The 72,089-nt window shown below is 42.4% G+C and overlaps 1 long non-coding RNA gene across 1 annotated transcript; it reads left to right on the plus strand.

Annotated features, from left to right (window-relative positions):
- The first annotated feature begins 50,460 nt into the window (after positions 1–50,460).
- LOC309374424 lies at positions 50,461–56,495 on the plus strand. The gene is made up of 3 exons (XR_014170581.1): positions 50,461–50,551; positions 55,460–55,649; positions 56,236–56,495. It is a non-coding gene; the product is annotated as an uncharacterized lncRNA (long non-coding RNA).
- The last annotated feature ends 15,594 nt before the right edge of the window (positions 56,496–72,089 follow it).

Below are 72,089 nucleotides of genomic sequence, written 5' to 3' on the forward strand. Positions count from 1 at the left end.
GGAGAGCTGCAACATGGGTGTGGCATTTGCCTCCTAGGATGGGTCAAGGAAAGGGTTAAAGTGGGTGTGATGTGATTGGCTAGTGAGAATGCAAGGGGGGAGTAAAAGATAGAGTGGGAGGTTTGAAAGTCAGTTGAGGTTTGGGAGTTGGGAGTTGAGGTTTATCAGTTGGGAGTTGAGGCTTGGGTGTTGGAGAAGGAAGAGGGTGGAATAGGAGTGGGTTGGTAGAGTTGTATTGTGAGAGAGTGGGAGGAATTGTTAGGTTGAGTCAGATAGATAGTTGGTATAATCCGTTTGGAGTTGTTAGGAACTAAGAGTAGGAAACTGACAAGAGGAAAATAAACTGTAACCATACGCTTGCTCCTGCATTTAAAAATAAACTTGATTATTTGTTTATGTTAACAACTGACTGGACTCCGTGTGTCCCCGTGAGAAGCGGGGTGGTGGCAGTGAAGAAAGCAGTTGCAGTGGTGGCACAGGGACAATAGACTGTGAAACGTCCGGGGGCCCTGTGTGATTGCCACAATGAGCTTATCTTCTCCTGGGTAAATGCAGCTACCAGATAGGTAGGTCTTGGCCTTTTATGTGAACTGCCTCCCTCTCCTTCCTGCCTGATGCCCATATGTTCAGTTTGGCCTGGGCACCGCCTGAATCCAGTGCCTACCACTGTGAAGGCATAATTTATTGTACTAACATGACAACTTCATTGAATACAAACCCATAACCAATTTAAACATTAAAATAAAATGCAGGTAGCTGAATTGGTATAGGTAGGCTTGTCAATATTTACGTAACGTTTGGCAGAGTACAGAGGTTACTACCATCACTACCAATTTACATTTTCGGTTTTATTATGCTTGGATCATTTATATATCAGTTAAATTTATACTGGAGATTCCAGGAGAGCATATCTCTCCCTCTCTCTAATCTTCCCCATGTCTCCATCTTGAAACTCACTAAAAATCATTGTGACAACAGCACCATTCTAATGATGATTCCCTGCACCGAAGATGTAAAATACATAGGGCACAGTGAAGGTTCTCTGTCATTCATCCAACCCCAACAGTTGATGTCTTGATGGAGTCATCTTCATGGCACTCACTCATCTCAACTGTGGCTACGACAGGCAGAGCAAAACTCACAATATGATACAGGAAAAGGAAAAAGTCATCAAAAAAAGTGGGGATAAAATTGGCAGCTGGTAGAAAGAGCAATTAAGCAGAGGCAAGAGTGTGATGGTTGTCAGTTGAGTGAAAGACAGTACGCCTCTCACACAAGTTGATATGAAATTAAGTGTTGCAAAGGCAATCCCATTATTGTTTTATGTAGCTTTTAGTTGTCTCTGGATATTTACACATTTTTACAAGACTGGCCACTGGAATTACATGTGGTATGAAATCTCAGCCAGTTCTGGTTCCTTATTGAGTATTCCTATATGAAACACACACGCCATATATTTGTCTTCACTTCTTGTACATCCTTTGCATTTTAAAGTGTATACCTAAAACATATGAGGAATATTCTTAGAAAGAATATAATGTGTGTCTCTTCATATGCTGTGAAGCATTTTGGTTCAGGTGCAATAGGTTAATTTTGGATAGTGTAGAATATTACATTTCCTCTTACACTCCAGGCCTAGATGATCTAGATCATAACCTGGCAGCCATCTTCCTATGCAAGAGAAGTTATACAAGCAGCTTGTTCCATCATTCTATTAGATTATGTGTCAAAATAGTTCTCAGCAGTTGTGGTCACCTAATCAGCAAGGAGGGAGTGTGTGCTAAGGGAATTAGTTTTGTTTATTCCCTACATTCGTATCCGTTGTTTCTTCCAACATAGAACTCAATATGGTGTGCATGTGGTTTCTTGGATGTGTTCCATCAGAGCATTGGTCAGACTCAGAAGGCCTGTTTAGCTTCAATCAGTGGTCTTCAACCTTGGGTCCTTTGGGTTAGACTACATTGTTCCCAGCCATTGGCTAAGCTGGTTGGAGATGGTGTAGGACTACATAGGGGGACCCATGGCTGAAGATTGTGGTGGCCTCATGTACCTTCAAACCATACAGTGATTTCTTACTTATGCAGGAGACCTTCTCAGTGATCTGTGCTCCAGAACACCTTACTTACCTTCAAATATATTGTAAGTTTGTTATCTGGTTTAGCTGAACCCCTGTTGTGAAGATTATTTGTGAACACATTTGTGGTGATTAGATGAAAAGAATAGAACTGCTGTAGAAGAACTTCTAAAAGCTTCTGCTTCTGTGTGACTTGATGCACTTACCAAGGCTGGATCTGCATTGATCTTTTAAGCATTATTAGACATACAGTGGTACCTCCGGTTCAGAACTTAATTTTTTGTGGAGGTCTGTTCTTAACCTGAAACTGTTCTTAACCTGAGGTACCACTTTTGCTAATGGGGACTCCCGCTGCTGCCGTGCGATTTCGGAGTGTAGATCCGCCCCAAGATGCCCCTTTATGCACAACTATTTAAGGTGTGGCTACTGCCTCCTTATCCTTTGCATATGGTCAACCTGAATCGTAACTTGAAAGGGAAACTACCAGGGTAGCTGTTCTGAATTTTATTCTATCTAAAGAAGACACTGAATCGCAGAGAATAACAGATCGCCAATGCAATTTGAATTGGGATGCTGGGAGCAAATCTCTGTGGGTTTGGTAGCCCTTCATTGAAGCTGTTCCAGGATGAGACTTACTTGCTTAAATAAATCAATCAGTGACTAATATTGAAGTAGGGACGTGGGTGGCGCTGTGGGTAAAAGCCTCAGCGCCTAGGGCTTGCTGATTGAAAGGTCGGCGGTTCGAATCCCCGCGGCGGGGTGCGCTCCCGTTGCTCGGTCCCAGCGCCTGCCAACCTAGCAGTTCGAAAGCACCCCCGGGTGCAAGTAGATGAATAGGGACCACTTGCTGGCGGGAAGGTAAACGGTGTTTCCGAGTGCTGCGCTGGCTCGCCACGTGACCCGGAAGTGTCTTCGGACAGCGCTGGCCCCCGGTCTCTTAAGTGAGATGGGCGGACAACCCTAGAGTCTGTCAAGACTGGCCCGTACGGGCAGGGGTACCTTTACCTTTTTAATATTGAAGTGCTGCTATGCCCATTGTCTAAGCAAGAGTTCTCGTTCACACACAGAGATGAGTGCGGGTAACATTCTATTTGACACTTTCATTGTGATGAGTAAGATAAAGATCAGGGATGGGGACTGCTTCTATGATGCTCCCCTGCCCCCAAGCTATGCATATACAGGCCACATGATTAGAACCCCTTAAAAAGGACTGACGTGTAAAAGTCTAATTTCCTCCTAGCAACTCCCATTCAGTTCAAGAATCCCAGGGCCAGACTAATTGTCATGTTAAGCAAAAGTTTGCTTTTTTAAAAAAAAAAAATATTAACTGGCCAATCACATCAAATTAAATCACATCACATAAATTCCAAATTCCAAAGCCAAATTTTTAAATTTTGTTGGGGGAACCCATACTTCAAGATCCAAAGGGGGATTCAGATCATCTTCTTCTTACTGCGTTAATGTCCAAATCAGTCCCAATCAGTCCAGACAAAGTTCATAATTCTATCCAGTCTTATCTTGGTGTTTCCACATCATATCTTGTTCATATAATTTCTCTTTTTCCTTTACGATCTCTTCTGTTAGTCTCCTTAAGCCGATAAGCAAGTATAATAATCCTGTGTGGATTTCCCGTTCCTCCACTAAGTCCAGATGGTTTCCATATATCTCCTTCATAGATAACATCACTCTTTCCATCATAAATTTGGCATTGTCACTCTTAAGTCCCACCGAGGAGTTGATCCACGATATGTAAACAACTCTATTTCTCTCTTTCTCCTCCCAGACCCAAGAGCTCCAACAATGCCTCCCAAAATGGCGACGGCATTTTTAACTGCGTCACTCCAAAACCCTTAGCTTTCCAGCTTCATCTTGAAACATTGCTTTGGATCGAAAGTTTATCTCCACACAGCCTTAAATCCATGTGATTTAAGTCCTTAATTTCTGACTCATTAGGGGAGGGGATTCTTGTTAAATCATATGAAAAAAGGGAAGGCAGATTTTTCCCCCTCCCCCCTCAGTCATTTGTCGTACTGTATCTTGATGTATCTTCTCATATTTTATTCTTGTCTTGTTATCAGAGATCTCTTCTGTCAGCAGTCTTTACTCCCCTTTTTCCTTGAAGCATGTGCAATTAATCTCGTCCAAATTGTTTCTTTTGAAGATCCTTGCAACTAGCAGCGCGAATCAGGGGCGGCGTCCAGGAGTGCCGGAATCCCACAGGAGGGCTTTGTGCCTAGTGCCCCCACCCCCACAAATTCGGGGGTGGTATAGGGCACAGCAGGCAAGGGCCGTCCCCCCCAATCCTGGGGGGGGGGGTTAAGGAGGCTAATTACCCTCATCATAGCCTCCAAATTACCTCGTGTGGGTCAGAGAGATGTTATTGTCAGCCATCTTCCGATTCGCCACCTAGTGGCCCCCCTAAGCAAAAGTTTGCTTTTGTTTTACTGAATATTGGCAAGGGGAGGGAGAAAGATCCTGATCTGGATGAGGACAATGGCAAGGTAAAATCTCCTCTCTCCCTCCACTTGATCACTCCAGATCAGGTCCTTAGTTAAAAATGAAGTGTGCAAGGTCCAGTCTTCATGCTTAACACCATGTCTAGTTTGATGTTATGGCAAACAGATTACCTCCTCCCCCCAAAATTTGGGCTTTAAATAGCAACATGAGGAAAACATGATGATTCCCCCCTGCTCCAAGAAAATTTGAAGTTCTATCTACAAATACTGGTCATATTCATTTTTCCAATTGGAATCCCACAATCTCCCTTCCCAATATTATTTCTCAGTCTGTCACTCCCTCTGCCTTGAACCTTTCAGTCTCTTTGAAAGTCTCAGCAGGCTGGCCCCAGGCTTCCTCTGCACACAAAAGTGCAACAAAAAGATCATGTTCAGAACATGTTGCTAGTGCAACAGCACAGCTCTCATGATGAAAAGCCAATATGCCTTTTGGGTGGCAATAAACACCCAAGCTAAAGATGTTTGGCTTTAAGGGACATGTTCATTTGAACTTGTTCATGAATCAAGCCAGCCTGTTTCAGGCAGCATGAGAAGTATCTGTGTTGAAACCAGCAACATATCTAAAAGCTACTTTGTTGTAATTGAAGTTTGGTTTTCTGATTTAAATCACCTTGACTGTGTCACATGAATGTGCTTCATATTTTTGTTTGATATATCAAGCACCTTACCTTAAAATACAGTTTCACTAGGAAAACTGACACATGTAATCTAAATATTTGGGGCTATCTAGTGTTGGAACCTTTTGCTTTCAGATGATGCTAAACTACAACTCCCATCAGCCTTAGCAAGCAGGGTCAAAGATTCCCCACACCTGATCTAAGTCAATTACTAGTGCTGGTCTGATATGCTCCCCATTTTGCAGCCCAATTCACAGGCTGCAAAAGGAGGTGACATTGTGCTGATTTTGGGGAGAGGTTGCAGGATGTATGTTGTGGGTCTGTATCATTTTGCCTGTGTTCATTCAATAAAAGCCTGACTAATGCATTAATCCTTTTTTTAAAGTAAGTATTTATAATCACATTTAAATACGTATTTCTGAACATGTTTTCTCACTAAATGCATGTTTACAAATGTATTTCATTTGAAAGTACACATCTGTAGACAGTTTAACAAAAAAATACACATTTAAAAATGTGTTTTGGCACACAGTTTGAGAAAGAACTGCATGCAAAATTCAATGAAGTGTGAGCTCTGGAGAATACTTATGCACTCCTCCAGGCAACATACTCAATCAGCATTCATCCTGATTTGACTGCACAAAGTTTACATAGTGGTTAGATCATGGCTTTATTGTGCATTCATACCCATTTCTTTGAGGCGCTGTTATACGACAATGAGCATAAATACTGCATTCGTTCATCATTCTTTCACCCCACACCTTTCAATGTATTTCCCTATCACTTTCCAAACTGCAAAAAGTTTATTTTATATTTTGTGGTCTTAAAAGTTGAGTTGTTGCGCTACAGGGACAGAGCCCTTTAATCCACTTGGACTGTGTATACCTAAAGTTCTGAATCCCCCCCCCAAAAAAAATGTTGTGTCAGAATTCACAAAGAAAAAACTCCTTAAGCATACTTGGCGCAGGATGAATTTCAGGGAGCAACACTCACAGGCCCTCATACTGTCTCTATTTGGCTGTCAGCCACCATGTTTATTCACCCTGGAGTGATGTTACATCATATCTCTGTTCCTGGTGATGCTTGAGGAAGAAGGAGAGTCTCAAAGCACCAACAATTCACAGCAACTCACCTAGTGGCCTGCATTTAGCTCAGTGGGTCACTATTTCCTACAGCTCTCATTTACCCTGCCATGGCAACAAGCACGGTGTAAAAAGTTTAGGTGATAGCTTTGCTAAAGAGTATTCATGCACTTTGCAGCATCAAGTTCATGCTTCATCTGTTGATGTGCTCTGGCTTTTGACACTTGGGAAACTCAACGAGATGCTACAACACATGTGTTAAAAAGGGATCAATATTGGCTGGACAAATTTTGTGAGCAATTTTTTATTTTTATTTTTTTAAAGGCATTGTCTATTATAGGTGAGAAAACAGCCCATAAGCATTTGCTGATTTCCATGGAAGAGAACAAATACTTTTTGAGACACTTAAGCCAAGGTGGGGGGCAGGTCTGTGGAGCTTGTAGCAAGACTTCTAAAACACATCAAAATCCTCAAAGGGTTCAGTTGCTACAATACTGGAGATCGGTTAAAAGAGTCCATTTCTCGCACAGCCAAGTCTAGTGTGTTTCAGCTGAAGAGTGAGATAATCCAATAAAATGAAGAGTGAACTTTAACATTATTGCAAATGAAAATATATTGTGAGAGAAAAATCTACTACTGTATAACAAATTAAAACTCGCCACATCCAGCTCAATGCAAAATAGATTTTAAAAGTCTCCAGTTGTTATTGAAAATGGGTGGAAAATAGCAGGCTGTTAATGACATCATAGTAGCTCCACTTCTGTGGCACTCTATTATTGTAGTGTTTGACAATGTCTGGTGTCTAAACTGGTGTTGGGCATAGTTCTATGCTATCGTATAAACGCAGTACATTTGGAGATAAAAAAATTGAGGTACTGGCATTCATATCTTTATAAAAACAAACACGCCAAGTAAACTTGCCAAAATGTACAAGAGATGATCCAATGTTTGTTGGAAATGTTCAGAAAAAGTTTTGGGAAATTGTATATGAGGAACTTAAAAAGATGGCAAAACTCACCTTCCCGAAAAGACCAGAAGCCTTCTTGCTGGCAATAATAGGGGAAGAAATGCCAAGGAAAGTAAGAAATTTATTTTTATATGCAACAGTGGCCACAAGAATAACTTAAGGAAAGATTGTTCCGACAAAGGATCAATGGTTGCAGAAATTAATTGAGTTTGCTGAGTTAGCGAGTTTGATGGCCAAAATAAGAAATTATGATGGACAAAACAACAAAAACAAAAACAAAAAGCATTGTAGGAGGGAGACTCTCCTTGTGGTGTAAATGTTTGATTTGGAGTGTCCCAAAGCTTACTGCAGAGTGCACACTCCCGTGTGTGTGTGTGTGTGTGTGTGTGTGTGTGAAGGTTGCATGAAGATTTGCATGAAGGTTGTATGCATAAACTAATTTATACATGCAGATGTAGATCCATAAACAAATTAAGCTGCATAGAAATAGAAATATGTCACATGCATTTTAGAGCCAGGCACTTCTAGATACCCCTCCTCCTGACACCTCTTGCTTTACTGAAGCAGAGTAGATAAGCCAGGAGCGGAGCCAAAATAATGTCCTAAAGAAGGTCAGACTTCACCTCGAGTCTTCTGAACTCTGTGGAGGCAGATGTTTTCTAGTCATCGATCACTGTCAGCCTGCCCCACTTCTGCAGAGAAGCTGCCCTTTAGTGTATTTGTGGTGAGAGGAGGAGAGATGAAAAAGGATTTATTCAGGGTATAAATATTCAGAGCAAAAGAGCACCTGCTGGTGAGTAGAATAATCTCTGATGCAGACTGCGAATCTTATTAGGGCTAGGCTGAAATTACATACATACCAGTTTGCTGAAAAGATTATCTCCTTGTGGAAATGGGGGCTAATTTTCTGCTGTGTTTTTTTGTTTTTTACAGGGGTGGGGGAGATATTTCTCAAGTCTTCTGGAGTTGCTATTTATCTTACTGAATTTTGCTCAGAAGTGCATCTGCCAGGAAGTTGCGGACAGAGCCTTTGTGGCACTTTCCACCAGAAATGGTAGACCCCATTTCTTAAATCCCCCCCTCGTCATGTCTTCCCTGCCCTGCCAGAAGTGGATCAACGCAACCAACGAAAGTCTGAGGCCTTCCTGCCCTTTCTTTCCTCTCTGAGATATGTGAAAAGTACAGCCATTCACGACAGGGGGTTTCACCACCATTAAATCTATATATGATTTTTATGGAATGTTAGTAGTTTATATTGTTTTACACTATACTGTATTTCAACGTAGTTAGTGGGTTGCGTATTGCAGAGGATTGCTTTGTTATCTGCCTGGAGAACTCCTGTTACAAGGCAACTAAATAAATGCAATAAACAAGCAGACGTATGAAATAAAATCACCAATACCAAATGTCTTAGCAAACAGCAGTATATATACAGTTCATTTCTGGAATCTTACGCTTTCCCTAATGCCTTACAAAATGACAAAATGCATATGTGCAAGGCCTGATTATGAACACAAGAACAAGCATTTATTACCTTGTCTTTTTTAAAAACTAAGCATAAAGTACTACTTGGCAGAAAATTCAGCACTGCAGCAACAGAGAATATCTTGGTGCTAAATTTCTATAATCTCCCAATCTCTCCTTTGAACATAGGCCATCTCTCACGTAGACTGGCCATCTGCAAATACGATTAGCGGTGAAATTCTGTAATTATACAGCATTTGGGTGTATTTTTATCATTATGCCATCTTCTATTAAATATTATGTTTGTGGCTAATGGTGTCCTTTTCCTCCACGTCGAGAGCGCATTTTGTCAGATTGATCGTGCAATAACTCAATATGGCTAATAATGTATGTCGACCATTAAGATTAATAGTGTTCCTGGAAAACTGATAGAAGAAATGCCACAATTCATATGAGCAAAAATCTCTTTGGTTATATAAATGTCCTAATTATATTTAGTTTCATTATACTAAACATGAATAAATCACCTACTCAGGGTGTATAAAGGTTGAAGCGTGATACTAAATTGATTTTATGTCCTAACAGGACACACTTTACACTTATAAACTTGCTGGAGAAAACAATTCATGAGGAAACAGACAGAACCAGCCATCCATCTACAAAACAGTGACAAGTGAGCTCAGGAGCAGATGTCATGATGGGGCAGTGGGGCTTACTCAGCCTCCCGAAAGCTGTTCCCGATAGGAGGCAGAGGAAAGGAGTGAGGCAGTAGATACATTAGCATGGTGCAAATGCATCAGCAGAGACAATAGGGCTCTCCTGGTAATGTGTTTGCACTGCACCAACCTCCCTGCTCCCTCTTGGTAAGCAGTGGCAACTCAGCTGCTAGGAGGCCAGGTCAACACCACTACCTTCCATACTAGGTGAACCTCAGATCGTATGGCAGAAGCTTTCTCAGTTGTTCAATTTGGTGGTTCAATGCAGTTTCGCTATTTTATGATGCTGCTTCATTGCCAACTAGGCCTGGGCAATATCTGCATTTCAACGTTGATGATATATCACCAGCTAAACATTTCAATATATCAATATATCATGGAATCTGGAATAAGGATGGAGCTATGTAGAGGCACCTGCTGGTTTCACTCAGGCTGGATATAGACACATCAAAGAAGCGATTCAGTTTAACGCGTTGTAAACTCATACAGGGAAATCCACTAGGAAAAGATGGGACTCCATAGCGCCATCTGGTGTTATATCACCTATACCAGAGATGGCCAACAGGTCGATTGGGATTGACTGGTTGATCCCCGGGAGGTTTAGGTAGCTGGCTCCTCCATCCGGCCCCAGTCCCTCGCCCTGTCCTCTAGATCACTAGAATGAAAGACAGAATTCTCACTGTGAGCCTGACTGTTTGTTTACTGATCTCTCTTTTTATTAGACCTGAAACAGCCTCCCCCCCCCCCGGATGTTCCTTTCTAAAAAAACTTTGACCTGAACCCCCCCCCCAAAAAAGGGGGTAGATCACTGCCAGATTTTAATTGTCTGAGTAGATCATAGTCTCTTGGAAGTTGGACGTCCCTGGCATATAAAACACATATAAAACACTTTTTCTTTACCAATCCAGCTAAGTCCACAGTTTTTTTCTGCATTGCCATTTTTGCTACCACCTGCTTTTGAAATTCTCTGTCCCCTAAAGCAGGCAGGGGGAAGCTGAGCCTGGAGAGTTAACAGGGGCAGCAGGAATCAAGAGAAACATTGGCTGACTTCACGATTTTCTCCATATTGTGATTTTTGCATAGGACACCCACACACCATGGTTTATGATATATTGCCAGGTCAAAAATTATGAAACTGATATCACAATATGGAATTTAAACAAGTTTGGGACAATATATCGCCTAGCCCTATTGCCAACATTATTTTCTCCTCCCTGCCTTCCTCTTCTGATCCTCTCAGAACTCACAAGACCAAAAGTAACTAAACCAATATATCCAATCCTCCTGTTCTATGATGATGATGATGATGATGATGATGATGATGATGATTTATTACTTATACCCCGCCCATCTGGTTGAGTTTCCCCAGCCACTCCAGGCAGTAGTATACTGAGACATTTAGCTAGCATTTTTTCTTTTTGTTTCCTCTTAAATTTGTTACGGCTTTTCTTAAAAGCAAAATAAAATTCTGACCAAGAATCTCCCCATTCATCTACAAAGTTCACTTTAGGCAAGCTTTGGTAGAAAATTTATTCCCACGCCTTTTGGTAAATTACAGTCATGTTACAGCATAACTTGCTTGACCCTAAACTGCTTATCCTGTCAATTCATGCCAAAGGGTTGCCTCCAGTTTAGGCCGGCTCATCACCTGCAATATTCTAGGAAGCTCTGTTATCTCCCTTGCCGCCAAGGCCAAGAAGATTGCAGGGTACCAGAGACAGGATCTTTTCAGTGGTGGCTGCACATCTTTGGAACACACTCCAGAGTACATATGGTATCTCTCTTTAAACGGACATTTAAAGCTTTCCTGTTTTGCTCAGCATGTGCTACAATTGTTGCTGCTTTTATATGGTCATTTTGTTTAAAATTAGTTGTATTTAGAGTCGTGACGGTTAGAGGGGAGGGGCCTGTGTGGGGGACAAGCAAGAGTGGGTTTTCTCAAGGTGTGAGGCTGAGGATAGTGGAAAACTTCCCAGTTGGGAGCTGGGGAGATTCACTTCTTTCTATGTGGATTGAAGATTAGCAGTTTGGTGTGTGTGATAATTTCTATTGTCTTTCCCCTCTCTTTTCTTCCTTCCTTTGCCTTCTCCTCTTTTGTTTTGTTGTTTTTCTTCATCTTTTTTCTTTTTAGATTTCATTTGTTCTAGGTATAATTTTATTATATTGTGAACTCTTTAATAGAATTCCTACCAAAAATCATTGAAAAATCAGTTGTTTTTAATTCACTGCCTGTCTTGTTCTAAATGTTTGTATCCAAGAAATGTGGAGACCTTTCTTTAACTATGTTAATGGCCAAAATCAAGGCCTGCTCAATATTCTCAGTGGAGGGGTTACATTAAGTAATATGTTTGAATGTTGAAATGTGTAAGTGTATGTCCAGAGACAATGGATAAAACAAAACACCATTAGACGTGCTGCTGGATAAGTGTTTAATGGCTATTGTATTTGTTAAAAAAATTGATTAAAAATGTAAAAGTAAATAAACAAATCTTTGTAAAGTTGCCTTGGGAGGTTTCTGGCCTCGAGAAGTGGGGTAGAGATTTGTTAAATAAATGAATGTCAACACCAGAAGCAGGAACCCATAAACGATTTCCTATCTATATAAGACAAAAAATTCTGTGCAGCTCATGACAGCAAAGCACTTTGTATATTTCACGTGTTTTATAAATTACTCCCCAGAAAAGCAGCCAAACCAACCAATCCTAAGGCTATGAGACCTAATTCATTTTTAAATGCTTTTATTTGGATCTTAATGGTAGAAAGAGCATAAAATAAAGTTGAAAACTATTATCTGCAAAGTTCAGCTTCACCCTGCTCTAGATGTTCGACAAGCTGAAAGAGAATCAATTAGGGTTTTGTTGTTCTTGTTCTTGTTTGAATTTGTGCCATTTCTGAGATATCGGCCTCTGTTGTCTCTCGGGTCCAAAATGACAAATTAAATGAAAAAATTAAGAAGCCCACTCCATTTTCTGTTGAAGAGCTCTCTGTTCTCTGCTGGACAGCAAGATGCAAGGAGCAATATATAACAGCCCTTTGAAATAAAACGTTGCCCATAATTTTCACTGTATTTGGACATCCCCCAGATAAATTAGCAATGTTTCTTTCATATTAGTCAAATCTATCACGAGTAGGAATGCAATATTTATCTAGTTTTATTATCTTTAGAGTAATCCATTAAAAGCTAGGCAGCACAACCCTACACTCAAACTACGCCATCTAGAAGGCTTCAGCTAGGAACTGGCAAATCTGTCCATCTTATTTTCTCTCAGTTTCTGATCTTTTCGAGTCTCAAACTCAGTTCTCCACATTTGCAATTCAGTTTGCATTTTTTAAAAAAGGTAAAACTCTCATGAAAATTCACCATTCACTTTAATGCAAACGTTGCTTAGGTTTCATGTTTTTGTAAGGCTAAGGCAGCTAACATGGAAATGTGGAGAACTGAACTTAAGAGTGGAAAAATTAGAAATGGAGAGAAACAAAAGTGACAGATTTGTCCATCCCCACCGGTGGCAAGTAAGTGGTCTTACATTGGCACCAATTTCAAAAGGCGGGACTTACAGCACAATACAGACTTTATTGCAGGGTTTCCCAAACTTGGGTCTCCAGCTATTTTTGGACTACAATTCTCATCATCCCTAGCTAGCAGGAGCCACGGTCAAGGATCATGGGAATTGTAGTACAAAAATAGCTGGAGACCCAAGTTTGAGAAAACCTGCATTACATAGCTGTCAACTTTTCCCTTTTCTTGCAAGGAATCCTATTCGGAATAAGGGAATTTACCTTAAAAAAGGGGAAATGTTGACAGCTATGCTGCATTATTGCATACTGCCAAGATAACCAAATCTAACCTAATTCGGAATTGCTGAATCCATCCATCTTTTAATTTGTATACTCTCTTTCCATAATTAAATCCATGGTCAAGGTGGCTTACAACATGAAAAACCTTACATAATTACAAACATAACTAAAGTAGTCATAAAGAATAAGTTATAAAGTCACATAAATCAAAGTATGATCAAAAAAGAAAGATACAACAGAGTAATATCAAAGACAGCAACAATCTCCCCCCACCACAACGAAACCCTATGAAATAATAGCCCAACCCAAGAGTCTGTTCAACAGCCTCAGCTTCATATCTCGAATCAGTCAGGGCTCCAGCTTCCCAGGCCAGGTGGGGAAAGACCTGCAGGGCAGGGAGAGGCTTTCTAGGACTCACAGCCAAGAGTCTTGAGTTGTTCAAGAGCAGAAGTTGAGCCTTTGGAGGTCTCCTGCAGCAATTAGCACATGCCATGGTGGGTCCACAAAATTTTGATTCCCTCCCACCCCCTGCTATTAAACAAATAACTTTTTTAAAAAAAAAACAGCAACACTTGGTCAACTTATCCTTATAGCATTCCACCTCCCCAACCAAAAGTCAAAAGCATTCTTCAATTTTAGGACAAGATTTAATTTGCATTTTTTTGCATCTCCAACCCCCCTCTAAAAAAATGCAAAGAAAGGGGGGGGGAGCTGTTTAATCCCATTTCATTATAGGATGGTAGGCTGGATGAATTCCATACTTAGGATTGTATCTAACCAAGTTTTACTCAGATCAAATCTACTGAAATTAATAAACCTAACTTAGTCGTGCCCATTACTTTCAATGAGCCTACCAGGAGTAGAGCAAACATTGGATACAACCATTAAAGTTAGTGTCTTCTATAAAATATAATGTAGTTTGAGATAGTGTAGTATTTCAGATGTAGATTTCTAGTTTCTAGATTTCTAGTTCATAGTTTCTCTTTCGCTTATCCTGCTTTACATTAGAGGGATGGTGCTACTCCTTTGTTCCTTGGTATTAACGTTCAGGACACTACCTTTTGAATGATATGCAGCTATCTGTTAAGGTCACTGTCTAATAGGCCGAGGGTTAGCCTTTAGGTAAACTAAAGCATTCTTTGAGTGATGACCTTGAGGTTAACAAAAGCATCCCATCCTGGTTCCAAGAAAAGCCAAAATATTCTCCAAAGTGTTTACCCTCAACCAGCTGTTTCCTCACAGATTTAAAATTTACCCTCCTCAGCTAAAATTCATCCTCACCATTTCATGAGTTGAGTTTATTTAATCTACTACAGGGCTGGATAACTTGCAACTCTCCAAATGTTTTTGGTCTATACAGTGGTACCTCAGGTTAAGAACTTAATTCGTTCTGGAGGTCCATTCTCAACCTGAAACTGTTCTTAACCTGAGGTACCACTTTATCTAATGGGGCCTCCCGCTGCTGCCGCCGCTCCACTGCCGTGCGATTTCTGTTCTCATCCTGAAGCAAAGTTCTTAACCCGAGGTACAATTTCTGGGTTAGTGGAATCTGTAACCTGAAGCGTCTGTAACCTGAGGGACCACTGTAACTCCCAACAGCCCTAGCAAGCAAGGCCAACAATCAACAAAGGTGGGAATTGTAGTCCAAAAACATATGAAGAGCCACAAGTTAGATACCCTTAGGGGTGGGTGACAAATTTGGTTCGGTTTGCAATCTAAGGCACACTTCCTGAAACAATAGGTATCATTAGAAATTCACACTCTTTTTACCACACATCAGGAAGAAATTTCTGAAGGTAAGAACTATTTGACAGCAGAATAGACTCCCAAGGGTAGTGAATTTTCCTTCATTGGAGGTTTTTAAGTAGAGGTGGGATGGTCATCTGATATGGATACTTTAGTTCCGATTCCTGCATTCTTGGGAGTTGGACTAGATGACCCTCAAGATCCCTTCAAATTCTACAGTGCTTCCAACTCTGGCTTGGTCATGTACGCAAAATGGAAGTTGTTAGAATCCCTAAGGATATTCTCCATGTGGAGCTGACTTCAGGCACTAGGCCTGTTGGCAGACCAACTCTGCCTTACAAAGATGTCTGCAAGCATGACATGAAGGCTGGCAACATTAACCCCACTATATTGAAATACTCTGCAGGCGACCACAGTGCCTGCAGACAGACAGGTCATGTATTCACAGCAGTGGCAGTAGGAGGAATGACCACTGGGAAGAGTCAGGGCCGGATTTAGGTTTGATGAGGCCCTAAGCTACTGAAGGCAATGGGGCCCTTTATATGTCCAGCTGTGCTTTGTCAACAACAAATTGTCACTTTTTTTGTGTTGAATATATGCTATATGGTAATTTATGGACCTAATAGGTATCTAAAGCCATTTTCACATAACAAAATATGTATTTTATCAAAGTAATTGTTGAACTGAAATATAATTAAGAAGACGTATGCAACCAGTCCATACAGCATGTAGGCACCCTATATATAGAAATGAGCAAACCACTGATATTTTAGGGAGCAGGCTGGCAGGCGGGACTCATTACTTACATCATAGGGGCCTACATAACACAAAACACTGTTGTTGTATGTGGGTTTTTTTCTTTTGTTTTTTTATCTTATATTTTGGAAATGTACATCCAGTTTTTCTTTTTCTTTAAAAATAAATTGGGGGGCCCAAGAGAGTGGGACCCTAAGCTATATTTTCTTTAGCTTAAATGTAAATCTGGCACCAGGAGGAATGCAAACAGAAGAAAGGTCGTGGTACACCTGTGGAAGTGAAACTTGACGTCTTCACTTGCCCTACCTGCAATAAAACATGTCTCTCCCCTAATTGGTTTCTCCACCAATAGCTGGCAGTGTAACATGTTACCCCTGATGGTGTAGTCTTCCGTTGTTTCTTGAGACAGATGGATGCCAGCTAACAATTCAATAGCAATATGGCCTGTGCATAGATGATAATCACATGAGATTTGCAACATCAACTGATTGCTACCTATGTAAGGGGCCACAATGGATCTTTCCCCATAACTCAGATGCAGTACTTTTCGGTAGAGTCTGTCCATTCACACATTCAGCTGTCAGTCAGCAAATGTAAAGTCATCAAAGGCAGACCAATCAATCAGCCAATCTCCCTTGCATGTGTGAGCCAAGCCTATGACTGCCTAATTTGCCTCCCTCTCTGCAAGCTGGGCCACACAAGCTGATGGGTAATTCAAGTATTTCAGCCTCAAACCAGCACGGTTTGATCACGGAGGAAGTCTAGGCATGGGAAACGGCACAGAGAATGGATCAGAGCCTGCTGATTAAACTCAGTGACACTAATACACTCCCCTGAGCACAATTAAAAGGTAAAGCAAGTTGCTGGCGCACCTATATACATAAGCACTGAACTGGCAGACAAGGCAAGAATTATTTCAGAGATATAATGAGAAATTTGCTCCTCGGAGATTTGCCATGCAACTATGATGCATAACTTTCCATCTATCTGAAAAACAAAATAAAAAAATAGCAGCTTTATACTCTAACAGACCACATAGCGGGGGGGGGGGGGCACACACCAATAATTAGATGCCCAGGAAATATTGCTTAGCTATCTGCTGTCAGTGGGAATCAGAAGGTACCTCATCTTTTCTTTCTGTAGCAACAGCTGACTTATTTGTAAGCTGAATATGCTCAAAGTTAATTTCATGTTATAGTAGGTTTATTATTAAATGTTAAATCCTGGTTTATTTAATATAGTTTGTGCAAAACAGGGATGGCAGGATGAGGCACATTAGTCATCCATTTCAGATTCTGCCTTTTCTCCCCAATTGTCCCCTGAAGAAAGTTTGTGTGTGTGTGTGTGTGTGTGTGTGTGTGAGAGAGAGAGAGAGAGAGAGAGAGAATGTCATTTAACAGGCTAAAAGAGTGAATGTGTTCATGACAAACAGCCTTTGGTACAAAGAAAGATAATTGAGCCACATATTATGCCATGAAGTTTTAATTTTTTTATGGTTATGAAAAGCTTAGTCCCATGCCTGAAGGTTCTGCTGTCTAATTATATATTTACAGAACTTTACATGCCAGTGTTTTAATTAGGTCTGGGTAATGGACTGTATGTTTTGTATTGACTTATATGCTGTAAAATGGTGTGAATAGCACTGCTTTGTAAAAACAAAAACAAAAACCCGCCTTATTGCATAGTTATTTATAAGAAACTCATGGTACAACTTATCCTCACCGCCATCTTTTAACCCAGGCATGCCAGTTCCAAGCTGAAGTAAAACCTCAAAATTTCAACCAGGGCTCATGGGAGGGTTGCCTGCCTGCCTCATACATTTTTGGGATCTGGGGTTCAGCCAGGTCTCTGTCATCATCCTTCAAGTCAATCAATATATCAGAGGAGAGTGTTAGAGTCTTTTAACACATGTACATAACTGTAGAAGCCTGCAGCTCAACTATTTATTTAGGTAAAGGTAAAGGGACCCCTGACCATTAGGTCCAGTAGTGGCTGACTCTGGGGTTGCAGCGCTCATCTCGCTTTATTGGCCGGGGGAGCTGGCGTACAGCTTCCGGGTCATGTGACCAGCATGACTAAGTTGCTTCTGGCGAACCAGAGCAGCACATGGAAACGCTGTTTACCTTCCCGCCGGAGCGGTTCCTATTTATCTACTTGCACTTTGACGTGCTTTCAAATTGCTAGGTTGGCAGGAGCTGGGACCGAGCAACGGGAGCTTACCCCGTTGCGGGGATTCAAACCGCCAACCTTCTGATCGGCAAGCCCTAGGCTCTGTGGTTTAACCCACAGTGCCACCCGTGTCCCCAACTATTTATTTACTCAGGCACAAAAACTGAACACTCATTGAATGCAATGAACATCCCTATGGTGAGGTCTGAAAGAAAATTCATGCCAGAATTGAGGGGGGAGCTGGAAGGTCCATACAGACCTCAAAATAAATGCAGATTTCTATTAAAGGTCCCTGATATGTTTTAAGGGGAAAATGCTCAGTCTTTTACTTTGTAGAATGGTGTTCTGCTGCCCGCCCTTGTATGTGTGCACACATACTCAATGAATAAAGAAACAAATGAGATATTGTTAATGAAAATGAGTGGAGTACCCAAAGGAATAAGCAAAACATTTATGCATATACTTGATTTCTGCAGATCAGGCTACTGAACCTTCTTGTGCTACAATTTCTGAAGAGGTTTTCTGTCTCTGCTTATTATCCGAAGGAGCTATCAAGTCCACAATAGCGAGAAACAAAAGCATTGCTATCAAGATAGGATCGTATACAAAAACTAGTTGTACTCAGAACAGAACCGCTTAAATGGACAGATGTGACTAACATAGGTACATTAATTTCCATGGGTCTGTTCTGAGTAGAATTTAGTTGAATGCAGTCCATAAGTCTGGTAGATTTTGGCCAATAAATACTTCAGCACTGCTGAACAACACACATCAGTTCCATACAGTTATTTAACTGCAAGAGCTCTCCCAACCTCTACTTCTACTATGATAAATTGCTATAAAACTGACAAAGGAATTGACATTTTTAACTGCTGTATGCAAGTCTACCTACTGAGAAGATTTGTTTTATGGAGTCATTTAAGACACTGACGGCTAAAGATATGGGGAGAGCTATTCAATCCTTGAGTTGTGTAGTGTTTTCCAGGTAATAAACTTACACCCAAATGACTTGGGACACTACTGGAAATGGTTACTTCCGTTAAGCTTCATTGCCTGTGTGTATCAGTGCCCCAAATGAATATGTATAACTGAAGAAATAAGCATTTCAGTTGCTTATTTATACTGTGCGGGGATTTTTGACAGACCAAAAGATTAAAAAGATTTGTTCCTCAGCTCTGATGCATTCCTCACAATTCAACTGGAAGTCTGCTGGAATTCATGCTTCTTCTTATTTCAAGGCAGGATTATTTTTCTTCTGATAATCATAATAAAAAAGCCAAGATAGAATTATTTCGTATAATACTGCTAGAGTAGCACACATATCTTCGCACTGCCTACGTACCCAGGGACATGTCAAAATACTTCACCAAGACTGTCATGCTTTGTGGCTCAAACATGTCACTTTGTGGACATTTCTCTGCAGAAGCTAATTGGTTATTTAATGATACCTTTGGATGCCTTGATAAAGTAGCATTTCTGGACCACAAGATCCTTGGAATGATTGCTCAGTTTTTAAGCATCTGAAAACAACAACAGAGGAACAAAAGAGAGGAAAGAAACAATTACACATTCCATGAGGGGAATGCTTGATTGCTGTAGTAGCTCTTCAAGGACTGGCAGGGTATATCCTAGAGGGTCTGGGAGATTCAGATGCATAAAGGCTATTTGGTTCAACTTTGGGTCACCAGAGATGGCCTGCACAATGTTGGTGAATGAGGCAGAAAATCCAAATAGTGGTAGAGCCATAAGATAAATGGATGCATTGCCGCACTCTGATGGTATCCCTAATTCTGATGCCAAAAACAAGGCACTTGTCTCATAGAGCAGCTGGTTTCATATGCCATAAGGAAGAACCCAAAAAACCTTACATTTCTGCTTGGGACACAGGGCAAGATTTGCACCATTCCACACTTGGATGCACAGAAGCCAACCAATCTTACTTTATGTGATTACCGTATTTTTCACTCTATAAGACGCACCAGAACATAAGGCGCACCTAGTTTTTGGAGGAGGAAAACAAGAAAAAAAAGTATTCTGAATCTCAGAAGCCAGAACAACAAGAGGGATCGCTGCACAGCGATCCCTCTTGCTGTTCTAGCTTCTGGGATAGCTGCACAGCCTGCATTCACTCCATAAGACTTACACACATTTCCCCTTACTTTTTAGGAGGGAAAAAGTGAGTCTTATAGAGCAAAAAATACGGTAATTGCATTGCCATTACCTTATTCCACAGTGTTCATTTCAATTTGAAATCAGGCCCTTTACTAGGGGCGGGTGACTATTTCCCATATTCGGCAAGCTTCTGTGGGCAGGGTCAGAGGTAAAAATGTGTGCAGGTAGAAATATAAATTTCACCTTTGCACAGTAGGCAAGCTTTTGCACACACTCCCACACTGTCATAGCACTGTCCAAGTCCTGTTGCCGAGCAAGCAGGGGCTAGATATCTTCAATGAACACTTGCATGAGAGCAGAACCCACATACGAAGTTAGACAGTCCAGAGAACCCACAGGGCCAAGGGTCCAGATGGAAACCAGGAACCAGTAGAGGAGCCAAGAACCACAGGCATTGTCTCCAGGATCTCACTGCTGCTGAGAGCTCTGTTTAAGAAGCCTGGATCCAGCTGGTTCTCATCAGTGTCTTCTCCTCCCATCTTTGAAGGCTGCAGGTGGAGTCATGCCACCTTCTACCCCTTCAGACTGTTGTTCAGCAGGTGAAGATGACACCTGGCCCATGACACACACCCTTTTCTATCTTCCTTCCAGGTGAGCAAGAGGCAATATTACATCTCAAGGACACATTCCTGCCAAACAAAAACGCTCAAGGAAGTTGGAAATTAGGACTCATGAAAGCTGTGGCCTGGGAAGTGTGGGTGCAGCTTGGGGGGGGGGGAGACCTGAGACCCAGATTTGGCATCTAGGCTTGAACTTCCCCACCCCTGACATATGTCCCAGCTTCCATGTTTGCAAAGGTAAAAGGTAAAGGGACCCCTGACCATTAGGTCCAGTCGTGACCGACTCTGGGGTTGCAGCGCTCATCTCGCTTTATTGGCCGAGGGAGCCGGCATCCAGCTTCCGGGTCATGCGGTCAGCATGACTAAGCTGCTTCTGGCGAACCAGAGCAGCACACGGAAACACTGTTTACCTTCCCACCGGAGTGGTACCTATTTATCTACTTGCACTTTGATGTGCTTTCGAACTGGTAGGTTGGCAGGAGCAGGGATCAAGCAACGGGAGCTCACCTCTTCGCGGGGATTTGAACCGCGACCTTCTGATTGGCAAGTCCTAGGCTCTGTGCTTTAACCCACAGCACCACCCGCAACCCTCCATGTTTGTAAGCATGCCCCAAACTTTCTCTGTTGCACTCGGAGCAACTGTCACTCAAAGGGGAAAAGGAAGCGGAGAGTTTTCTCTCCAGGATAGCAGCCAGGGAGACAAATCACAAGGCAATGGTATGGAAAATATAACTACTACATGCAAGCGCTGCTCTAATGAGAGGTCCAAATAGCCTGATGTGCCACTCCAAAGGTCAGTAATTCAATCTGATGTCTGCTACTCGAAAGTGAATTGAAAAACCATCTCGTGGTGCATATTTGAGAAGGTACAGTGTCTAGAATAACAGGTTACATTCCCATTAAACTGTAATCACATTATGGGCTCGGAAACAGGTGCATGACACGATTGTAAAATGAAGTCGCTTGAGTGACAGAGCCAGGGAAGTGCTCTTGAATACGTTTTGGCTGATTCTCAGGAACCTTCTTTTCCTCCACCCAAGTTGCCTAGCAGACTTATCAAAGATGGCAGGGAGCAGGAAGACGTGGATAGCAGAAGGCATCTTCTTTGGAAATTATTCACTCTCATCCCAGCCTCCAGCTATCCTGCAAAAGTGGAATGATATTCTCGGAGAGTGCTTAGCTGTATGTGGGTGTGCATGCCTGCGGGTGTGTATGTGTGAGTTATCTGAGTGCTTAGGTATGTGTTTGTATATACGAATTTTCTCTTGAATCAAGGGCATGGAATGTGATTTCCAGTCTGTTGAACACCCCCGTAGATCTAATGGGTGAAATCTGAGCCTTTGCATCATTTTCTGTGACCCTTATGCCCCTGTCAGAAGAGAACCGTGGCTTTTTTATTATTACTGCTATTATTACAGCTTAACTCCATGGAGCTGAATGGTGTCCTGTCACTCTAATATTGCGATGTGACTCCCCACCCCCACCTTCCATCTTTTTTCCTTTTCTTCTTTTTTGTAAGGCTGTTACTCTAGGGATTAAGCTGGGGGACTTTTTGAGTTACAAACTCAACAAAAAAACCTCCCGCAGTTCAGACCTTGAAAATCTCTGAGGATTTTCCAAAGACATGGGTGGTGGCAGGAGTTCAGGTACAAGCTGGAATTTTGCAGATTCATAGTTACTGCAGTGAATATCCTAATGAAGGTTTCAACTTCCCCTCTTCCCTGCTCCATCTCCCTTTATTAGCAGCCTGGCACATGGAAATATAGCAAATAATAATAATAATAATAATAATAATAATAATAATAATAATGTTATTTGTACTCCACCCTCTGGGTGGCTTCCAATGTATATTAAAACACAATAAAACATTACACATTAAATGGTTTCTCTATACAGGGCTGCCTTCAGATGTCTCCTACAGATTATATAGTTACTCCTCTCCTTGACATCTGATGGGAGAGTGTTTCACAGGGTGGGTGCCACTACTGAGGAGGCCCTCTGTCTGGTTCCCTGTAGCTTCAGTGTAGCTTCACTTCTCACAGTAAGGGAACCGCTAGGAGGCCCACAGTGTTGGATCTCAGTTTTTGGGTTGAATGATGGGGATGGAGGTGCTCCTTCAGGTATACAGGTAACTCTCTCTCTCTCTCTCTCTCTCTCTCTCTCTCTCTCTCTCTCTCTCTCTGAAAGGAAGCAGGTGTCTGAAAAGGAACAAGAAGGCAAAGGGGGGTAGCTGGAAACAGATGGTGATGTGTTCATTACATAAACAATTTTGTAATTTGTCTCATACCCTCATCCCAAATAATGGTCAGAAGGCATCCAGCTTGCTCAAGTTAAGCAGGTCAGGATCTGGTCAGTGTCTGGAAGAATGGCCTCCTGAGAACCCACATATATGCTTCCTTGGGCTCTATGATGGAAGAAAATGGGGATATGAACATCAATAAATATTACTGACGAGAAAACAGTATTCCTGAGGCTGTGTTGAATCCTAAAGAGAAGGTAGGGCTGGGAGGCAGGGATGCCTTAGATGTGGCATCACAAGGAGAATTATGGTTCCTGATCATGTGGAATAACCTCCTTGCACATGCACAGTTGTATGTGCACAGGCCCCTTTCATACTAATGCCCAATGGATGGGCATATCGGGTGGGGCTAGCAGATGCTATCCTGCCCCCACCTGCCATTTCAATACAAACACAGTAGGAAACAGTGAAGACTTTATCTTTGGGATGGCAGCCAAAATACAAGCTTTATTCACTATAAGTACTGCCCAAGTGAAGATGAATGGGGGTGTTATCAAATGGAGGAGCTTACCGGTGTAATAATTAAAATTGGTCAATTTCAGCATTTTGGAGTTTCTGATTCACTTTTCTCCAAGATACATAGATTTAACCATATTTCTCTAATAAAGACCTTGTTTACTACTTAACTGGAGCAGAAGAGTGACTAGGAATTCACAGATTCATAGAATCATGGAGTTGGAAGGGACTCTGAGGATCATCTAGTCTAACCCAAATATGCAGCTGTCCCTTACTAGATTTGAACCTGCAACCTTGGCAGTAGAAGAACCACACTTTGTATAACTGCTCTGTGCTACACAGAGTAATGAGGTGAATTGGGGTGACCTATGCTGATTGTACACTTCCCTGAGTCAAACCACAATGTCAGCAGTGTGTCCTAAGTCAAATTAGAGTCACCACAAATCCTCATGTCATTCTGTTGCTGCTTTTCTGTGCTCTCTACTATTTTTATACACTATGTCTTATGTCAAGGGACGCGGGTGGCGCTGTAGGTAAAACCTCAGTGCCTAGGACTTGCCGATCGTATGGTCGGCGGTTCAAATCCCCATGGCAGGGTGAGCTCCCGTCGTTCGGTCCCAGCTCCTGCCCACCTAGCAGTTCGAAAGCACCCCTAAGTGCAAGTAGATAAATAGATACTGCTTTATAGTGGGAAGGTAACAGCATTTCCGTGTGCTGCGCTGGTGCTGGCTCACCAGAGCAGTTTCGTCACGCTGTCCATGTGACCTGGAAGTGTCTGCGGACAGCGCTGGCTCCCAGCCTCTTAAGCGAGATGAGCACACAACCCCAGAGTTGGACACGACTGGCCTGTACGGGCAGGGGTACCTTTACCTTTACCTTATGTCTTATGTCATTCTGTTTCTCGACTTTAGGTTTACAGTCTTTCCAAGAAGTAGATTTCTCTATATGCTACCTGTGGAGTACTGAAGGACTTGGGGTGATTTTTTTATTGTTGCTGTTTTTAAGCCTGAACTGTGGATTATCTGTAAAAAAAATATTAAATGGTTTATTCATGTTTTTTAAAAGCCCTCTGCTCTTCTTGGGCAGGGAAAGAGAAAAAAACACCCAGAGCTCTTCAGCACACCACATGAAGTATTAAGGACAGACTCACCTTGTAATGCTTATTGGAGAACATCCCTACCAACACAAACAAGCAGCGGGAGAGATAAGATGGGCAGAATGAAACTGATGTTAAATAAAAACGTACAAACAAGAACACACACCACTTGACCGCCTCTTCATTATTTTGAAGTGAGAAAGGACAAGAGATATGCCCTGCTTCCCTCTTCCCCCCAAAAAATATGAAACTGAAATGGATTTTGAAGTGCTAACTGGCTAAGAAAGATTATGTGGATTATGGAAGAACACAACTCTACTTCTCTCACAAAAGCCCCAAACCTGCATCAGATTTTGTGCCTGCAAATTTTATCAGATTCTGCCAAGCCACCACCGCCCCGCCTAAAATATCCACTAAGAATGAATGGGAATTACCTCTCACCACTTCTACAAGGGGCAATGGTCGTGTCCCCTCGTGTTCCACCTTCATCTCTGGTAGCCATAGCACACTCGCTCGCCAACCATTGGTGGGGAATTCCCCTCAGCCAGTAGGGTAGGGTTGAGGGGCAGACTTCCAGCTGTGATTTCATGACCCCTGGGAGCAGGCCTAAGCATCCTGATGGGTTGGTTGGGCCCACTCCAGGGGAACAATCAACCCAAGTCTGCCAGCAGCTGGTCGATCTGGTCTACCATTCAACGGATCACTGACGTGGCTCAGGTCCTGGCTGTGACACCGCCCACTGACGAAGGTGAGCAGACATACATAACAATGCTACTAATGAAATACACAGTTAATTCAGAATGAGGGAGTTGCCCTTGACATTCTTAGCAGCAAACAGGAAGGAAAAGAGTAAGCTTTTGAGGGTCTCTCAGGAAATATTTGGGGTCTCTCTGAAAGTCCCCCTTTTTCACATTCCCTCCCAAACATTCTCCTCAGCCCTGTTTATTTCATCTCACCCATCTTGCATACTGATTTATTTAGTTGGTCTGCATTGCTGGGGTTTGCCAAGCAATTTAAATGGAATTTTATAATGACTTGGATGTGTAATCATTTACTACATGTTGGATGGAAAGATCAAGGGACACGCACAAAAACACCACACTTTTCTCGCTACGTGCACAGCACTAACTGAGCCACCGTTCAGAACCTTTAAAAACAGCTTTTGTGCAATCAAATCCCATTGAAGATGCTGTAAACATTTTTGTGGGTAACTACTAATCGACTGGCAATTGCTAAATGGACGAGCTCCTGACATTTGCCAACATGATCTTCTACTGCAACCTTCTGCTCAAAAAGTATGATTGCACTTGTTTCACTTCAAAGCATTTCAGCTCCATCATTATGGCAGGTAGAAAATGTTTCGGTGTCAGCTGTACCCAGATTGCAGCTTAAAATTACATTCATGGAGCTGCATATCAGGAGGCTGTAATAGGACTATTCTATTTGGTAGACAGATGTTTAGATTGGACAATGCACTTGAAAAGCACGTCAGACACCCAACCGCTAAGTGTCACACTGCAGCTACAAGCTTGTAGTTTTAGGCCCAGGCTAGGTAAGACATTTTTTTAGGTCTAGGTGATAGCACAGTCTAGTGTTGACAGGAACTTTTTTTTTAAAAAAGAAAGACATAGCAATATGGCACCTTAGCTCTGGGATTTTGTGTGCATTTGCACGTTTACAAACTGCAAACTGTTTGTAACAAACTGTTTTTTATAAAAAAAAATACAGAAAACATTTGCAAAAAATAAAAAATGTAACAAACAATGCTGTTCCTTGCTGTGTTAGACTGCAGTCCTAAACTTCCAATGTTTATGATGGTGGTGATGGTAAGATTGTAGGTAGTTGCCTCTTTATCAGCTTCCACAGCAGAGTGTTGGGTCAAGAAAATAATCTAAAAGAAGACTAATTCCTGGATGCCAAGATCCAAGTTTAGGGAAAGTACTCTTTGGTGAGAGCACACCAGCAGAGATTAAAAACTGCAAAATAGGCAGCAAAATATAGCATAGAAATAGGCTGTAAACCTTTTAAGATATGCTCTTCCAAATGAGTTCCAAAATTGTCCCCTTTAAAAGTTCTTTCCACACCTTGCGTAAGTTAAAAATGGCTTACTTACAAATTCTCCAGTGGTCAGATTCATGTGCTTTTCCATGCATCAGTCAGAAAAGTTGCACAGGCAGTAAAATGTAGGTTTATTAGAAAGTGGCACAAGTTCCTAAACTATTGGTATAGGAACAAGAAAGAGGCTAGTCAAAGCCGTGTGGCTGAACTGGAGCAACCAGCTTAGACCTCCTCACACTCTGAGTTCACAGGTAGACTGAGGGGTGGGAGAGAAAGACAAAGGCTTGATTACCTATCTCTTCTCAAGGTAAGGGAAAGTGACCTAGTTAAGCATGGCAGGCCAGCTTACTCTATGATATTAACCCCTTCATGCATTAATTAAAGTTTAGCATGTTGATTATATGAGCCTGGTTATTCCACAAAGAAGACCACTGCTGGTGGAGGTGGTTCTGCTTCAGCCTAGTGGCAAGGAAAATACTGCCAGTGGTTCTCTTAGTGGGAAGCAGCAACCACCATCCCCTCCACAGTAATTTGGGCCTGGAGCTAGTGCAATAAAAAATGAACCACCACCCATCACTCCATCCTGGCTAGGAGGAGTCATCAGGACTTCAGAGGTCATGGTGAATCTAGTACTTCATGCTTCCCTGGCTCTTCATTCAAATTTCTCTGCCTGTTTGTGTTTCTTTTTATGGAACAAGAGAGATGGCAAACCAAGTGCTTGGCCAACTAATAACTCTGTCCTCTGTTGCTGTTAGCTGATGCTCTTCTAAGGCGGCAACAGATATGGCATTGAAGGGTTGATTTTTCATGTAGAGATGGTACACAACACCAGTGCCGTTAGGGAAAATGCAGAAAACTTGTTCAAATATATGTTGGAAGTGTAAGGAAAAGGAGGGAACATTTTATCACATGTGGTGGAATTGTAAAGTAATTAAAAAAAATTGGGAAATGATATACAATGAATTGAAGAAAATGTTCCATTTAACATTTGTTAAAAAACCTGAGGCTTTTTTGTTGGGGATTGTGGGGAAAGACCTGCCAAAAAAGTTGAAAAACATCTTCATGTACGCGACAACAGCCGCAAGAGTTCTGGTAGCACAAGGATGGAAGACTGAAGAAACCCCAACTAAAGAATCATGGCAAGAAAAAATGATGGACTATGCAGAACTGGCAAAATTGACATATGGGTTACGGGACAAGGATAACTGTGACTTTAAGGATGAATGGGAACCTTTTACAAAGCATTTGAAGATGCAACAAAGCAAACTGGACTCCTCGGCAGGTTTTGAATAAACATTCACAATTTTTTTACTGATAATAATTAGCTAAACAGTTTGAAGATCTACGAAATTCTGTAACATGCAGAAAATAGGGTTATTGGAGAAACCAAAAACTGGAACTGAGGGAAGTCGGGGGGTGGGGTGGGATGATGGGTTTTGTGGGGGGAGGGGGGAGGGAGGAAAATGGGGGGAATAAGAATATGTTTTTGAAAAATATGTTTTGTTGTATAATTTTTTTTAAAAAATGAAGGGTTGATTTTTCAAACTGGTGTTCCTCTGATACTTGACTTCTGCTGCTGCAATCAGCATCTGGTATCTGAGTAGATGAGTCAGAGGGCAAGAAAATGTATTGTTTTTGACTACTTTTGAAATGTTGCAGTTATGTATTTTTTTCATGTTGTACACCACCTTAAGCATGTTTTGAGCTATGGAAAGGCAGCATACAAATAAAATTATGTATGCATGCATGCATTTTTACCTGGGAGTACAAATGGGTGTATTTCAGTCACAGCCATGCATCTTCTGCAAAAGGCAGATGTGCAGAGGTTTTATTTACAGAGCTTCTGCCAACCAAGGTCACATCTCCTGTTCCAGACATTCATTTCGGAAATAATTAGACCATGTGCACCATGATAATAAGTTGGCCCCCTGTATGTTGAAAAGCAGAAAACTCCACTCATCGTGGCCAAATCACCATTTGTCAAAGCCTGTTTACTTTTTTTTATTTTTAATTCTCTGGTCAAGGAACATTTCCATCAACCAGGTGCAATCTGTTGCTGAAATGAGCGAGATCAGCTGTCCAATCGACTTGGGGAAGAAAATAAATTTTATCCTAATTGAGTCACAAAATAGACACTTTCCTCTCATCGTGTCATCCTGTCAAACAGGCAGACCATCAGGTGCAATTGCTGTTGACAAAATAGACAGGAGGTGCTACATTAAAATATATTGCCACAGAGAACATGGTCTATCTTCTGTGGTCGTAAAGTAAGTGAAAGTCACTCAGAGGGTAAGTTAGCAAATAGAAGGTATAATTGGTATGAATATCCTGATATTCATATCCTAAATCCAGAACAGAAAGCGTGGAGGGTGGGGAGCATATTTTGCTAATTTGTTTTGGTATTGTTATTATTTTTAAAAAACACCTCAGAAGAATTTGACATGGATTTGCCAACAAAATATGACAAACTTGTATGAAGGGAGAGTGGCTGAACATCTCCTTTTCATACAGAACGTCCTACAGTTAATCCCCAATCTTTAGGTACAACTGGGAGAGACTCCTATTTGACACCCTGGAGAGTTACTGCTAGTTTGTGTAGACAATATTGGACCTAATGGACCAATGGTCTGATTCGGGATAAGGCAGCTTCTGATGTGACATTTAGCCAGCCATCTCCATGCTGTTTCCCTACACTCAAAACAAGTGGCTAGCAATGGGCAGCGGGTGGGGAGGAGGAGGAACTGTACATGATAACAGCACCATGTCATGGATAAATATGCCTAAAGGACATGGAACAATGGGAGATGCAGAAAGGGTTCCCTTGAAATCTCACCCTGAGATTTTTGTTTGCATTTTCGCTCAACGTTGCATATAATCACAACCTGTCGGCAAATGAATAGACTCGTGGCTATCACTGGCATTACTTCACAAGACTCAGCACTTGCAGGTGGTGACTGAAGCAGTAGCAAATGACTAGGGTGGTGGTGGTGGAGGAACACGTGTGACTTCCAGTCATCTGCATTGCTGCTCCAGACCACAATAGGGACGGGGAGGTGTGAAGCAGGTGTGGTGCAACAGGAATGCCAGATTGGCTCTGCCAGCGAGTTTCCATCATGCTTACCTTGTCACCACCTTGCCCCTCCACTTCTCCATCCCAGGGCCACAGGTTGCAAAGTTCAGATGAGCAATATTGTCCTACCCTGCTGCCTGCTATATGACAGAAGGTTTTCCCCTAATTAGTCAGCATGCATAAGACCTAGACAACTACTGTACAGTGGTACCTCGGGTTAAGTACTTAATTCATTCCGGAGGTCCATTCTTAACCTGAAACTGTTCTTAACCTGCAGCACCACTTTAGCTAATGGGGCCGCCTGCTGCCGCCGCGCCGCTGGAGCCCGATTTCTGTTCTCATCCTGAAGCAAAGTTCTTAACCCAAGGTAATATTTCTGGGTAAGCGGAGTCTGTAACCTGAAGCATATGTAACCTGAAGCGTATGTAACCCGAGGTGCCACTGTACATCATTAGATTGTTTTGGTTTTGTATGAGTTCATTCTACTTCACAATACCATGATTCTTAAAATAAAAAAAATAAAAATGGGGTATCAGTGAACCTGGTTTATGTAATCAAAGACCAACCTCCACTCTTTTGGAGGAAATGTGGATTTCCTGAAACACTCCACTATATCTGGTGGGCCGTCCAAAGATTCAAATATTTGGTTTTTATCAGTTTGGTATACTATCAGAAGAACTCTGTACATTGCAGGAAAAAGTCCCATTAAACTGAACAGGATTTACTCCCAAGAAAGTGTACATAGGATTTTAGTCTAAAAGTAATTACAAGGTACCATTTCACTCCACTGGAATTATATTTGAAAATTTGAACGAAAATAAAGTTCTCCATGTTATTCAGACAGTTAATTTCTCTTTTACTTAGTGCAGCCCAATTTGTAACTGTGAGAAGCTGGAAGTGAGCTAAAATCTAATCCATTCATGCATCGTTGGAGCAAGTTCTGGGAAGAACCAATCACAGATATGCTTTTCTCATGACTTCAGAGTTTTCTGACTGTGGGAAATGAAGTTTCAAATAACTAGCAAGTGCAGCTGTAGTTAAATGCATTAATGAGTTCAGACCACAGAGTAAGCTGTTGCTAGACTTGACCAGGTTATAGCCCCTCACATCCAGTGATGGGCAGTTAAGGAAATTCATTTGTTCAGCTTCTTTCCACTATTCATTCTCTTCCACCATGTGAATCTGACCAGGCAGGATGAACCGGGTAAGAGTTCCAAGTCCTGACTGTGTGTTCAGAAATGTTTTTCCAAATTCTTTAACTAAGACTTTCAACCTGCACTTTTTTATGCTGCACGAAAAAGCACATGAATCTGACCTTTGAAGTTTGTAAGTAAACTATTCTTTTAAACTTACCAAACTATGTGGTCTTTGCTGTGCAAAAGGGGTAGAAAGTAGGGGAAGTTGCTGTAAGTGACTTAGAACAGGATATTTAAAAGCTCTGCTGGGTCTCTGTCTCTTATCAGATAGTATTCTGCCCCATGCTTGGATCTAGGGATTCATCCATGTCCACTTTCATGTATATTATATACTAATACACACATAAACCCAGACTGATTGCTTTTTGAATGGGTAGTTATGACTTCTCAATTATACAGAGTCCAGAAAGTCATCAAATACTTGAAAGACTCAGATTGATAGATTTTTTTTTTTGTGAAATGCTGCAGCTCTTGGATGTGGCAGGTCTTTTTATGGGTCTCTGAGGGAAGTACTTCAAGTTTTGTAACAGAACATGAGTCATTGAGCCTTTGCTCTACTTTAGAAATGAAAGTGCTTTGTTTGTCTCTTCCTTCATCAATTTCTTCTTCCCTGAATATATATTATTAAAAAAATAATAATTCTGGTGGTTGTTTGTGTCACACCCCTCTTCAAACCTGCTTTGCATCCCCCCCCGAATGTTTTTGCCTGACTTGAATATGTCCTTCAGCTTTGATAATACCTTTTGCTTTACATGGAGGACAGAGAGGGAAACGTGAGTGCATGTAGAAAATAACCTACTGCACAAAAGTCAAAATTGCATTTGTTGCTTTGCTTACTATTGCTTCTGCTCCTACCCACCAATGGAAGGTTGTCCATAGGGAAATGGGGTCCATGCATGAGCTGAAAAGGTTTTCCCATGCATGGAAAGCATGAGAAGTCAGTTTAGCACAAAGATGCGATGACTGGCAACGTAGCCCAGGGATGGCCAGGGGAAAGCAATGATGACAAGAATGCAAACGGCAAACAAAAACAGAACAGCAGACAAGGCTCAAGCAATATGGGTTAGTGGTGTTCTCAGAGGAGGGCTTAGGGACCGACGTCGAGGGCAAAATAATAAGCACTCAGAGTCAAAAAGCCCACTGAATAGATCAGTCCAAAAAAGCCCACTGAACAAATAAAGGTCACTGATATCAAAATTCCACATGTTTTTGTTTTTTTTGTTTTGTTTTTTTAATAGATATTTATTGGAGTTTTTAGAAAAGAAATACAATAATAATAAACAGTGTTGCTTTGTTTTTACAAAATTTCATAACATCCTTAGACTTCCTCACGTCTCCCGCTCCCACTTGCATCATTAATAAATTTTTGTCAAGCAAATTATCATCTTATTTCCAAATTTATAACCACTTATTTAAATACAATAAAAAAATTCTCCTATAAATTTTGTTTCTCTTAATCTCTCTTATCATCAAATTCTGATCTATTTTAGTGATGGCCAATTATTTATAACCAAGCATCCTTCTTAACATTCCACTAAATCACAATGTTTTTGTAGATAAATCTTGAATTTCTTCCAATCTTCTTCAATCCTTTCTTCTCCCAGGTCTCGGATTCTGCCAGTCAGCTCCGCCAATTGCATATAGTCCATCAGTTGCATCTGCCATTCTTCCAGTGTGGGTAGATCTTGAGTTTTCCAGTTCTTAGCGAGTAGTATCCTTGCTGCTGTTGTTGCATACATGAAAAATGTTCTATCTTTCTTTAACACCTTCTGGTCGACAAAATTCCACATGTTTTTGAAGCTGTTTTTGTAGCTGAGCTAATATATGAATGACAATAATTTAGGACGGTAGTGAAAAAGCTTCAGGTCTTTCCTCTTCTTATTTTGCCATGCAGATCACACGAAAATGCTGCACAGCAAATTGGGCTGTTACTGTTTTTCAATTCTCCAGAGCTTTAAAAGCACCTCACAGAGTTGTGATGGAGTTTTACCTAAACCAAATAAAAAATAAGAAGAAATAAAAAAAATTGAGGCAAATGTACATGTTTCTTTCTACTCTGTCGAAACATCTCAGGGATTCTGAGAGAAACAAACAAGTATTTCAAGAAGGCTAGTGAAATTTGTTAGTGGTGATCTGACACTTCTCTATCTTCATGAGTTTGTTGTTGTTTTTAACAACAACAACAACAACAACAACAATCTTTATTACGGTCCAGAGACCAACAAAACATTACGAATCAATACAGAGTTCATACAGCCTACCTCCAGGTTAATCAAGCACTTTGTTTGGAATATAGGGCTCATTTGTTCTTTCAACCACCGATAAAAACTTTGCCACTGCCAAAGTTCTAGCTTTTGTCCGGTCTTCCAGTAGGAACCTGACATAGTGAGCCTCTGACTTTCCCGGGAAAGGCACCAGCAAGGGTAGTATCAGTTCAGCCCTGGCCTGCTCATACTTCGCACAATGTAACAAAATATGATTTATGGACTCGATGTCTTGAGCACACGAGCAAAGTCTGTCCTGGTAGGGAACTCCTCTCAACCTACCATCCAGCACTGCAGAGGGGAAGACATTCAGTCTGGCCTTGGTGAAAAGGCTTCGATAGTTAGGTACTGTCAGGTTTTTGATGTAAGGTGTTAACTCAAAGACATACCCATATTGAACTCCTGCTGCCAGTGGACTACAGACTGCGTGTGACCGAGATCGCAAGTCACTGTGTGCATTGTCCCATAATCTTTGCTTTAAAGCCTTTTGGGCGCCTTCATAGCCCAGGTAATACAGTTGGGGGGGAGACAGACCAATAGAGGTGGCTTTTTTAGCCATGGTTTTCTGCCATTTGCTGACAAATTCCTCATTGGTGATATGTTGGTACAGACCCTTCCCTAGATTAAACACTGAAATCCTGAGCCAATGTCTTAGGGCAGCCCACCATGCTCTAGCTGAAATTGGGCATTCACCAGCTTCCAACAGAAGTACGGAGTTGGGGACGCAGTTAGGTACCTGCAGCAGAGATCGTATAAATTTTGCCTGAAAGCCATCTAGCTTTGGCAGGTCCCCATTATGCCAGACATTTGCTGCATACAGGAGTTGGGAAACGGGCTTTGCGTTGAAAACCCTTAAGGCTGCTGGAACATATTTGCCGCCCTTTGTGAAGAAGAATTTATGTATGGCTAGCTTTGTAATCTCCGCCTTTTGAAGGGAGGTTTGCCAATGGTGCTTCCAAGATCTTGTATGATGGAATGTGAGCCCTAGGTAACTGAAGTATTTTACCTGTTCAAGGTTATGGCCATCCAGCACCCATTTAGACTGGGAGAATCTTCTTTCGAAGACTAAGATTTTAGATTTTTCATAATTAATGGATAAACCATTTCCAGAACAGTAATCAGAAAATTTCCTCAACAGATAATTCAAGCCCGGCCTGGAACGCAAGATGATGGCTGCGTCATCAGCATACAACAACAAAGGGGTCCTTCTCATTCCTATTTTTGGAATGTGTCCATCTGGGTCCATTAAGTTCTCTTCTAGGTCATTTAGGAATAGGCAGAACAATGTGGGGGCCAAAATACAACCCTGTCTCACCCCCCTAGTCATCTCGATGCTGTTCGATAGCTGTCCCTGTCGACCGCATCGGACCTGCAGTTTGGTTCCATTGTACAGGGCTTTTATAAGAAAGAGAAGTCGTTTGTCCTGCAAGATCAGACTCAATTTGGACCATAGCTGGGATCTGGGGATGGAGTCAAATGCTGATTTCAGGTCCATAAAGGCCACGAAGAGTTTACCCTGTAGGTGTCTGGTATACTTCTCAGCTAGGAAGGACAGCATTAGACAGTGGTCTGTTGTTGAATGATTCTCACGGAAAGCTGCCTGGGCTTCAGATAGTATATTATGTTCATTTAGAAAAGTTGTCAATTTGCTACTGAGGAAATGGGCATATAGTTTCCCAATTATTGAGAGCAGGCTAATAGAAAAAGACTGTTGCTGCTGGCTGAGTCTAGAGTTTTTTATGATGACAAATACCTTATTTTCTTTACTTTGCAAATCACCCTAAATAATTCTTACCTATTCTTTTTATTTAAAAAGAATATAATAACATTGCAAGAAAGCCATTTCCGCCCTGGGAGGAGAGGGGGTTGCGGGCAAAACCGTCCTCCCACACACGCGGGGGCGGGACCTTGCCCCCGCGTGAACAGGGAATCCCCGGGCGTGCCTTCCACCCCATCCACCAATTGGCGGGCTGGGGAGGCGGGGCCTAGCCCACTGTAGTTTGCGTGGCCACCCCAAACCAAGCAGGGTCTCCCATGTTTCGCAACAGCTGATCGGGTTGGACGGGCTAACCTTCTTAGCTTAATGTATTCTGCTTGGGTTTATTTGTTGTGTTATTTGGTTTGAGATTCTATACACACAGACGTTGCGTAGAAATAGAAATGAATAAATAAAATATGCTTACAGAGCTTCCATATATAAACAGCACTGTCAGAAATAAAGTGGAACCATTAAGACAACATATTCTGGCCCTTTGCAGTTTTGCTTTAGTCGAGAAAGGAGTCCAGTTCTTATTAAGTGAGCGTGAGATTATTACAGATAAGGCAAAGCTGCAAATTTGTAATTAAATTTTCCATAGCAAAGCAAATACTGCCTCCTGGTGGCCATTTCTTTAAAACGTGTCTCTCATTTAGCAATATATGCCTAGACGTTAGAAAATACTTCTGAAATTGTGGGTTAGAAGAATACCTTCGGACACTGCAGGTAGAAACTTACATATTGACTGGCTGTTGCACTTCCCAGATGTTCTGATGCCATTCACTAGCATTTTATTGTGATTTTTCTTAATGGCATGCAAAATGCAAAGCTTCTTTTTCACAAATATAATGCCTTTGTGTATTTTCTTTTCACTGATAAACAGTGGTACCTCTGGTTGCAAACGGGATCCGTTCCGGAGGCCTGTTCACAACATGAAAAGCCCGCAACCTGAAGTGCCGTATCTGTGCAGGTGTGCGGCGCGATTTAGTGCTTCTGCGCATGCGCGAGCAGCGAAACCCAGAAGTAACCCTTTCTGGTACTTCCAGGTTGCCATGGGACGCAACCAGAAAAAATGTAACATGAAGCAAACGTAACATGAGGTATGACTGTATGCATTTCTGGAAGCACTTTCCCCTAGTATATGCATTTGTTCTAACCCTCCCAGGTCTATTCTATGGGTGGTCCAAATCTCAAAGGGAGCACTTAACCAGGGGGTCTGCAGACTTTTCCAGCAGGGGGCCTATCCACTTTCCCTCAGTGGAGGGGGCTGGACTATATTTCGGGGGGGGGGGGTGAACAAATTCCTCGTTGTTGTTGTTGTTTAGTCATTTAGTCGTGTCCGACTCTTCGTGACCCCATGGACCAGAGCAAGCCAGGCACTCCTGTCTTCCACTGCCTCCCGCAGTTTGGTCAAACTCATGCTGGTAGCTTCGAGAACACTATCCAACCATCTCGTCCTCTCTCGTCCCTTTCTCCTTGTGCCCTCCATCTTTCCCAACATCAGGGTCTTTTCCAGGGAGTCTTCTCTTCTCATGAGGTGGCCCAAGTATTGGAGCCTCAGCTTCCCGATCTGTCCTTCCAGTGAGCACTCAGGGCTGATTTCCTTAAGAATGGATAGATTTGATCTTCTTGCAGTCCATGGGACTCTCAAGAGTCTCCTCCAGCACCATAATTCAAAAGCATCAATTCTTCGGCGATCAGCCTTCTTTATGGTCCAGCTCTCACTTCCATACATCACTACTGGGATAACCATAGCTTTAACTATACAGACCTTTGTTGGCAAGGTGATGTCTCTACTTTTTAAGATGCTGTCTAGGTTTGTCATTGCTTTTCTCCCAAGAAGCAGGCGTCTTTTAATTTCGTGGCTGCTGTCACCATCTGCAGTGATCATGGAGCCGAAGAAAGTAAAATCTCTCACTGCCTCCATTTCTTCCCCTTCTATTTGCCAGGAGGTGATGGGCCCAGTGGCCATGATCTTCGTTTTTTTGATGTTGAGCTTCAGACCATATTTTGCGCTCTCCTCTTTCATCCTCCTATGCCCCACAAATAACCCAGAGATGCATTTTAAATAAAAGGATACATTCTACTTATGTAAAAACACGCTGATACCCTGTCTGTGATATCAGGTCTGTGGGCCAGATTTAGAAGGTGATTGGGCGGGATCCGGCCCCCGGGCCTTAGTTTGCCTACCCATGCTCTTAACCCTTGTCATGCAGAGAAAGCTATCACCTGCTAGCTTTCCTTCCTTCTCCCACTCTCCCACCCTGGGAGATCTTTGCTTCCCTGCCTCTCTCTGGTTCCTGCCACCAACCATCTACCACCTCTGTGTGTGTGTGTGCAGTCCTTGGACTCCAGTAATCGCCCAAAGCAGAGGGCACCAAAGAAAAAAGCAAGAGAAGATTATTTTTAAAAAGAAGAAAAGAAAGAAAACTAACAAGGACTCCCAATTATCCTTCTGTCAGTTACAGAAACTAAATTATTAAAAACATTCACTCTTTCCAACTTTCTGTTACGCAATATTTCCCCCATCTTCTGACAGGAGCGAGCCAGCAGTAAATCGCACCTTACGCATTGGTGTTAACTTTTAATTAGCAACAACAGGAGCTGCACATCCTGGCCAGAGTGTCAGGCCTAATGAGGACAGGAACTCACCCTCAGTAGCTCAGTTGCTGAAGCTGAATGTCTCTGCTTCAACCACAGCCATTTATGTCTCTTCCTTTCCAGGGTCCCATCCCCTGCCCCGCCCCCCGCCAACAAGCAATCAGAGACTGTTCTAAGAAAGATATGCTAATATGCCTAGAATAAAAATGTAAAGAACTGGAAAATAAGAGAGATAAAAGAAGTACAAATAATGATACATTTGGATAATGCAAGGATAAATGTGGAGATAGAGATTTAAAGAAGTCGAATTGTGGCAGAGGGAAGCTGCGGGTGGGTGGGGGGAGTACTATACAATGGTACCTCGGGTTACAGATGCTTCAGATTACAGACTCCGCTAACCCAGAAATAGTACCTCGGGTTAAGAACTTTGCTTCAGCATGACAAGAGAAATCGTGCTCCAGCGGTGCGATGGCAGTGGGTGGCCCCATTAGCTAAAGTGGTACCTCAAGTTAAGAACAGTTTTAGGTTAAGAACGGACCTCCAGAACTAATTGAGTTCTTAACCCAAAGTACCACTGTACAGTAAGTATGTTTGTTTTCAATGTTTTTGAACTGTGTTTTTTGTCAATTGCATTTTTTCTTTTCTGTTCGTGTTCTGTTTCTGCCGTATTATTTTAAGAAGAAGAAGAAGAAGAAGAAGAAGAAGAAGAAGAAGAAGAAGAAGAAGAAGAAGAAGAAGAAGAAGAAGACTGTTTCTGTGGACTGTCTTTGCTCCTCCTGTTTCATGTCTCTTCTGGTTCTGGGAAACCAGAGGGAGGGAGAGGGGCTTGCTTTAGCACATGGGTAGGTAAACTAAGGCCCGGGGGCTGGATCCAGCCCAATTGTCTTCTAATTCCGGCCCGCGGACGGTCCAGGAATCAGTGTGTTTTTACATTAATAGAATGTGTCCTTTTATTTAAAATGCATCTCTGGGTTATTTGTGAGGCCTTCCTGGTGTTTTTATATAAGTAGAATGTGTGTTTCTATTTAAAATGCACCTCTGGATTATTTGTGGGGCACAGGAATTAGTTCTTTTTTTCTTTCCCCCCCCAAAAAAATATAGTCCACCCCCCCAAGGTCTGAGGGACAGTGGACCAGCCCCCTGCTGAAAAAGTTTGCTGACCCCTATAGCAGGAAGGGAACACATCCATATCTTTCATTTCTGCCTCTTGGCCTCTCTCCTCCCACCCTCCTGCTTCAGCTTCTCCCTCTGCTTCTGGACTTGTCTCTGCCACAGACTCTCCCAGCTCACTAACCCCTATTACCTCTTCTGCTTCTGCCACCTCCTCTTCCTGGTCTTCTCCCTTTCCCCTCTCTGAGCACTCATTGTTGTTCCACCAGCACTCCCTGGGCTCTGAGCCTTCTTTCCAGGTTGATGTGAATTGTAGTCCAAAAACTTCTGGAGACCCAAGTTTGGGAAACCCTGGGGTAGACATTGCTGAGATAGATGGACCAATAGTCTGGTTGGCACCTTCTTCCCACCCACTACAGATGAGGATTATAAATCAGCATCAAACTGAGGTATGCAATCCTGATTTGTAGGAGCATTCAAACTACAGTTTCCCAGTTTTTAGACCATGGGAAACTGTGGTTTAGAAAACGTGGAAGAGATACATGTGAGAAGGTGAAACGGGGGCTGGGAGAGAGAGTAGAAAGGGAGAGTGCTCAAACTCAGCAAATAATCTTATATCTGAATCTGGCCAGTGTGTCACTGAGGGAAAATTCAGGTGTGTGGCAGCTTCTGGGCTGCTGATTCTACTGAACAATACTGAAAATAGGCAACTCTGACACAGATTTGACTGAATTTGGCTTCAGCCAACATATTTTTCTGTTCAGGTAATTTGGTTCAACTCTGAAAAGAGGAAATTGATGAAATCCTTCCTGCAGGTTTCACATCTGCAGAGTAATGAAATTTACTGTAGAACTAACTTTTAAAAATAGGTCAGATAAGCTTGTTTTTAAACATGCCTGTAATATTTCATATTTCCATTGTCAGCTCTTGTTACCCACCCACCACCACCTTTGCAATGGGTGGTTTTAAAATTGCCTAAGGAAAATGTTTGGAAACACTGTTTTGCAAAGAGGCCACATTCTAAGCAATTCAAACACAATGCTTTTGCTTCTGGTACACTAATTCTTGACAGTTCTATACAGACCAAATATTATTTGCTCTTTTGCCTTCCCCCATTATTTTCTGCCAACTATCAAAGGCTAAACAGAGGATGTTGGCCGAAAGAGATAAATGCTATATAAGAATGGGATGTTTCATTTCTCCCCTTTGTCTTCCTCCACAAAAACAAGAACAAGCAAGATTCAGGGAAGAACAAAGCAACAGACACACAGAGAAACCACCTCATAACACTTTTGTAACGTTAAGTCCATTGTTAGCTTCAGTGCAAACCAACAGCCAGACCCTGCAACATATGCCAAGGCCTTATCTTTCCGTTCAGCTCATCCCGGCCGTTCGATAAAGTCTGCACTACAGGAAAGCACGGTGAGAATAATGGGAATGTGCTCTTACTCAATAGGCTTTGTGAATCCCTTTGCTCTGGAGATAATGGACATTGTACTACAGAAGCCTTTCTTGGTCCTCAGAGGGGTGGTGTGAGGCCTGCTGTGCTGCATGGGATCACATTTTTGTAAGTCTGTGGAAAGAAGCAAGGGTTCAGGTTTTACATAGGGGTCCAAAGATACAAGAGACACCCAGGGTGAAGGATGAAAGAAAGAGATACTCTCTGTGAATAAACCTATGAATCTGTACCTGGCTGTGTGTGTAACAGAGGCTTTGCCCTAAGAGTGTCAGATTGAATTCTTTCCAGGAAAGGATGGGTATGAGTAATGCCAATTCCTTTTTTTTTTTTTAATATAATTTTTATTAAGTTTATAGTATACAAAATCCATCTTCCAAACACTTATTTCCATAAATCTAGTGGACTCCCCCCATCTTCCGAACACTGCATTCTCTGTAAATTTAAAACCTCAGCAAATTGTTAACTTATTTTAAACATAATAATATATCTTCCATTTTATCGTGATATCTGGTCTCTAAACATTTCAGTCCAAATCCATTGTTTTAGTTTCAACACAATAAAATTATTTCATTACACCACTTCTGTCTTGTTGTTCCTTATTTTCCAATTCAAAAAATTAACCGATGCTGAAGCTGTAATTTCCTAAAAAGGAGCATTTTTTAACATTCATACAACCTATAATGCCTTTTCAAATAGTCCTTAAATTTTTCCCAAACTTCCTCCGTTTCTTCTTCTCCCGAGTCTCGGATTCTGCCAGTCATTTCAGCCAGTTCCATATAGTCCATCAGCTGCGTCTGCCATTCTTCCAATGTGGGTAAATTTTGTGTCTTCCAATGCTTTGCCATCAGGATCCTTGCTGCTGTAGTAGCGTACATAAAGAAAATTCTATCTTTCTTGGCCACCCTCTGGTCTACCATGCCCAGGAGGAAGGCCTCCGGTTTCTTGGGTAAGGTAAATCTAAGTACCTTTTTTAGTTCATTATGTATCATCTCCCAGAAGGCCTTCACCTTCGGGCAGGTCCACCAGAGGTGTAAGAATGTCCCTTCCTCCTCTTTACATTTCCAACATTTGTTGTCAGACAGGTGATATATCTTTGCAAGCTTGACTGGGGTCATGTACCACCGGTATGTCATTTTCATAATATTTTCCTTCAGGGCACTACATGCCGTAAATTTCATTCCGGTGTTCCATAACCTGAGTAATGCCAATTCCTCTGGAGAAAAGACTTCCAAATAAGAGGTTGCTGATATGAAGAAAGCTACTGTGTAGAGATGGAAAGATTTATGGTTCCCTCCACTTTGATATGTGTTTATTCATAAATCTACTGCAACCTATTTCGGCACTCATCTGCATTAAAAACAAACACCAGATCAAAATTTGCATTCAAATACACATTTCTAAATGTATTTTCTCTGAAAACACACAATTTTAAAAAGTATTTTATCTCGAAAGACACATTTTAACTGCATTTCTATATTTACAAGTGTGTGTGTAGATAGATGGGCAGATAGAGAAACAGACAGATAATAATGAAAGCATCAAGTAGCACTTTAGACAAGTTTCTTCTAGATCCTGCTAGGAAGCATTTGTGGCAAAATTCTGGTTCCATTAATACAAACACATTCGTTTGTGACTTGTTTCCATTATGGGATATCAAGTCATGTATGTGGCATCATGGCCACCTGATGGGGAAAAAAAAGGAAATAAAAATGACTTTTAAAAAAACCTATCATTTCCCCCTTCCTCCTCCCTGCCCCATTCATTTTTTAACTACTTAAAAACTTCAGATGAAGCACTGAAAGAAAGAAAAAGAGATACAAAGGGAAGAGTGTTCCAAAAGTGCACAGCTTCATTTATCAGCCTTTATTAAAAGTAATAGAAGTGCTGAATCCAATCTAGTGTTACTTTGGGAAACATAAATCACGTCTGTCAAGATCAAGTACATCTTTGCAAACACTGCTGCCCGAGGATTAAAATTTAATTTTAAGAAAATATTTCTAATGAGAGCAGCTCTTTCTTGGATAGTGAGGAAGGTAATTTGCAAGTGTGCCATATACTGTGCTGAAGAAGTCAGTAATTGTGCTTGAGAGTGTTTGGCCAAGCACAAAAGAAATTAAAGGAATTGGTGGGGTTACTGAGCTCAGGCATCAGTAACCTAATTGACCTTGCAAGGTATAAAGGTCAGGTTTCATGGAGGGTAAGTGAATAAGTTCTCCTTCCACTGTGAGAGACAGCATGCCTCTGAATACTAGCTATAGGGAATCGCAACTGGGGAGAATGTCATGGTATTTATGTCTTGCTTGGGGACTCCCCGTAGGCATTTAGTTGTCCACTGTGACAACAAGATGCTGGCTGATCCAGCAGGGATCTTCTTAGGTACTCTTTAGTACAAAAGTTGTTTTGGGTGATGGTTGTTCACCCTTCTGGCCCTAAGGATCTTAAACATGCCAAGGCTTCAGCTCTGGCTAAACTGCAAATGCAAATGCAAATGCAAATGCAAATGCAAATAATAATAATAATAATAATAATAATAATAATAATAATAATAATAATAATAATTTATACCCCACCCATCTGGCTGGGCTTCCCCAGCCATTCTGGGTGGCTCTCAACAGAATATTAAAACATGATAAAACTTCAAACATTAAAAACTGAAGGGCTGCCTTCTGATGGCTTCTAAACATCAGATAGTTGTTTATTTATTTGACATCTGATGGGAGGGCATTCCACAGGGCGGGCACCACTACTGAGAAAGCCCTCTGCCTGGTTCCCTGTAACTTCACTTTTCGCAGTGAGGGAACCGCCAGAAGGCCCTCGGAGTTGGACCTCAGTGTCCGGGCAGAATGATGGGGGTGGAGATGCTCCTTCAAGTATACTGAGCCTAGGTCATTTAGGGCTTTAAATGTCAGTACCGAAACTTTGAATTGTGCTCGGAAAAGTACTGCAAGCCAATATAGGTATTTCAAGACCAGTGTTACATGATCCCCACAGCCACTCCCTGTCACCAGTCTTGCTGCTGCATTCTGGACTAGCTGTAGTTTCCGGGTCACCTTCAAATGTAGCCCCACATAGAGTGCATTGCAGTAGTCCTATGGTACTCTGCACTTCCCCTTTAACACATCCTGTTTTCCCTTTCTCTGCCTTCAGTCTTTTGTCTTTCTTATCCCTTACTTTATCTGGCTGCTTGCTCCAACCGACTCTTTTCTTTTCCTCTGTGGGGAAAAGGTTATATTACTGGCCCTCTCTATAGCTCAAGGTCCCTTCCAACTCTACAATTCTATAATTCTACATGTGAAAAGTCAATCCACTATATTGTATACTACAGTACAGAAGGTTGGCAGTGTGAATCCCTGCAGCAGGGCGAGCTCCCGTTGCTCTGTCCCAGCACCTGCCAACCTAGCTGTTCAAATGCACACCAGTGCAAGTAGATAAATAGGTACCACTCTGGCAGGAAGGTAAATAGCATTTCCATGCACTCTGGTTTCCATCATGGTGTCCCGTTGCACCAGAAGCAGTTTTGTGATGTTGGCCACATGATCCGGAAAGCTGTCTGTGGACAAACACCAGCTCCCTTGGCCTGAAAGCGAGATGAGCGCTGTGACCCCATAGTCTCTTTTGACTGGACTTAACCATCCAGGGGTCCATTAACTTTTTGCTTTTTTTACAGCTGAGTATATGTTACATTAACGCCACTGTAAAAAAAGTAAAAAGGGAAAGCAGTATGTGTTACATTACAGGGACACAGGTGGCGCTGTAGTCTAAATCACAGAGCCTTGGGCTTGTCAATCGGTACGTCAGCAGTTCAAATCCCTGCGATGGGGTGAGCTCCCGTTGCTCAGTTCCAGCTCCTGCCCACCTAGCAGTTTGAAAGCATGTCAAGTGCAAGTAGATAAATAGGTACCGCTCCGGCGGGAAGGTAAACAGCGTTTCCGTGCACTGCTCTGGTTCGCCAAAAGCGGCTTAGTCATGCTGGCCACATGACCTGGAAGCTGTCTGCGGACAAACACCAGCTCCCTCGGCCTATAGAGTGAGATGAGCACGCAACTCCAGAGTCATCCATGACTGGACCTAATTTGTCAGGGATACCTTTACTTTTTTATATGCTACATTAAACAAACAAAACCTTGGGGATAGATTATTCTTGTCACTGTTAATAATGATTTCTAAAATTGATTTCTTTTTTTCTGAGCACTGTACCAGATAGGAAAAAGCAGGCTGTCCCTGCCTGTAGGTTTATGGATGAATCACAAAAGGGGAGGAGGGAGAAGAGGGAAGAGAAAAGGTGTTACGATAATGTCCAGCTGGAATGCAATCAGCTCGGGGAAGGGAAGAGCCACATGGAATGGGCCCCACTGTTCCATATTCTGATAGTGTAGTGAAGTTCTGTCATGGGGTGGGGTGGGGGACCTGTTTGAAATAGGCCTGCACAGCATGCAGCCAAACATAACTCACCAACCCCTATAGGCCGTATTCACACCGTGCATTTAAAGCACTGTTGTATCACATTAAACAATCATGGCTTCCTCTGAAGAATTCTGGGAGCTGTGGTTTGTTATGGGTGCTGAATGGGGTCTCCTAAGAACTCTCAGCATGGTTAACAAACTTCAGCTCCCAGAATTCTTTGGGAAAAGTCATGCTTTCCGAAAGTGTTATCATAGTGCTTTCAGTGTTTGGTGCGAATGTGGCTATAGCGATGCACAATGGATATTATAAATTTCCTGGAGTTTTGTTTGTTGGTTTTCGTATCTACCTGGAACCATAAAAATGGGGGAGACCAGATGACTTCATAGGGCACAAATTATGCAGGCTTTTTGTTTTCATTTTTAAAGAATAAAATAATTTGGAAAAGTGCAAAATATATTTCACGTCTTCATAGCCACAAGATGGAGCTCCTGTCCTTTAAAATGTTGCACTTCAACGGACTAAATTAGCTAAAAGTTGCCCACATAAATGCATTTACTCACCAATTTGATTGGAAAGCGCTCTCACGCTCCCCACCCCCTTAAATTAATACCACTACTTGAAGTCATTAAATGATGGAAAGAAGAAGAAGATAACACTGGATTTTAAATATCTGATTAAATTAAAAAGAAACAAAGTAATGGCCACTTTTGTAGCTAGTGGAATGACAGCTTTATTGTAAATTAGGGAATGTTGTAAATAATTAACCTAATAAAAATAAACTTTGGCGACTGGGTGTATTAATCAAGGGCTTGCCTCTAATATCATTAACACTGTTGATAGTTTCAAAAGAGCTTCACCCAAAGGCCAATTAAATCAATTAAACTTTGTTTTGTTTCAGTGGGTTATGCCCTGGGCAGTATTCAGAATAAAGTCCATGGGGAGCTGTTTTAAGGCGATTGCCCTGGATCAACAAATATGCAGTGTAATAGTATAAAAATCAAATCTCATGGTGTATGTGTTTTTGTTTAGGATTTGAGCATGTGTAGCAAAATCCAGTCTTTGGCTACCTGGTGCAAACAGGGAAAGGCTATAGCTTACTTGTACAGCACCTGCTTTACATGGAAAAGGTTGTAGGTTCAAAATCTGGTATCTCCGGCTAGAGCTGGGAGTGTCCCTCTCCTGAAACCTAGAGAGTGATTGTTAGTAAGTGCAGAAAATACAAAGTTAGATGAATTAATGGTCTGGCTCAGGATAAGTCAGCTTAAAGGTAAAGGTATCCCTGACCGTTAGGTCCAGTCATGGACGACCCTGGGGTTGAGCGCTCATCTTGCTCTATAGGCTGAGGGAGCCGGCGTTTGTCCGCAGACAGCTTCCTGGTCATGTGGCCAGCATGAATAAGCTGCTTCTAGCGAACCAGAGCAGCGAACGGAAATGCCATTTACCTTCCCGCTGAAGTGGTACCTATTTATCTACTTGCACTTGACATGCTTATGAACTGCTAAGTGGGCAGGAGCTGGGACCAAGCAATGGGAGCTCACCCCATGGCGAGGATTTGAACCGCCGACCTTCTGATCAGCAAGCCCTAGGCTCTGTGGTTTAGACCACAGCTTACTATGTTCCTAATTGGATGGTGCCTCTCTCATTTCCCTGCAGTTCCCATCCCAGGGGAGAGGCCATGATGGGGAAAATTTGCCTATAGCTGCTGGCATTCATGACCGAAGAAACTGTGTACAACCCAGTACTAAAGCTGTCACTGGATATTATCTGAAGTTATAAACAGGGCTGTTTCTGTTCATAGAATCAGAGAATTGTAGAGTTGGAAGGGACGAGTGTCATCTTGTCCAACTCCCTGCAATGCAGGAATCTTTTGACCAACGTGAGACTCAAACCCACGACCCCGAAAGTCACAACTGAGCTATCCCGAAATGTATGTAAAACACCTAAAGTGTTCAAGGAAACATTTGAGCACTTGAAATGTTGCCAAGGCTAGCAACATTTCTCTGAGAGATTTGACACATTCTTAAAATTGCAACCATAACCATGTTTCACCTCAAGTAACCTTCTAGGGTGATTTCTCTTAGTAAAATCACAGCGGACTTCCAAGATGAGTGAAAAGCATCTGGGTAAGGCTAGCAAAAATTCCTCAGAGCCATTCGCATGATCCTACTGAATATCACTGATATTATTGCTATTCTGCAAGGAAATTCACTGATAGTGGGGGCAGAATCCTTGTTTTCATTAACAACTGCAATTTTCCTACTGTGCATCAGGTGGAGGTATCCTCTCATTTATTCCTCAGGAAACATAACTAGGTTGATGGAAAACGCAAAAATATTTCACCAACATTGGTATTTCAATCATATAAAATGTGGGGCATTTGACTCTCTCTGCATGCAGATCATCATCTTCCATTCCAGCTGTGCGGTGCATTCTGAAGCCCATTAATTGCCTTTAAATTAGTTGGAGGGGGGTTAGTTGAGTCTGCATTTTAATGTGAAGCTACATAATTTGCCATCTTTTAACGAATACATGAATCAAATACACAAATTGCAAATGCATCCAAATTCACACTTCTCCGAAATTTGGGAGGTGGTTTTCTTATCAAAAATGCACCTAAGAGAAGAAAGTCTGCCCCCCCCCCCAGGTGTGCACATACTTTTGAAAATAATGTACGAAATGCATCACACTTTGGGAAATTTCTTGCATGAATTTTCAATATTTTTATCGTTAAAATGCAAACGGATTCAGAAGTGGGAAGAAGTGATTTAATGTTGTGGACAAATGAGAAACAGATCCCTACCAAACAGTGACATTATTAATGCTACACCAGTGATCTTTCTTTCTTTTTTTCCTTCCTTCCTTCCTTCCTTCCTTCCTTCCTTCCTTCCTTCCTTCCTTCCTTCCTTCCTTCCTTCCTTCTTTGCTATAATTATATCTCACCTTTCCTCCAAGGGATACAAGAAAGCATACGCGTTCTTCCCTCTCCTCGATTTTATCCTCGCAGCACCCTTTGAAGTATGTGAAGTATAGAGAGAGTGATGGATCCATTGCCATTCTGTGACATCCATATTGGAGTCAGTGAGAATTTGAACCTGTGTCTCATCAACGCTTGCAAGTCATCATTTGATGCTACAGTTATCAGGCATCCCTTACACTCTTGGTCCTTGGTGTGTTATCTTATTCAGGAGAGTGGGTGGTGCTGTGGTCTAAACTACTGAGCCTCTGATCAGAAGGTCCGCGGTTTGAATCCCCATGATGGGGTGAGCTTCCGTCGCTCTGTCCCAGCTCCTGCTAACCTAGCAGTTCGAAAGCATGCCAGTGCAAGTAGATAAATAGGTATCACTGCGGCGGGAAGGTACCATAAATGGCATTTCCGAGCGCTCTGGTTTCTGTCACGGTGTTCTGTTGTGCCAGAAACAGTTTAGTCATGCTGGCCACATGACTCAGAAAGCTATCTGTGGTCAAACGCTGGCTCCCTTGACCTGAAAGCGAGATGAGTGCCGCAACCCCATAGTCGCCTTTAACTGGACTTAACCATCCAGGGGTCCTTTGCCTTTTTACCATATATATATGTTTAGAAGAAGAAGAAGGGGAAGAAGAACCAATTCACTGTTCTCTCACCCATCTGCCATCAGAATAATTGGCCATGGTATTGCATCATCTTCAGATGAGAGCCTTTTAGTACACACATCTGGAAAGTTAATGCAGCAAAGGGTCAGTAACCCATTTAAATGACTCCACAGCACACTCAATGGTGCTCTTAGATGAATGGAATACAATTAACCCGGCTGCTGAAGTTAACTGCGGAAGGCAATTTCTCATATGGCAGAGTTCCACACACCACACGGTTAAGTGAGGTTTTTCTCCCCCCCGCAATATCAAACAACTTTCCATTGAGGGAATGCCCTGCCGATGTTTTTCGAAACCTCTAATTAAAATATTTAGCTAATTATTTCCTGGTATGAAAGTAGGCGGCAAGTCACCGAAAACATGGAACGGAAAACAAGCCCAGGAAGAAAAGGAAAGGAGGAGGGGAGAAAAAATGAAACTCAACAATGCAGAAAAGGGTAGTTAAGGCTCACTGCAAAGATGCCTGAAAGAAAATCAGGTTGTAATTTAAAATAACATCTCATTAGCTTGTTTAATTACTCTCTGCCAGTGGTAATTGATTTTAAGGCTGAAAACAGAAACACACAGTACTTAGGAAAAAAAGTAATTTTTACCTCTGGTAAATTGGAGACAAGATAAAGGTTCCAGCAAAGATGAAATATGCAGTTCCAATTACATTTCATTAAAAAGTAGCAGTGTTTGTTTGTCCCTAATATGAGAGCAGTGTTTGAAAACTTTTGGTATTGAACCTTTATTATATTGATCTTTATTGATCTTTCTTTTCCCCTCTGAGCATCCCAATTTTTACACACACTAGGCTCAGTCCTATAAAGTGTTTGGGGAAAGGGCCACAGGGAAATCACAATCTCAGCCTCAATCCCTCAGTGGTAAAGATCTCTGCCTGAGATCTGGGCATGTCAGAGATTAAATATCCCTTTGCCTGATGCAAATGACCATAGAGTCATATAATTGTGGTTGACCTGAGAGTCACCTAGTCCAACCCCCTGCAATGCAGGAATCTCAGCTAAAGCAGGGATGCTTGAAGATTTCAGGCTTTGCAACTGCTAGATATGAACAATCCTGGGCTGCATCTACACAGCTATGAAAAACGGTCTGAAAATGCTCTGGGGGAAAAAAAACATTTTAAAGCTCATAATGGAAAATTTCATAGAGTGCTTATTTCAGCTCTACAGCGCCACCTGGTGTCACAGTGTTATATCTCATTTAAAATATTATATTTTTACTAATGTAGCTGAGTCCCCAATCTGCACCTCCTGGACTGTGGGTTGCAGTTGAGAATGTAGGTCACAGCTTGCATTTAAAACATTTAAAACATTATTATAGAACAGTCACAGCTTTCCCCCAAAGAATCCTGTGTATTGTAGTTAATTAAGGGTGCTAAAAGTGATTGGGAGATTCTCACTCCCCCAATACAGGAGAGCTACAAATACCAGAGTTCTCTGTGAAAAGCAATTGATTGTTTAACCACTTTGGGAACTGTAGCTCTGTCAAGTTAATAGGGAGCTCCTAATAACTCTCAGGATGCTTAATGAACTACGGCTCCCAGAATCCTTTGGGGGAAGCTGCAACTGCTTAAACTGGGATCATATTGCTTTAAAGTTTAAATGTATAGTTCAAATGCATCCTTGGTTACCGACCAGCTTCAACACTTCCTGAATGTTCTGACACATGCCTTGGCTCGAAAATGTATCAAAACGAACCTAAAAAGGCACATTTCCAGATAAAAGCCTTTAGAAAGGCTTGGGTTTGAGAGAAAACAGTCAAAGATACATATTTAAACACGGGTCTAAATTTGAATTTCCATATGGATTTAAAAATAAAATGCAATTGCAGCTCAGTGCAGGAATGGCACAGAAGAGGCGTATACAAAGTGACAGAACCCAGAAGGAGGCTGATTCAACCATCTCTAGAAAGAACACAATCTAAAATATTGCTTTGCTGCTGCTGCCTCCTTCCTCCACTTCTGTTTCTCACGTGGCCTCAAGCATTCCAGAGTAGCCTGTCATTCACTTCTGTTCGCTGTGGGGGAATGCTGTCGGATAATGAAGAAAGCAAACCACACAGAAAGAACCCTTTCATGTAAAGTGGGAGGCCAAAAAAAGGCCATTTTCTTTCACTCCCTCCCCTTCCCCCAGTGCAAATATGGGCTTTTTGAAATTCTCCCTCTTCATTTAACACAAGGAAATAGATGTGCTGTCCTCTGTCCCTTCTGTCACATCGATAGCAGCGCTACAATTCATTTCTGCTCGTGTTCTGACAAAGTGACAAAGGCACGAGCGTTTAGAGTTAAAGCCGTCACCAGTTATGTCGCTCACCTCCGTGACTCGGCTGCTTGGAACCCCTTTAGAAGTTCTGTACAAGGAGCTGATTCTGATGTGCACGACGGCTTTAAACTTCAGAACTTTGACTTTTCTCAAAAGAGGAGGGGATCTGGGTCCCTTTGCCGCTACATGTGCAGAGTAAGGAGATTTAACAGCAACAAGGGAAGATAAATTCTTCGAAGGGATATGAGCAGGTAAGTGGAAGGTGCCTGCCCCTGAAGTCTCAGTGCCCCCTTCCTTACAGTAGGCTGAAGTTACTGGTAACCTCTACTGGTAGTAGTTTGTATCTGAATACCAGGTGCTCAGTGGCGTAGCGTGGGTTGTCAGCACCCGGGGCAAGGCAAGTAATTTGCACCCCCTAACCCGTGGATTTGCGCCCCCTAACCCATGGATTTGCGCCCTATAACCCTAACCCCCAGATGTTGCGCCCAGTGCGGCCGGCCCCCCCTGCACCCCCCACACTACACCACTGCAGGTGCTTGAAACTGCAGGAGCAGTGGGTGCTGTTGCGTTCAAATGCAGCTTGTCAGCTTCCCATAGGCATCTGAGTAGCCACTGTGAGAACAAGATGCAGGAGAAGGTGGACCCCTGGTCTACATATCCTCCAACATTTCTCCAATGAAAATAGGGACTTCCTAATATTATTATTAGGGACGCGGGTGGCGCTGTGGGTTAAGCCTAGGACTTGCCGATCAGAAGGTTGGCGGTTCGAATACCCGCGAAGAGGTGAGCTCCCGTTGTTCGGTCCCTGCTCCTGCCAACCTAGCAGTTCGAAAGCACATCAAAGTGCAAGTAGATAAATAGGTACTGCTCTGGCGGGAAGGTAAACGGTGTTTCTGTGCGCTGCTCTGGTTCGCCAGAAGCGGCTTAGTCATGCTGGCCACATGACCTGGAAGCTGTACTCCGGCTCCCTCGGCCAATAAAGCGAGATGAGCGCCGCAACCCCAGAGTCAGACACAACTGGACCTAACGGTCAAGGGTCCCTTTACCTTTATTATTATTATTATTATTACCCCACCCATCTGACAGGGTTGTCCCAGCCACTATAGGTGGCTTCAAACATATATAAAAACATAATTAAGCACTGGAAAACGTCTGTATACAGTGGTACCTCGGGTTAAAAACTTAATTCGTTCTGGAGGTCTGTTCTTAACCTGAGGTACAACTTTAGCTAATGGGGCCTCCTGCTGCCACCGTGCCGTCAGAACACGATTCCTGTTCTCATCCTGAAGCAAAGTTTTTAACCTGAGGTACTATTTCTGGGTTAGCGGAGTCTGTAACCTTAAGCGCCTGTAACATAGCTGTCAAAAAGAAAAATAGGTTTCAAACGGTTTTACGAAAGGCGATAGTGAATTTAAGAACTGTGTATTTAAAAATTTAATTTGGATGATTGTCAAAGAGGCTGAAGGAAGTCCAAAATTGGAAAATTTGTTAAAGTTGAAAATGTGATGTGTTATGTATTTTTTTCTGTGAAAATTATTATTATTATTATTATTTTAAAGTAAATAAGGGATCAGCAGCCTCAAAAATAAGGGAACAGCAGCCTCACCTGTCCCAGGGACAGTCTACGGGATATCTAACAATCTGGGATAGCAGCAGGAAGCAGTGGGAAACTGCGCTGGAATAATGGAATTTCCAACCAAAAAAGGGGAAGGTTGACAGCTATGGTCTGCAACCTGAAGCATCTGTAACCCGAGGTGCCACTGTAGACAGCTGCCTTTAGTTGTCTTCTAAACGGTGTATAGTTACTTATCTCCTGTTCTCGGTCACATAACTCCATACCCTCCAATGGAATTAGGGACGTCTGTCTTGCCAAAGGCAAGGTGGATCTGTTAAAATGAGGTTCAGAAGCAATACAAAATACCCAAGTGAGTGAAAAGATTCAAGATTTTATTCTAAAACAGTAAGCAATGTATACATACCAAGCAAGCACTTCAATCTGCCACTTGGAAGCTCTCAAGAAGCAGTGAAGTGACTCCCCCAGGTAGTCTCAGTTTCCACAACCCTGCGGCTGATCGGTCCATGCATGAGCTTCAGAGAAACTCTGCCCATATCGTCCGATGTTTTAGATGGCCTGTGTGGCTCTCAAGACTGACTACATGCAGATCATCCATTAGCCACCCCCTCCCAATGCTCACTTTCTCAAAACAATGTCCAACATCAAAGATGGTGCCCAGCACTATCCTCCCAAACTGATTAAGGCAGCTGTGGGTGGGTGGAAGGAGTTTCACCTCCTCCCAATGTTCTCAAACATCTAAGACTGTTCTCACACCATCAAAAAACTTAACAAGATCAAGGGAAGGGGAAGGAACAGAGGCATGAAGGGCTCCGTGTTAGATCACTAACTCCTCGATACAGTTTGTCTTACAGATGCATTTCCCATACGACGTCCTACCATACATTCCAACATTCATCTGATGAAAACAGGGAAGTCCTTAAAAAAGCAGGACATTCTGGGTTCAAGTCAGAAACCAGGACAGCTTCTGTAAATCTGGGACTTTCCCCGGAAAATAGGGACACTTGGAGGCTCTTACTTTCCTATCTACTGCTGGTGGTTTTTTAAAAATATATAGGTCTGTTTTCAAGGGGTCGGGGAAGCACCAACTATCCATTACTGATAGAATCATAGAATTGTAGAGTCAGAAGGGACCCTGAAGGTCATCGGGTCCAACCCCTTGCAATGCAGAGATCCCAACACACAGTCCCCCATTCAATATGAAACTATACTGGACCCTGCTTAGCTTTGCAAATGTGCTAGCAGTTTTATTGCTGCTCCACTAGGAGACACATATACAGTAGATGCCCTGTGCTATCTACTAGAAATTTTACATATTTATTTTTATTTACCTATTTACAGGGTGGAATTCAACTAATGAATCCTGACAGCCCTCCAGTTGTGAAACGAGGTTCCCCTTCTCTGCCTGCACCCCTAAATTGTCAATGGAAGTGTCAGGAGAACCCAGTAACAGTGTGCAAGTGGAGGAGAGGAGGGGATTGTTGTGTCTGACAAACCAAACTGTTTGCGCCATTGGAATAATCAGAAGAGTACAGCATTGAATTCCTCCCACAATCTGCACTTTCATGAACATATATCAAGGTGCTATGCAACATATAAGAATAAAGTCAGTGAAAAGCATTCACACACAAACACACACACACAAATAAATTTAAAACATCCATAAATACATAATAGTTAAAATGAGAAAATGCATAAAGATCTTCCTGGATGTATAAACTGGGCTGCAGGTTGCCCAAATGGTTTTACCTGACAATTTCTTCAGCATCTTCCAAAGCTGCTTAAGAAGACAGAATGTTTGTGGATGTTTGAAGACACCTAAATCTTTGCAAAGTACCTGCATTGAAGTCACCTAAATTGGACTGGTTCAAAATACTCTCCTGTCCATATATGCAGCTGCCTTCGCTTGTCATATTCCCTCTGTGGGTGTAATGCTTGAATTCCTTTCCACAGAGTGCTGGTTCAGCTATAGATGTGTGCATGGTTGGCTCTGACATGTCCCTCCAGGAGTGATGGAGATGTGTGGGACAAGGCCTCCTAGGACTGGCCAGGAGGCTAAGGGTGAGGTGTTGAAGAAACCAAAGAGCAAAAAGGTCAAGGACCTCAGTGGGGGATAACAGCTTCCTTACCCTGTTTCTTGTGTTGATTGGATTCAACCAGCATTCTCGGAACCCCTTTGGGTGTTGTTTTCCTTGAGTCTAGAGAAAAAGAATTCACTACCTCTTTTTCATATATGGTGCTGAAGTGCCTTCATCTCCCGTGAATTGAGATGCTGCTCCTTAACCCATCAAGCCTAGTTTTTGAACATTCGGTTTCTGTAGTTGGCAGGCTCACATCAAGTATGACTTATACAAAAGTATTAATCGTATTTATATATTAATGATTTTCCATGAATCATGCTCAAGACATCAGGCACTCTGTTTGAGTGGGGGGTGTTCCACCAAACCAAAGAGAAGAATCTGGACAGAGATTCCTCAAAAGAAGAAATCAGAATTGCTTGGAAGAAACCTCCTCCATTCATTTCTGATCTCCTTGCATGGGCTGCTACCCATTCAAGGTGCTGGTTTCCATCTTTGAAACCTAACAGCTTTAGGACCAGGATGTCTGAAGAATCACATCCACTTTCTAGATCATAAGGAGACGTGTTTTTTGCCTATTCCTTTGTCATGTGAAGTGCAGAATGTAAGTGTACTTGATTGTGTCTTTTTGATGGTGGCACCCAGGTTATAGATTTTTTTTTCTGAATAGTTCAGATCCCTTTGCCCCTTAGCATATTCAGGGAGAAGGTGAAGAGAGTTCTCTTGGAACATGCCTTCTGTGACATGCCTTGATGCTGCTTTCTCATGTTTCTTTTTCCTGGTTGCTATTGGTGATTATTATTTATTATTGTAATGGAGTGCTATTATTTGTGTTTCCTGCATATTTATGTTCTTATTAGGGTTGTTCACTTCCTCCACATTTACCCAATCAGGAAGGTGGGAGGCAGTTTGGAGACACAGCAATACTATGTGAGTGGGGGGCAAAATGGTAAGATCAGGGGATGTTTCAGGTTTGTAATAGCCCCTCCTTGTCCCAGCAAACAGTAGTCCAGGTCCTTAAATCACTAGAGCAATGAACAGATGCTTCTGCAAAAGATATATCCACACACACACGCTACTTTTCTGCTTTGAATTTCCATGGCTTTATAAGTCTATATCCTGCAAATGGCACTCAAATGTAAAGGCTGCCAAAGTTCTGAAGGTACATTTGCAATTTGGGTGCCGTTACTGTTCGGCGCATAATCTCCTTCGTATATTTCTTTGAAGAGAAACTAATTGTAGTTACTGCCTTGTGGCTTTGGGGGCCTTCGAGACACCTTTATGACCAATCAAGGTACCTCCTCATTTTGGAGTTAATGAGCCGGGAAGATGAAATACTTGTTTAGCTTTCTAACTTCCTTCTTCCAATACTACGCTCATTCCTCCAGCAAACCTTATGAAGTGCCAAATTAAATGAAACCTACATTTGGCTGGTAATGTCAAAGCAATCTTCATATGAAAAGCTGATTGAATCCATCCTAATGGCGGACTATTATATCTTCATGCAGCTCCTTATCTCCATGAATTATGTGGAAAATAAAAAGAGTGGAGGAAGTTGCTTTTAAATGGATTCATCCCTGTGATATCCTGAAGGGTAGGCCCGTGAAATAAGCACAGTCATCTTTTTCAAGCCGTGTCTCATCTGTTTGCCTATAATTGAGAGACCAGAGTTCAGCTATCTTCCTGCTCTCAAGAAAGGTAGAAAATTGAGGTGTGCAAGGTTGTGGCTGTGTTGTTACCCTTAGGAACTTTTTTGATAATGTCCTCTTACAGGAGTCTGTAGAATAAACAAACTTGCCTGGGATTAATACCACAGAAGTAAGTGTCTATAAACAAAGCATTTTTTAAATAAATAAAAAATTGGATAGGACTTTTGTCATTGACTCCAGTAGGAGGTAGACTGTGTCCATTGGGTGGTATTCAACCAATTTTTACTCGGAGTAGATCCACAGAAATTAATGGACATCACTAAGCTAGGTCCATTAATTTCAATCTGTCAGCTTTGAGTAAAATTTGGCTGAATTCCATAAAAAAATGCTTTGTTAAGCTTGAGAGATGGAAAGATTACTGTTAACGGGGCTTTGCAAATAGGCAAAGTCTTAGGCACATATAGGCCACATTCACACCATATATTTAAAATACTTTAAACAGTCATGGCTTCCCCTAGAGAATTCTGGGAGCTGTGGTTTGTTAAAGATACTGAGAATTGTTTGAAGGAAGCCCCTATTCCCCTCCGAGAGCTACAATTCTCATGAGTGGTTCAACAATTAATATCTCTTCACAGGGGACTAGGGAACCCTGTTCCAGTTGTCTTCACAGAAGCAGGGAAGAGACAAATCTAGCTTTAAGGAAAGCCATGCTTCAGTTCTGACCGAGATGATGGTGACAGGGCCAAACAACACCAAAGCCACTGAACTCAAAGAAGTAATGAGGTATCCCAGTGGAGGAATGGGACAGTTCTCTCCTGAGTGTGGTGGCAGTGGTGAACTGGCAAGACTTGCAGTTGTCTCCCTCCTCCCCTGTATGACGAATTTAGACTTTTGAGGCTTTGGTTTGTGTTCCAAATATCTTGGCTCCACCTCTCTTCTCAGCTCCCATTGGGGAAGTTGCAGGCTCCTATAGAAAATACAATATACATTTTTAGCTGAAGATACCTTAGCTACAATTCTTGATTGTCACCAAATAACAGAGTTCCTCCTCTGGCAAAACACCTGAGAAACACCCAAGGAAATGAATTTAAATAAAACTAGCAAGTAGGGTAGATAACACCTATCCCTAGGTGCCCACTCTGGCAAAACAAAGATGGAGTGGGGGAAAGTCTAGCTGTGGCCGCTAAGCATGAATTTCCCAATTGTTCAGACCAGCTATCAGGTCCAAGCTTTTATAACTCACTACTGGTGTAAAAGGGGCTTTCTTGACCTGTGTTGCACAGTAATTTCTTCTTTTCTTCATAGCTGTGTGATGGTTTGAACTATAAATTCCTACTTTATACGTCACAGGTGAGCCGAGTCCTGATACTAGAGCTATCCCCAGTCATGCTCTTCCTCCTCCTCCTCACCCATGTGCTTCATTTGAACCCCTGAAAAATGCCCCCCTTTGCAGGGTTTCTAACTATGGATAGAGCTATCCAAGTTGTACAGCTACGTATCTGAGTGATCTTTTCCGGTGTTCACTGAACACTTGCAAGTGGGGTGAATTGGGTCTGTCACTGGGGTGCCACTCTGCCACTCATGGAACAACTAACTTAACGGGACTTAGGTAATAACTGACATTTGCTGAAGGAAATCCAGCCTTCAAAAGGAACTCAAGAGAATTTCGGTAAGGCCAGCAAAAATGTTCAGGGCAACTCTCTAAGCATCACCTTTCTTCCACAAAGAAATATTGGACTGACCTTCATGCCACCCCCTAATGCCTGGCTGGTTTAATCTTCCTCAGTGTCCATTTCCAGGCTGTAAAGGTCCTGCCATCTCAGCTGGATTTTCCCACCCACACGCACACACTTAGCGATGTCTAGAGTTAACGATTCCGGTGCTATTTTTGTCAAGTACACTGGAGTTTTCTATTGCTGTTAATTAGAGTTCAGATTAATCTCATTAAAGGGTTCTTGTAACTTTTTTTCTTTCTCCTCTTTGAGAGAGGGCCAAGAATTCATTACCTGGAGAAAATAAATAAATGCTGCAATTCACATTGCCTAATGGGATGTCTAGAGTAAATAAAAACCACTTAAGACTGATTGACAGGGGATCGAAATGGTCCTGGCCTTAGACATACTTGCTCCTGAAGCAAAAGGTCATACCTGGAGCTCATTTTCAATGCAGATTGGAGGCAGGAAAACAGCACCCATCTGTAGCTTGTGTTTTAAAAGGCTCGGGTCACACTGTTCAAGATGTGAGAAATGCACACAGACCTTTATTATTTGTTTTTATTCTGCAGGTCTTTCTACAAGTCCTGTCCATTTTCTCCCTCAGTTTCTCTTTTTCCTTATCTCCTTCACTTCATGCCCTCAAACATTCCTCAGATGAAAATAGGGATGCTGGCCTGGGCTTTGAGGTACAGCATCTCCTCCCTCTCTAGACAGCTCTGGCAGGCGCCCAGCTCCACCTACAGCACAGCCACTTTCTTCTGCAGGGTCACCACCTTGGCACCATGCTTCAACTTCGGCCATCCTTCAGCTTCCACCACCTCTCACCACCCAGCACGTCCTCCTCCTCCTCTGAGGTCAGGGCAGGGATGCCGATGTAGCAGCTGAACAAATCAAGTCAGAACCAAGTGACTATAACAATGCCCTTCACAGTCATGGCAGTGGCCTCGTGCCTTTTCTTCCCCACCCACTGCTTTGTTTATGGGAGACTGGGCAACTGAGAGGGGAAATGGTGAAAGACTTTCTTAGGGGCATTCACATGATCTGGATCTTGTTTTCATAAAAACAGGAAGTGGCTCCATATTGAGTGGGGGAGAGAAGGAACAGGAGGCAAAGATCTAAGAAATGTGTTGGGAGATGAACAGATCTGAACTTCCAGTAACATGTTGGAATACTGTACTGAAGTGAAGGCCCCTTGGGAACTTGGGACTCGGTGTGACAAAGTGAGAAGTCGTTATGGCTTAAGGATTTTCATGACAGTCCTGGCATTTTGGGGGCAGTTGAAGACTATGTTACTTTCTGCCTGAGCACCTTCGGAATCAGCTCTATAGAAATCCCAAAGCAGGAATGAGGAAACATTTTCAGGCCAGGAGCCATGTCTTCTTCTAGACGGACTTCTGAAGCAACATGCCAGAGCTGGATGCAGCCAGAAGCAAAAGTGGGTAGAGATACGAATGCTAATTTACTCACATGTCCGTCATTATTGATCATCCGGGAAAGCAAAGAAGCATTATCAGACACATTCTCACCAGACAAAAACACACAGGGCTAGCAGTGGGTGTGGCCTGAAGAGAAGTGCTGTGGCCTGGTGAGAGTTCCAAAGGTTGCATTTGGCCTCCAGACCTGAGGTTCTCATCCTTGCAAAATGAATGTTTTAAGCATATGGAAACTGAAGTTTAGCAGGGATAGGGAACCTCCATCCATCCCTTGTGACTCTTCCCCAGCCATTCTCATCTACCCAAGCCACACACCTCATACCAGTCCTGTTCTCTCCCCTCCCATCAAACAGGTTTGAATGTTCTCTTGAACTGGAGTTGTTGTTTAGTCATTTAGTCGTGTCCGACTCTTCGTGACCCCATGGAGCAGAGCACGCCAGGTACTCCTGTCTTCCACTGCCTCCCACAGCTTAGTCAAACTCATGCTGGTAGCTTCGAGAACACTATCCAACCATCTCGTCCTCTGTCGTCCCCTTCTTCTTGTGCCCTCAATCTTTCCCAACATCAGGGTCTTTTCCAGGGAGTCTTCTCTTCGCATGAGGTGGCCAAAGTATTGGAGCCTCAGCTTCAGGATCTGTCCTTCCAGCCACTAGGGGGCGCATCGGAAGATGGCTGACAATAACATCTCTCCGACCCACACGAGGTAATTTGGAGGCTATGATGGGGGTAATTAGCCTCCTTAACCCCCCCCAGGATTGTGGGGGGACGGGACGGCCCTTGCCTGCTGTGCCCTATACCACCCCCGAATTTGTGGGGATGGGGGCACTAGGCACAAAGCCCTCCTGTGGGATTTCGGCACTCCTGGACGCCGTCTCTGATTCGTGCCACTAGCTGCAAGAACTTCAAAAGAAACAATTTGGACGAGATGAATTGCACATACTTCAAGGAAGGAGGGGGAGTAAAGACTGCTGACAGAAGAGATCTCTGATAAAACAAGACAAGAATAAAACATGAGAAGATACGTCAAGATACGGTACGGCAAATGACTGAGGGGGGAGGGAGGGAAAGCTTTCCTTTCTTTTTATGTGATTAAACAAGAATCCCCTCCCCTAATGAGTCAGAAATGTCGTTTTAAGGACTTAAGCTGTGGATTTAAGGCTGTGTGGAGATAAACTTCCGAACCAAAGCAATGTTTCAAGACAAATCTGGAAGGCATAAGAGTTTTGGAATGACACAGTTAAAAATGCCGTCGCCATTTTGGGAAGCTCTGTCGGAGGTCTTGAGTCTGGGAGGAGAAAGAGAGAAACAAAGCTGTTTATATATCATGGATTAAACTCCTCAGTGGGACTTAAGAGAGACAACTTCGTAATATTATGATGGAAAGAGCGATGTTATCTATGAAGGAGATGATATATGGAAACCATGTGGACTTAGATTGGAAGAACGGAAAATTCACACAGAATTATTATATTTGTGTTTATCGGCTTAAGGAGACTATCAGAAGAGATCATAAAAAAAGAGAAATTATATGAACAAGATATGATGTGGAAACAGCAAGATAAGACTGGATAGAATTATGAACTCTGTTTGGACTGATTGGGACTGATTTGGACATTAACGCAGTAGCAAGAAGATGATTAGAATCCCCCTTTGGATCTTGAAGTATGGGTCTCCCCAACAAAATTCAAAATTTGGCTTTATAATTCGGAATTTATGTGATGTGATTTAATTTGATGTGATTGGCCAGTTAATAAAAATTATTTTTTTAAAAAAGGATCTGTCCTTCCAGTGAGCACTCAGGGCTGATTTCCTTAAGAATGGATAGGTTTGATCTTCTTGCAGTCCATGGGACTCTCAAGAGTCTCCTCCAGCACCATGAACTGGAGTAGTGCCTGTTGTATGCCTGGGCATAAAGATAGAGGTTTATGTGGGTGCAGAAACCTCTGGATTTTGTATGGTGGAATGTAGTCTACTGTACTAAAGTAAGAGTCAAACCCACTGCTCTTTAGCTTTTGGTCCCACCCAGATTTTGCCTCCAGCCCTGCCCACCACCGAGATGTGTTCCCCAAATTTTGACCATGAGGAAATACAGACCTCAGGCCAAAAAAGAAAAAAATTCCACCCCGGGATTCAGTGTTGACCACCAGTCCCAGGAACCATCTGCCTAAAACAATTGCATCATGGTAAAGGTACCCCTGACCATTAGGTCCAGTCGTGGATGACTCTGGGGTTGCGGTGCTCCTCTTACTTTACAGACCAGGGAGCCAGCGTTTGTCCGCAGACAGCTTCCGGGTCATGTGGCCAGCATGACTAAGCCACTTCTGGCAGACCAGAGCAGCACACGGAAACGCCATTTACCTTCCCGCCGGAGCGGTACCTATTTATCTACTTGCACTGTCATGCTTTTGAACTGCTAGGCTGGCAGGAGCAGGGACAGAGCAACAGGAGCTCACCCCATCATGGGGATTCGAATCGCCGACCTTCCGATTGGCAAGCCCTAGGCTTTGTGGTTTAGACCACAGTGCCACCTGTGTCCCTGCATCATGGTAGTGCTGTCTAAATTTGCCCTGATGAATTCAGATCAGTATATTCCTGACCAGTGACCATTTGCTATGGGTTGCAACATCAGAAAGATGATTTTTTTAAAGTTTGTTTGGCTCTTTCTTCAAAGATATGAAAAGGATGGGAATCCTATCTATTCTAAAATAAATGAATTGCTGTTAAATTTAAGTTGTCATAAGCAATTCAGCTGTATATTTCATCTCTGAGTTTTTATTTTAAGAAGACAAGCATTTAACTTCTCCTGTATTTCTGCAAAGAATCATCTGCTTTATGGGATTATATTAACATTCATTATGGGATATTCTCTCTCTTGAATCTGTCTGTATATCTGAATCTCATTAACCATGCATTACTAGTTTTCCTGGAAATTGCTTTCTGCGTATGCACTGTATAACTGCTAGGTGTTATTACTAGGCAATATTATTATTTTTGCTGTCTGCCTGATACACATGGCACATATAAACTTAATAGGAAATTTATTTTCTGGAGCCCATATTGTGAGAAGGAATTGATTCCTATTCTCTGAGCATAATCCCCTGGGACCACCTCTTGTATCAGATCTGTTGAACTGAACAAAAATGGCACAATATGGCTTGGATATATCCCGTTCATTTCAGTAGGGCAGCTGCAGGTGGAGTGTGTAAGGGGAGTCAGTCTAGAACATTTCAGGGTATGTCACGAGCTCTTCCACTGAATTTGATGGGTGCTCCCTGGAGATAAGTTCTGGGAAGATTGTTCCTCCTATGAATTCAAGCTCCAACACAATCATCACTTTCGTTTAAAATAAAGGTAGGAGTCCCTTCTCAGTCAATTCAAGCACGGCTGAGAATCCACTTCCTTCATGAGATGACTTTGCTTGAGCAAAGACGTTTCTTTTTTTGCTTGCTTTCCTCCAATAGAAATAAGTCACCTGGAAGATATAAAAGGCAGGGATGCTGCAAATATCCATGATGCAAATGTCAGTTTGCTGTGAGACATGTCTGTGTCTCAGGTGGTTATTCCACACAGCTTCCATCATCTAGCCTTGGCACACTGACCATGCAAGCTGAGGCTGATGGGAACTGAAGTTCAACAGAATCTGGAAGTTTCTCCTGTTTTAGATTACTACATCTCCATCGTTACTTCTCCCCTTATTTATTTGCCCCAAATAAATATTGTAAAAAGAAAAAATAATCATTGCTTATATTGTTATTTTTCGGGGGGTTGCCCAAAAAGTGGGGTGCAAATAAACTGATGGTGAGGATTTATTTACTTATTGGATCACTTCCAATAAAGCATTCCAAAGTGATTTAACAGTAATAAACATATGTAAAAACAAATTTGATACATCTGGCACCATATGTTCTCTCTTTCATTTTTATCATTCTTTTACTTTGCCAAGCTCTTTCTTTTTTAAAAAAGCCATAAAGTCCATATTGTCCAGAGAATAAAGTTGCATTAATTCTCTTACTCAGAGGCCACAACCCCTCTCTATGGCCAGTGTGGTAAAAAATAGCATATCCAAAAAAATTCCATAAAGCAGTGATTTCTATTTCCAGCCATGACAGTCATGACCGATGGTGCAGGAAATCAATAGCCTGTTTGAGTTTTTAATCTTAGCTGCCCATATTTTTCACAGATCTCTTGTCACCAAAGGCTTCACCCTTCTCAGCAAGGAGCTGAGGAGGAAGTGAAGGATGGGTCGTGTTATCTTTCCCTGCACAAGGAGAAGTTAGTTACAGGTTTTCCAAAATGTCTCTGCCTTCTTTCCTTCTCTCTTTAGTCTCTCTAGTCCAGGCTTCCTCAAACCCGGCCCTCCAGATGCTGTTGGCCTACAACTCCCATGATCCCTAGCTAGAAGGACCAGTGGTCAGGGATGATGGGAAGTGTAGTCTCAAAACATCTGGAGGGCTGAGTTTGAGGAAGCCTGCTCTAGTCTCTCTCCTACATTGTGCTAGAGATTTATATTACACAGGGGTTCGTCCAATGAAAAACTCCAAGTCATTCAATAACTGTAAACCCATGGGGCAGGGATTAGTCATACAGCACTAAGTATCCGCTGCTAGAAGTATAATGGTGGTCAGTTTGAACTATATGATTTAAGAATACCAATTTCATCTTGCCCCAAAGGTGGGATGACACTGTGGACAGCATAATTTCAATTCTTTTGAGAGAGCCATATTTTCTAAATTTGATTTTCAAAGGACCAAGGAAATTCTTCTCAACTTGTGATCCATCCACGTCTGGGTAACATGGGCTTGCTACACTTAATTTTGTTGCCTGCCTTAGGATGAAAATAAAAACTCAAAAAGATCAGCCACCAAGCACCAGATAGACCATGCTACAGGGCTGATTGACTGTGCTTGGTGAAACACAAGATGCAAAGAGCTGGCTAACATGGTACTAAGATATTAGACTTGCATTGAAATTTCCAGTACAGCAAGTACAACAATTAAGGAATTTTGAGGGAACATGAAGGAGTGTTGATAAGACTGATGAAATATCTCAGGGGATGGGGAAAGAGCTCCAAAAGCATGGGTGCACAGAAGTCCTTGAATATACCTAAATGGGCTCCCTGGACTGCACCCACATCTGGGAAGAAAGATCCAAGACGCTGGTCATTGGATTAACTAGAGCCACAACCTTTTTAGATTCAAACGCCACTGAGATGTGCAACATACAGTAACATACAGGGCACTATAATAATATAGGAGGTGCCTATGAGACTGCCCTAACTTAGGGCAGGAATGAGGAACCAAATGGCCCTTGGGATGCTGTTGGACTATTGTTGGCCACTGACCATGGTGGCTGGGAGTGATGAGATCTGGAGTACAACAATGTCTGAAGGACCACAAGCTCTCATCCCTGACTTACGGCAAGACTTGCCCATCTTGATTGTGTGGTAGTATATGGCCTACTTCCTCCTCATCTGGTCATGCCTTCTCAGCTATTGAGGGTGTCCTTCTTGAGTTACTGCCAGTCCTGTGTTCCACAATTCTAGGTGTGCGAGTCAGGTTAAATCCCAAAGGAGTGTTTTTACCCAAAGGGAAGCCCCTTCAACATCTTGGTGCATCAAGTTGTTGTTTGTAACTGTTACTTGCATAGCCTTGGCACTGATTGCCATGTCACATCCTAAGTAAACAGTGAAGGGTAGGTGAAAACAATGACTTTCTGGTACCAATTTGGTTGATGGACAAATAGTTCCTACCTAGCTCTTAAGTAACGTTGTGACCCAACAGGTGAGTGACTGTACACTGCAATAGGTTGCAGAAAGGGCTTGCTGATGAAAGGATGGGCTTATATATCCCCATGTCTCCTGTCTACATCTGGGGTCAGATACAGGTTGGGCAGACTGAGCAGTACTGGGGCATATTAGCTTCAGCTCATAAACACAAAAAAGAGCAGCATCCCTATGCTAACTTTATAATTTGTGTATTTGTATTTCCTGTTGAATCTTCTAAGGAATGATAAACCCCATTTGGGAAGTTCTGCCAGTTAAGCTACTTTGTATGATTTACATCAGATGGTACCATTTTGAAGAGATGCATAAGAGTGATTTTCAGTCACCATTCATGAGATATTCCTCATTTCTGATTTGGATCTGATGAAATAATGGAACGAGAAATAATCTGGAGAATTTGTCAACAACTCTACTACATTATAATCCAAGTTTTAGCTTCATAGAGGAATTTTGTGTCTTTAGTTCATACCAGGTGTTTTTTGTTTTTGTTTTTCGCTAGTATATTAACCTTTTGGCCATTTGAGTCTTCTATGTACAGTTGCAATTCATATTACATTATTATTATTATTATTATTATTATTCCATAAAATTTATACAGTGCTTGGTTGTAAAAAAGCACTTCATAGCAGTTTACAAAGAGGCAAAAACAATAGAATCGAGAAAAACTCACACACTAAAAAAGAATAAAATTACCTCAACTTTCTAAGCCTCTGAGTAGGCTAATCTAAACAAGAATGTTTTTAGCAGTTTCCCCAAAAAGTACAATGAAGGTGTCTGCTTGATCTCAATAGGCAGGGAGTTCTTTTATGTTTTGTTATCTATTGTATTGCTTGCTATTTCTAACAATATCATCCACTGTTTCTTATATTGTTTACAGGTTCTGTTGACATTGACTGCATGCACACACACACACACACAAAGAATCATGGGAACTGTAGATTACCCTTCACAAAGCCACAATACACAGCACCCTTAACCAACTACAGAACCCATAATTCTTTGGGGTGGAATTTGCTTTAAAAATATGGCGTGCAGACAAGCTTTGTCTGTGGTTTTCTGTATTAGCTTTATGGACCATGAATTTAGTCCTGAATCCCAGCTGAAAGTTCAGAAACCAATGCAGGAAGACAGTGGAAAAGATTGTGATGGATAGACTTGTTTGAGAGATAGATGGGATCAGTCTGACAGCTTCCATCACAGATTTTATTTCCTAGATACTGGTGATTAAAAGCCTAGAGTTCCTTCAATCTGCCTGTCTATGTCGAGACAAAGAAGGTGCTGGTGGTTTGACACCAGTGCGAGAAATACTGTATTTGTTTTAGGATCTATTACATTATCTCAGACTTCAAAATAACTTGCTCTGTGGCTATTAAGCAATACTATAATCGGCTTCCATCCACGGGGGTGGCCATTCATCCATGCTAGCTATTAAAGTGTCAAATATGCAACAGCAGGCAGATGGGCAAGTGTGTGCATGAATCAGATGAGTAATTATTATAAACTGGAATCTTGCTGGCAGACCTGGCTGGCTCTCTTAAATGAATAAATTAATGCAGCACACATTCTCTGCTAACACCTTTGCTTTCCCCTGCTCCTTTCCTCCTCAGCTTGTTTTTCTCCACCTTTTCTCCATTACACTTTGTCTATTTCCAGATGTACTACACTGAAATACGAGGAATCCAGTTGCGGTTGGAGAACCAAAACTGGCCAACAAGGACCAGTGCAAGTTTTAAAGAGGCTTAAATCCTTGAACTTTTAACTAGGAATGGTTATCACTCGTGAAACTCAAGGACGATTGAAATTACGGGGAGGGGGAATCTATCAGAGTTGTAGTGGAAACAAAAAAAAAATCCTTCCAGTAGCACCTTAAAGACCAACTAAGTTAGTTCTTGGTATGAGCTTTCGTGTGCATGCACACTTCTAAACAAAAAAAAATCCTTCCAGTAGCACCTTAAAGACCAACTAAGTTAGTTCTTGGTATGAGCTTTCGTGTGCATGTTTAGAAGTGTGCATGCACACGAAAGCTCATACCAAGAACTAACTTAGTTGGTCTTTAAGGTGCTACTGGAAGGAATTTTTTTTGTTTTGACTATGGCAGACCAACACGGCTATCTATCTGTAACTAGAGTTGTAGTGGGTGGGTGAGATAAATACCTTAATAATCAAAAGCAATTCCATAAATTTTGCAGCAAACTTCATCATGAAGATATCAACAATGTCTTGTTGTTGTAGTTTTAGTGTTTATAATATTAACTTGTAAGATATGGATTTGTTTTTGTTGTTTTGTTTTGTTTTAGTTTTTGAATGTTGATTTTTGTGTGTTGTGTATTATTATTTTTTGATACCTTTCGTGTTGTTGTTGTTGTGTGGAAAATACTAATAAAATTCATTTTAAAAAGAAAAGAAGATATCTAATCCTGACCAATTTTCCCCTGCCCCCTTTCTTGATTGAAGGAGGAAAAGCATAAGTGTGGAATATTCTCTCAGCAGAGCTCTTGCTTGTTTCTGGCCTCATTTTAAATTAATTGCAAAATATAATCTGGTTGCACCTTTAGTATAAGGCAAGGCTGCGTAAAATGAATTCCCTGCCTTAGCAAATAGATAGGGAAATAATAAAAAGTTATTGTTGACTTCAGATTCTCTGCCGGTTTTCTCTTTAGTGATTTGCTAAAAACATTGTTTTAGACTTCCACATAATGTACTGCACCGGGAGGGAGGGAATAAAAAGATGGCTAGATGACTTTTTACTGCTGCTGCTCGTTGCACTACATCAAAAGGAGGCAAGGAATAGCATGTGGGTGGTTATCACAACAAATAATAACACCTCATAAGTATAAGGTATGCATTTATTCTGGAAAGCAGCATACAGAACTCCTCCTGCACACAGGAAGAGATATATGTCTGTGTGCATCAACAGAAGCCTATACCATGTACTCAGGTTCTTGTGGGTAACTATGGGAAAGCCACGTCTTATGCTTCCTTTCAAGCTGTCTTGCAAACATTATATTCAAATGAAGTTTGGTAATCTGGAAAAGCAATGTAGATCAGAGAGCTGTATTTTCAGGTCCTTCACCAAATCAATGAAGTTGAGGTGCTCGAGAAACCAGGGCAGAACTGTAGACAATTATGCTCCAGCTTTCCTTTGGCTTGGTTTTAATGCTGGCTATGCAGACCAGCGGGACACGGGTGGCGCTGTTGTCTAAACCACAGAGCCTAGGGCTTGCTGATCAGAAGGTCGGCGGTTCGAATCCCCATGATAAGATGAGCTCCCGTTGTTCAGTCCCAGCTCCTGCCCACCTAGCAGTTCGAAAGCATGTCAGAGTGCAAGTAGATAAATAGGTACTGCTCCGGTGGGAAGGTAAATGGTGTTTCCATGTGCTGTTCTGGTTCACCAGAAGTGGCTTAGTCATGCTGGCCACATGACCCGAAAGCTGTCTGCGGACAAATACCGGCTCCCTCGGCCTATATAGCGAGATGAGCGCGCAATCCCAGAGTTGTCTGTGACTGGACCTAATGGTCAGGGGTACCTTTACCTTTACCTATGCAGGCCGGCACATCCCCTCATGTGCACCAGAACTCTGAAAAATTAATAGTCTTGTTATTAGGAAAATGGGGCTAGCACTCACTTCCCATCTCCTGATTTGTATGAGGTGGGAGAGTTCACTTTCACACCAAGCTTTGATAACATATGCGTTCACCTCCGGGGTGTATGGGGTGTTAAGGGATGGGTAGTACTTCTGGTGGGGGACACCTAGTGCTCTTTCTGGGGTAGTTTGTGCACCATTGGTCCCCTCCCTGCCCTCAGCTCTTGCCTCTGGCTCCTGGAAGCTGTTAGTGTGTGACAGCAGCCACATCACAGAAAAAGGTTTTGACTGGCCAGCTAAACCAGGTGAGTGTAGCTGATGGGTCTCATACCTTCAGTGAGTTTGGGACTTCCCCTGCATGTGAAGTCAGGCTCCAGCAGATTGAGTGGACAAGACCAATAGGGGGGTCCAATGGTCTAGAAGGTGGTTTCTGCAGAGGCAGATGGGGCTCATCAACCTAGGAAGGTTTCTCATCTAGGAGAAGGAAAACTCTGATCCTAAACCTTCACTACCTTGCGGGATATCTTCAGGAAGAGGAAAGGCTAAGGAGTAAACCCTACACAAATCCGGAGGGGAGTACCTAAGATGGCTGGATGGTGTCTTGTATGCCTCCTTCCAGAATGCCCTGCAGCCAAGCTGGTGCCAAACGTTTTGCTCTACTTTCCTTTCATCCACATCACTGAGGCTGAGGGGAGTGGGATATTGTCATCTGGGCAGCCCAGAACCTCCATACACACAGCCCAGGCTTGCACCCCAGAGAGAAATCATAGATGAGAATTCATAGATGGTTCATATGACTGGATGTTAACTGTAACACCCAGCTGATGGAGAAGAGAACTTAGCTTTGCCTGCAGAAAGTAGAATGCCCCAGGTTCAGTCCTTGGCATATCCAGGTGTGTGGGGTTTTTTTTTAACCAGGTATCAAATGATGGCCTCTGCCTGAGACTTGTGAGGAAGCTGTTGCCAATCGTAATTGACAATATTGAGCTAGATGGATAAACAGTCATGTTGTTGCTTAGTCGTTTAGTCGTGTCCGACTCTTCGTGACCCCATGGACCAGAGCACGCCAGGCACTCCTGTCTTCCACTGCCTCCCACAGTTTTGTCAAACTCATGCTGGTAGCTTCGAGAACACTATCCAACCATCTCGTCCTCTGTCATCCCCTTCTCCTTGTGCCCTCCATCTTTCCCAACATCAGGGTATTTTCCAGGGAGTCTTCTCTTCTCATGAGGTGGCCAAAGTATTGGAGCCTCAGCTTCAGGATCTGTCCTTCCAGTGAGCACTCAGGGCTGATTTCCTTAAGAATGGATAGATTTGATCTTCTTGCAGTCCATGGGACTCTCAAGAGTCTCCTCCAGCACCATAATTCCAAAGCATCAATTCTTCGGCGTTCAGCCTTCTTTATGGTCCAGCTCTCACTTCCATACATCACTACTGGGAAAACCATAGCTTTAACTATACGGACCTTTGTTGGCAAGGTGATGTCTCTACTTTTTAAGATGCTGGAGGAAGAACTGGCAAGCCACTCCAGTATCCCTGCCAAGAAAACTCCATGGACAAAGACAACAGGCAAATATATATATATATATATATATATATATATATATATATATATATATATATGCTTTCGTAGATTTTCACGGGTACAGGAATGCAGGTTTTGGTGTCCTCGGGTGTCTTCCCGTGTAAAAGTTGGGGTGTCTAGGCGACGTTTCGACGAGGTCTCACTCGTCATCTTCAGGCTGGTGCTTTCGGCTTCTTGTTACTGGAACAGAGCAGGATCTCAGTGTTTGAGTTCCTATAAATACTGTTGAGGGGGTGTGGTGTATAGCCTCCAATGTTCTGGGCAGAGAGGAAGTTCCCAGGCTAGTGTGCCTTTTCTTCTTTTGTTCCTTAATTACTTGAGGGATATCTTGAGTGATTTCTTGAGTGATATCCTGAGTACCACTTAGGTGGGTCATTAGGTGTGGATTAGTTGCTAAAGTCTTTGTGTCTTGACCTCTTGAACTTTGTGAAGAGTTTTTCTGAGAAGATGGCTGTACTGCACTTAGTTGTGCTCTGGCTTGGCTTCGTGTATAGGGGCGAGCTGTGGTTTTGTGGCCTGTGTCAGCCAGATCTGTGTAGGGATTGCAGGGGGGTGCAGCATCCGGAGGTGCCACCATGGTTTGGCTACTGGATGGTGTCTGTAATTTATCTGTGGAGAGGGTCTGGGTTTGGGTCTGGTGTGGTTGATTGGTGATGGCGTTCTGTGTGCCTCTGGATCTGGTGTCAGTTTTTGTGGGGAGGGCTAATTTCCAGATGTCTGGCAAGCGGGATGTGTCGTCACGCTTGTTCATGTTGTGAGGGTGTTTCTCTATCTCGATGGCTTCCATGATTATTCTCTTGTGGTGATGTTCCATGTTAAAGAGCAATTTGGAATCTGCAAAATTAATTTCGTGTCCTGTTTCTTTCATGTGTTGGAAAAGAGAGGAAGTTTTTTCTTCTTTTTTGACGGCATTCTTGTGTTCTGCGATACGTGCATTTATTCGTCTGTTTGTTTGTCCAATGTACGTGCCCAGCCACGTACATTGGACAAACAAACAGACGAATAAATGCACGTATCGCAGAACACAAGAATGCCGTCAAAAAAGAAGAAAAAACTTCCTCTCTTTTCCAACACATGAAAGAAACAGGACACGAAATTAATTTTGCAGATTCCAAATTGCTCTTTAACATGGAACATCACCACAAGAGAATAATCATGGAAGCCATCGAGATAGAGAAACACCCTCACAACATGAACAAACGTGACGACACATCCCGCTTGCCAGACATCTGGAAATTAGCCCTCCCCACAAAAACTGACACCAGATCCAGAGGCACACAGAACGCCATCACCAATCAACCACACCAGACCCAAACCCAGACCCTCTCCACAGATAAATTACAGACACCATCCAGTAGCCAAACCATGGTGGCACCTCCGGATGCTGCACCCCCCTGCAATCCCTACACAGATCTGGCTGACACAGGCCACAAAACCACAGCTCGCCCCTATACACGAAGCCAAGCCAGAGCACAACTAAGTGCAGTACAGCCATCTTCTCAGAAAAACTCTTCACAAAGTTCAAGAGGTCAAGACACAAAGACTTTAGCAACTAATCCACACCTAATGACCCACCTAAGTGGTACTCAGGATATCACTCAAGAAATCACTCAAGATATCCCTCAAGTAATTAAGGAACAAAAGAAGAAAAGGCACACTAGCCTGGGAACTTCCTCTCTGCCCAGAACATTGGAGGCTATACACCACACCCCCTCAACAGTATTTATAGGAACTCAAACACTGAGATCCTGCTCTGTTCCAGTAACAAGAAGCCGAAAGCACCAGCCTGAAGATGACGAGTGAGACCTCGTCGAAACGTCGCCTAGACACCCCAACTTTTACACGGGAAGACACCCGAGGACACCAAAACCTGCATATATATATATATATATATATATATATATATATATATATATATATATAGCAGTCATAGCTTCCTACATAAATTCACATATCTGGCTGAGTAAGCAAGTGTTGGGTGATATATAAACATGTAGGAAAGTATCAGAATCTGCTTATACTGAGTCAGACCATTGATCCATGTAGTTCAGTGTTGTCCACACTGGCCGGCAGCAGCTTTGCAGACAGGGTTCTTTACTGGCCCAACCTGGACCAATGCTGAGAGTTGAACCTGAGACCTTCTACATGCAAAGTAGATGCTCTGCTATGAAACCACTGCCCTTCTCTGTGCTTGAACAATGCATTGGAAACAGGAGCATGGGGGGAGGAGAGAGAGAAAAGGAAGAAGCAGCTCTATTAGGACTCAAGTGGGAGATGAGCCAGCCACTGAGGAATGGGACTTGGGTGAAAGTTTATCATCTTCTGTGACAAGGAACAGAGACTGACCGACTCTTTGTCACCATCCAAACCACTCCTACTAACACTAATCA

The sequence above is a fragment of the Podarcis melisellensis genome (genome assembly GCF_964234715.1).
Source record: "Podarcis melisellensis genome assembly, chromosome: 7".
Classification (NCBI taxonomy): domain Eukaryota; kingdom Metazoa; phylum Chordata; class Lepidosauria; order Squamata; family Lacertidae; genus Podarcis; species Podarcis melisellensis.